Source organism: Pleurodeles waltl, chromosome 2_2 (assembly GCF_031143425.1).
Source record: "Pleurodeles waltl isolate 20211129_DDA chromosome 2_2, aPleWal1.hap1.20221129, whole genome shotgun sequence".
NCBI classification, from domain to species: domain Eukaryota; kingdom Metazoa; phylum Chordata; class Amphibia; order Caudata; family Salamandridae; genus Pleurodeles; species Pleurodeles waltl.
In genome coordinates this window covers 743,988,461-744,060,549 of record NC_090439.1, presented here as the reverse complement: position 1 = coordinate 744,060,549, position 72,089 = coordinate 743,988,461, and positions in this window count along the sequence as shown.

The following is a 72,089-nucleotide window of genomic DNA, read 5'->3' as shown; positions in this document are numbered from 1 at the left end:
ATATCCACTGCGGCGGCGGTAAGTTGGCGGCCGTCAGTGTGGCGGTAAGTGGGATTTACCGCCAATGTCATGAGGGCCACGGTCACTTGATCCCCAAGTGACCAGGCCCTGTAGCACCTTTGTAAATCCCTAGTAAGTGGTAGCTCGAGAATGTAGGGCCTAGGTGCATTAGAGGGTCCCCAATAGCTGCAGCACCACTTGTGCCACTCTGGGGGACCCAGCACCAGACACATGCAGACTGCCATTGCAGGCTACCTGACAAGGTGCTCCGTAAAAGTGAAAACACAACATGGCCCACAAACTGTGTGCCATGTCCCCTAAACACTACTTGTAATATTTGTAAGTTACCCCTACAGCAGGCCTTACAGCTCTAAGGCAGGGTGTATTATATTACATGTGGGCATTTCTGCAAGAGCAGATATGCCCCTGCTATGTCTTTGTCCATTATTTTTTTATAACCAATTTTATTGATTTTTACAATAAACCGCATCTTCCACTGAAAATGACAATTCGATGACAACCACTCTGACCCAGGATACCAAATAGAGAGACATCCGCATCACAGATATACAGTTTACATTGGTAATCTATAATAAGCACACCATTTACCCCGTACCCTCTCATGTTTCCGGGGACAGCCAAGGGCTTCATATATTGGCTGTTCTGCCGCGCACACCGGTCCACACCCCTCTGCCAGGCTTCAGGGTTGGGAGTCTGGGATGTTTCCAATGACATGCAATGTTGCGCTTGGCTACTAATGAGGCTATCCCTATAAAGGTTTTTTCTGTGTGGGAATCACCAACGCCTTCCAGGAGGCCCAGAAATGCCTCTCATGGACTCAGACTGATCTGATGTCCCAGGACCTCTGAGATCTTGCGGCCCACTCCAGCCCCAAAAAATATTAAGGCGGGCATATCCAACCAATCAATCAATCAGAATTTATGAACGCACTGCTGACCTGTAAGGGTCTCAAGGGGCTGAGGGAGGTTTGGTCCTCAGTGCTTCAGTCGAAGAGCCAGGTCTTAAGATCTTTCCGGAATTGAGGTAACAATGGTGACTGCCTGAGGTCAAGAGGCAAGGTGTTCCAGCTCGTTGGCATGAGGTAGAAGAATGATCTTCCTCCTATCGAGGTCTTCTCTATGCAGGTTACGGTGGCTAGTGCCTGTTGAGTGGAGAGGTCTTGTGGGGGAGTAGAAGGTGATGCGGTGGTTGAGGTAGGTAGGTTCTAGGCCGTGGAGAGCCTTGTATTCATGTACGAGGAGTTTGATGTTGATCCTTTTCTCAAAGGGGAGCCAGTGGATGTCTCTCAGGTGTTTGGTGATGTGCTCAAGGCGAGGAATGTTCAGGATGAGGGGTGGAGACATTCTGGATGTGCTGTAGTTTCTTTAGATTCTTCTAGGTGATGCCGGCGTAGATGGAGTTGCCATAGTCGAGCCTGCTGGTGACCAGGGCGTGGATTATTGTCTTGCGGTAGTCATTTGGGATCCATTTGAAAATTTTGCCGGAGAAGTCGGAGTGTGTGGAAACAGGACGATGCAACAGAGTTGTCCTGGTGGGTTTTGGCGAGAGGTGAATCCATGATGAAGCCGAGGTTGCGTGCGTGATTCGTTGGGGTGGGGAACGGGAGGTGCTGAGTGTCGCAGGCCACCAGGAGTCACCCCAGGTAGATGTGGAGGTTCCCAGGATGAGGATTTTGGTCTTGTCTGAGTTGAGCTTGAGACAGCTCTCCTTCATCCAGGCGGCAATGGCTTCCATCCCGCTGTGGAAGTTCTTCTTGGCAGTTGTAGGGTTTTCGGTCAGTGAGCTAATCAGCTGGGTGGCTTCGGCATAGGAGACGATGTTCAGTTGGTGGCTTCTGATGATGGATGTGAGCGGGGCCATGTAGATGTTGAGGAGTGTGGGGCTCAGAGAGGAGCCATGGGGCACTCCGCAGCTGATATATTTGGGTTCTGACAAGTGGGGTGGGAGTCTGACTCTCTGTGTTCTGCCGGTCAGGAGCCTATCCACTGTAGGGTCTTGCCGCGGATGCCAGCTGCATGGATTCTGGAGCAGAGGGTGTGACTGGTCCGTAGGTGGCTGATAGGTTCAGTAGGATGATGGCTGCTGTTTCGCCAAAGTCGAGGAGTGACCGGATGTCATCTTTGGGGGTGAGGAGGCTGGTCTCTATGCTGTGGTTGCCCCTGAAACCTGATTGGGAGATGTCCAGGATGCTGTTATCCTCGATGTGTTTGCAGGACTGTCCTTTGATGCCCTTTTTGATGACCTTTGCTGGGAAAGGCAGCTGAGAGATGGCGTGGAAGTTCTTAAGATCCAGGGGGTCGGCGGTGGGATTCTTCAGGAGTGGGCAGATTTCAGCGTGCTTCCAGTCTTCGGGGAAGGTGGCCGTCTCCATGGAGCAGTTGAGAGTGTGGCGGAGCATGGGTGGGATGGAGGAGTTGGCTTTGTTGAAGATGTGCTGGGGACAGGGATAATTAGGGGCTCCGGAGTAGATAGTGCTCACGATGGAGCGGGTCTCGTTCATAGTGAGGGTGGCCCAGCAGTGCAGGATCTGTAAGGGTTGGGAGGATCCGAGCTGGAGGGTTGTTGGTGAGCTCCGAGGGTTTTGGTGTCCAAAGCTGTCATAGATATCCTTGATTTTTTGATGAAAGAAGGAGGCTAGTCTGTCTCAGAGGTCCTGAGATGAAGGAATGTTTGTAGCCTCCGATTGGGGTTTGGTGAACTCTTCAACCACGGCGAAGAGCTCTTTAGTATTGTGTATGGTTGCGTTGATATGGTCCAGCAAGGCGGCATTCCTAGTGGATCTGATGAAATGGTGGTGGGATTTGATGATGGATTTCAAGGCCGTGAGATCCTCCGGGGACTTGCTGTTTCTCCATCTCTTTTCTAGACGTCTGCAGATGCGCCTGTGTTCCTGTAGTGTGGGGGAGAACCAGCTGGCCTTCTTGAGGTTGTGTTTTCTGGAAGTCATTCGGAGTGGACCTAGGGTGTTGGCGCATTCGGAGATGCATTGGTGGAAGTTCCGCGCTGAGGTGTTTACATCTGTGGCGGGGCGAGGTGGTGACTTGCTGAGGGTGTTGGTGTGATGCTCCTTGATGATCTGGTTCCATTTCCTATGTGGGGTGCGGAGGTGGATGGTAGGTGTGGTGATTGAGAAATGAACTCAGTGGTGGTCGTTCTAGTGTATTGTGGAGGTGTTGTCGAAAGTGACGTTGTTGCTGGCGCAGAAAATGGGGTTGAGTGTATGTCTGGCGATGTGTGTTGTCCCGGTTACCACCAGCTGGAGGCCGATTGTGGCGAGGTGTTGTGGTTGTTGCAGTTGTTGATGTGATAGTTGAGGTCGCTGATGAGAAAGTAGTTGATGGAGGCAAGTGCGTGAGGAGCTATTTTGTCGATGATGGAGTTGCTGAAGGCTGGGTGGGAGGCCTGGTTACCTGTAAATAAGGGTTTTGCTGGAGCTAGACTTTGGGTTGGCATGTATCTGGAAATGGAGGTGCTCCATGAGGGGGGAGTGTTCTTCTGCATTGGTTGTTAGGCGGAGTGTGAATTTGTGTACGATGGCCAGGCTCCCGCCTGTCTGAGAGGGCTGGTCTTTGCAGAGCAGTTTGCAGTTGCCGGGGATGGCGATGGTGATGTCTGGTGCTGATGCTGGGTTTGTCCATGTTTCGATGAGAAAGGTGATGTCCGGGCGGGTGGAATCCAGGTCCCACAGTTCTACGGCGTGTTTGTGGAAGGAGTGTAGGTTTAGGAGGATACAGTTGAGGTGGTCCGAGTGGGTGTTTGATGGTCTTGTGCCATGGGTCAGGCGTTTGGTGGAGGGTGAAAATGCAGTGGCAGTTGAGGTAGGAGAAAGATCCATGGGAGTCTATGGGTGATGCATGATGGCAGGCGGTGGAGCGTTCGGTGTTCAGTGTGTGGAGGGTCTTAGCGTCGTAACACTGGATGGTCTGATGACCAAGGGTAGTGGCGCTGGGCATGGTCCAGGCCCGGACGGGCTTGCCTTTGACACACCTTTGATGTGCGTGTTGCGCAGCTGAGCAGCGGCCGCCATTAAGAAGGGGAGGGAGGTGGAAGCGTCTAGTCAGCTGGGAGGCGGGAGGGTGGGAAATCGCTTCACAGGAAGGAGAGGTGGGGCAGCAGCAACGGGGTGCGGAGCGCACCAAGAGAAGGAAAAGTGAAAAATTAACAATAAGGTGCAAAACGTGAAAAAGGAGAGAAAGAAACAGAAAAAGGCTAAAGAGACACACACACACATACACAACAGGCACAGATGGCCACGAGGCATGAGGCGCAGGCGGGTATGTACGGGTGGAGGCGGGCTTCGAACTGAGAGTCAGGCAGGCTCCAGACCTTATGCTAAAAATTGGCCGCTAGTGCAGGCATGCGGGTTGGTCACTATGACGCATTCGCTGCAGTTGTTTAGGAGGTAGATATGTCATATGTCGATATTTAATTTAGACCATCCGCAGACGTAAGGAGATAGCTAGTTCCCTTGGGCCATGCAAGCCTCCCACCAGTCGTCCTCCTCCAGTTCACCGTCGCAGTCCCCCCCATCTGTGCTAAAAGGGTGTAGGAAGTTGGCTCTGTACATACTATTTCAAAGAAAGAAATAGTGTGCACAGAGTCCAAGGGTTCCCCTTAGAGGTAAGATAGTGGCAAAATTTGATAATTCTAATGCTCTATTTTGTGGTAGCGTGGTCGAGCAGTATGCTTATCAGAGGGTAGTGTTAAGCATTTGTTGTACACACACAGGCAATAAATGAGGAACACACACTCAAAGACTTACTCCAGGCCAATAGGTTTTTATATAGAAAAATATATTTTCTTTGTGTTTTAAGAACCACAGATTCAAGATTTGCAGTAAACACTTTAAATGCAAGGTACTTCACTTAGATACTTTAGGAACTTTAAATAAAAGCAATATCATATACAGTCTTTGTAAAAATGGCAATAAGCTATTTTCAAAGTGGACACAGTGCAAAATCAACAGTTCCTGGGGGAGGTAAGTAAAGGTTAGTTTGTGAGGTAAGTAAAACACTTACAAGTCTCAGTTCTGGGACATAGGCATCAAACCGTTGGGGGTTCAAGGCAAACCCAAAGTTACCACACCAGCAGCTCAGGGCCTGTCAGGTGCAGAGGTCAAAAAAGTGCCCAAAACACATAGGCGCCTATGAAGAACAGGGGTGCTCCGGTTCCAGTCTGCCAGCAGGTAAGTACCTGCGTCCTCGGGGGCAGACCAGGCGGGCTTTGTAGAGCACTGGGGGGGACTCAAGTGGGCACACAAAACACACCCTCAGCGGCACATGGGCGGCCGGGTGCAGTGTGCAAAGCAGGCGTCGGGTTTTGTATTGGTTTCAATGGAGGTACCCGGGGGTCACTCTAGCGGCGCAGGCAGGCACGGGGGGCTTCTCGGGACAGTCATCACCTGCGCTAGGCAGAGAGTCGCCTGGGGGTCACTTCTGCGCTGAGGTTCGGTTCCTTCAGGTCTTGGGGTCTGCGGGTGCAGTGCTGGTTCCAGGCGTCGGGTCCCTTGTTACAGGCAGTTGCGGTCAGGGGGAGCCTCTGGATTCTCTCTGCAGGCTTCGCTGTGGGGTTCCGGGGGGTCATCTCTGGCTACTCACGGACTCGCAGTCGCCGGGGAGTCCTCCCTGTGGTGTTTGTTCCCTGGATCTGAAGTCTTTGAAAGTTGCTTCTTTGTTGCAAAGAAGGTGCTGGTTTTGAGCAGAGCCGCTGCTCACAGGAGTTTCTTGGTCCTTTAGTCCAGGGCAATCCTCTGAGGCTTCAGAGGTCACTGGTCCCTGTCGGATGTGTCGCAGGTTTTCGAAGTTGGAGACAGGACGGTAGGGCTAGGGCCAAAGCAGTTGTCTTCCTTCTTCTCTGCAGGCTTGTAGGTCAGCAGTCCTTCTTGTTTCTTCAGGTTGCAGGAATCTGATTTCCTGGGATCTGGGGTGCCCCTAAATACTGAATTTAGGGGTGTGTTTAGGTCTGGGAGGGCAGTAGCCAATGGCTACTGTCCTTGAGGGTGGCTCCACCCTCTTTGTGTCTCCTCCCTGAGGGGAGGGGGGCACATCCCTCATCCTATTGGGGAAAACCTCCAAACTCAAGATGGAGGATTTCTAAAGGCAGGGGTCACCTCAGCTCAGGACACCTTAGGGGCTGTCCTGACTGGTGGGTGACTCCTCCCTGTTTTTCTCATTATCTCCTCCAGCCTTTCTGCCAAAAGTGGGAGCAGGCATCTACACTAGCTGGGATGCCCTAGGGCGCTGTAACAAAAGGCGTGAGCCTTTGAGGCTCACCGCCAGGTGTTACAGTTCCTGCAGGGGGAGGTGTGAAGCACCTCCACCCAGTACAGGTTTTGTTCCTGGCCACAGAGTGACAAAGGCACTCTCCCCATGTGGCCAGCAACATGTCTGGTGTGTGGCAGGCTGGCAGAAACTGGTCAGCCTACACTAGAAGTCGGATTGGTATTCAGAGGGCATCTCTAAGATGCCCTCTGGGTGTATGTTACAGTAAATTGCACACTGGCATTGGGGTGCATTTATTGTGCTGAGAAGTTTGATACCAAACTTCCCAGTTTTCAGTGTAGCCATTATGGAACTGTGGAGTTCGTGTTTGACAAACTCCCAGACCATATACTCTTATGGCAACCCTGCACTTACAATGTCTAAGGTTTCGCTTAGACACTGTAGGGGCATAGTGTTCAAGCACATATGCCCTCACCTGTGGTATAGTGTACCCTGCCTTAGGGCTGTAAGGCCTGCTAGAGGGCTGACTTACCTATGCCACAGGCAGTGTGGGGTTGGAATGGCACTCTGAGGGGAGTGCCATGTCGACTTAGTCTTTTTCTCCCCACCAGCACACACAAGCTGTGAGGCAGTGTGCATGTGCTGAGTGAGGGGTCCCCAGGGTGGCATAAGACATGCTGCAGCCTTAGAGACCTTCCCTGGCATCAGGGCCCTTGGTACCAGGGGTACCAGTTACAAGGGACTTATCTGAGTGCCAGGGCTGTGCCTATTGTGGAAGCAAAGGTACAGTTTTAGGGAAAGAACACTGGTGCTGGGGCCTGGTTAGCAGGGTCCCAGCACACTTTCAATCAAAACTTAGCATCAGCAAAGGCAAAATGTTAGGGGCTAACCATGCCAAAGAGGCATTTCCTTACAAACGGAAGGAGCAGATCAGGTGCTTTGATCATCAGGGAATGATAGATTGTCGAGGTCTCTCTCTTGCCCAATTTTCCCTTTAACAGTTTTGCCTCGAGAAAGCTGTATTCAGGAAGCTGCTCAGAGGCTGAGAGGTGAGCTGGTAGTGCATGATGCAATTGGAGAAAACGAAAGAGCTGAGTGCAGGACAGACCATTTGGACCTGTAGCTCTTGGAAGGACATCAGGGACCCATTCTGACGTACATCTCCTAGATATGTAATACCTATGTGGTCCTAACATAGAAAGCCCTCCAGGTTTACCACTCATCCCAACTAACTTCCTCGCCATAGTGGTGCCCTATCTGTAAGGTGGCGGGTCCATTGGATAAGGTGAGGCACGGCCCTCCGGCAGAGCAGCGATACTCGGGTACAACATGGTGTCGTGGAAGGTATGGGACGCCCATATAAAAGGTCGAGGAGCCTGTCAAGGCCTGTATGGTCGTGCTCTAACCTATAGGCAGGATCATCCCAGCCACCCACAAACCACTCATTCACCAGGACCAGGTGTGCCACAAAGTAGTAGCCATGGTGGTCTGGAGCTTCAAGGCCTCCCTCGAACTTCGATTTATGGACGGAGGCAAAGGCCACTCGATGACACCTGTGTGCCCAGATGAAGGATGTCAATTTGGACTTAAGTGATTTAAACCACACACGTGGAATTGAATACTGGTAATTTGCTAGGATGTACAAGTATCAAGGAAGACACATTATTTTAAAGAGCGCAGTAAGTCCCAAGGGGTTGATTGGCAGGCAAGACTAAGCACGTAGCTCTTGATCTAGTCTCGATGCCAGGGGGCGAAAGTTCACAGACCACACCAGATCTTGAATAGTAGAGATATGGATCCCTAAGTACTTGAAGGAGTGGTGTCTAAGTGGGTTATCTGTACACCAGTGGCTACCTGCAACCTTACCAGTACCAACTTTTGGGGATTGACACACAGGTCAGAACCCTCTGAATACAGTTGAAGCATCTCTAGACACCTAGGTTCCAATTCTTGACCCTCACTGAGAAAGAATAGTATATCATCTGTATAGAGGGCAATCCTGTCCTCCACGCTCTCGTCCCATCACCAGCCCCGAAACCGCGCTTCACACTGTACCAGGTGCACCAGTGGTTCCATGGCCTGGGCAAAGAGCAGCGGGGACAGAGAACAGCCCTGCTGCATCTCTCTGTGGATTGGAAATGATGGGGAGAGGACTCTTTTCACCCACATCTGCGCCGAGGGGGTGTTGTATAGAAGTCTCACCAAGCCATTAAATATGGGCCCAAAGTCCGCTCTCTGGAGCAAGGCTTCAAGAAATGGCCATTAAGCCATGTTGAATGCTTTGTTGAAGTCAATGCGAAGTAAGGCTAAGTTACCATTAAGCTGGGGTGCCTGCGAGAGGGCCTACTGCAACCTCTGTATACTGTGTTGTGTACTTCTACCAGGGATAAAGCCACACTGATCTGGGTTGATGAGGCAGGGGAGAATTTGCGTCAGTCTATTTGCCAGGATTTCCACAAAGATTTTGATGCCTGCATTGATAAGCAATATCTGGTGGTACAAGGAACACTCCCAGGTTGCTTGGTCCGTTTTCGATATAACCACTATTGTGGCGGTATTATGATCTGAGGGGAATGAACTGTTTTTTAGCATCTCAGGATAGAGAGCCAGTAGGTGAGGTATCAGTATGGCCCAGTAGCATTTTAAAAGTTTGATGGGGAATCCATCAGGTCCCTGGGTCTTCCTGTGATGAAGGTCAGTTATTGCTTGTCCAACCTCCTCCACGGTCAGCGGCTGATCAAGTTCGTGGGCCAAGAGAAAAGGAAGTGATGGCAAGGGCACATCTTGCAAGAGGGGGTGCGCAGGTTCAGAGAATTGAATCGGGCATGCTGCGTATTGGTCATGATAGAAGGTCACAAAAGCTTGGGCAATTGCAGGCAGCTCCTCATAAAGGGTGCCAAGAGAGTCCTTTACAGCTGGGTCCACTCCATTGGCAATCCCTCTTGTCGCCAACCAATACAGTAACTTGCCTGATTTGTTTACAGAAACATATACCCATTGGGTGGATGCCCTCCAGCACTGCTGAGCCTCTTTCAAGGAGACTTAACAGTGCTTAAGTCGCACCATTTCTAGCTGGCACAGCATCTCCCAGATCTTATGTCTCTTGCGCGCTGTTCTAATGTAAGGATCTGGGTTTCCAGGTCTGCTGTCTGTGCCTTTCGCCTTTTCTCCTTGTTTCGCAGAAAGGCACTCATTATGACGCTGGAGGTCCATAGACCGCTGTGGCAGTCACACTGCTGCGAGACCGGCAGTGCAGACTGCCATAATACGACTGTGGCAGTTTGGCCACTGCCAAACCACTGAGTTCCCACCCTTCCCTCCTATTTACCACGGCCCTCTAGGTTGGAGGTTTCCACCTGCAGCCCAGCAGAAGTCGGATCACCGCTGAGGTTATTCTGACTAGGGACACCGCAGCATTTTCCTGGCGGTCTCATCGCCACAAAATGCTAGCGGTAAAGTATCCTGACGACAGGAACTTGCGTTCCTGTCTCTGGGCTACCCCCCAAACACCTCCACACACACGCACGCATGCACCCACACAAACACAATCACACACAGACACACCTCCACTCACACACGCACTCACAACATTCACCCCCATAGACATGCATACATACCCATATACATCACACACGCACGCACGCATACACTCACTATCTCCCACCCCCTCCCTTCAACTACATACATACATGCACCTGCACACACACACTCACGCACCCCCTTACCCATTCACCCATGCATGCACCCCCTGCCCCTGTCCACATGCATACACACACGCATCACCACATTTACACTCAGGCACACACGCATGCATGCACAGACACTCCCCCTTCCTCCCCCCATTCATGACACGCATACACACACTCTCACACCCATTCACCCCCCTCCCCTTGCGGATGACACTTACCTCATTTGATTAGGTGTTCCTCCGTGAGGGAACGGGACCGGCGCTCCTACTCCCCAGGACCGCCACGCGACCAGAAAACAGCCACACAGAATTACTGGTTGTAATTCTGTGGGCGGCCTTTTTCGGGTGTAGCGGTGCTGGCAGTGGACCCGCCTAAGAGCCGCCAACCACCATGCTGAATGCTGCCAATATCCGGCCGCCGGCAGTGTGGATATCCAGTGGCAGTCATAATGCGGCGGTCAGAAGAACTCCAGAACTGGCGGTCTTCCAGCAGCAGCGGCTGCATCTGTTTTGGCAAAAGACCTCTGCAGTCATAATGAGGACCAAAGTCTTTAATGCACCTCTGTAGAGTAGGCTTACTAGCTGCCCAAAGGGTCCCAGCAGAGGACACTATGCCCTCGTTATGCTGGAAAAAGATTTATAGCTCCTGCTCCACAAAGTCTTTGCAGGCTTGATCTTTTTAATACCCCGTATTGAATCTCCACATGGGGCGTTGGGTCTGTCTGAGATGCCCCACTCTAGAAGGAGGGGAGTATGGTCCCACATACCCTGAGGTCAGATCCTAACACAGTGTAGCCCCAGTAAATCACAGACCTGCACGCAGGCAAGGTCAATCCTGGACTCAGTTTTGTGAGTCACAGACATATGAGTGTATGACCTCTGGGTGGGATTCCAAGAACACCATGCATAACACAGACCCAAGGAGTCAGGCCCACATAGTAAGACTTGTGGATCGCGTCAACCTGCTTGGCCACGAGGTACTCAACATATCCCCGGTAGGGTCAGGGACCGTCTTGAAATCTCTACCCACTGTAGTCGTCCCTGGTGGCAGGATCATCACTAAAGACCGAAAGGCAGACAGAATGGAATGCAAAAGATGTGGGGGACATAACAAGAAACAAAGTTGATTTGCGTAATCCCTAGACGGCCTGCAACACTTATGTTGCACCTCTGTGGATCTGTGTGTATGGTGGGTACTGCCAAAGGAAAGGTTTTGTGGAGAAGAATTGTGACCCCTCTGAAGCCCCGGGAGTAGCCCGCATGATACACGCGTTTGTATCCAAATTGACCCTGGAAAGGACAATGCAATCCTAAAATCAGGGTGTCCTGGAGGAGTACTACGTTGGGGTTATATCTCTTAATGTACCTCAGAGCCGTAGATCTCCTAATGTGGTCCAAGAAGCCACTTACGTTCCAGGAGACGGTTTTAATCATGTAGGAGGAGAGTCACACAGTCACAAGGGGGCTTCGCAAGCCCCTTATTTGGGGTGAAAAAGGTGTGTGGAGTTGTAGGATTTGGTCCCTGGGTCAGAATTCGTTTTTGACTGATGCATGTGGTGTGGGCCTGCAACAAAAACAAGTAACAACATTTACAATTAAAACAACATACCCTCCCCTCCTACCCATACTTTCTCCCTTGAAGCATCTGTCGCCCCTATAGAAAACATTTCTAGGCAAACTTGGGGGGGAATCAAGAGCATAGGGTCTAAAGCCCCACTCGCCTGTACAAGGATACCTCACCTGACAGCATATACAGTAGACAAGTAAGGAAGTCTCTAAATATCAGGGCTGAAAGAAAACAATGCAGGAGGGGACGCAGCTAGATCCAGGTGCTTCTCAAATACCCTACCATTAGTAATGTTGTTACATGAGCAATCAGGCTATAGGTCGCATGTTGGTACAGCACTGGTTAGGCTCAATATGACCAGCATTGGCTGCGCAAGACAGTCAAGGTAGTGTTTTGGGGAAGCTTTCCGTAGCTTTAAAGAACACTGGTGTGTCACATAGGGAGGCCTCGTGGTCCGCTGGATGTAGAGCAGTGGTTTTCAAACTTGTTAATGCCGCACCCCACCAGTGGGTAACAAATAAATCATCGAGCCCCCCTCAGAATTTTTCATAACTATTCTATTAAGTTGGCAATGTTTAAATAAGTCTAGACGTATTTAAACATTGCAGTTAAGTTCTGTTACCTTTTTACAAATGCAATAAAACAAATTCTGCTTAAAACAAAGCACTATTATCTGCATAATCTTTCTTTTGGCCAAGGCCAGGGAGTTTTGTTGGTCGTAGATGGATTCACTGATGCCCCCCTCCTATCTCGCAATAGCCTCGCCCCCTCCTGGACCCCAGCAATGTCTGCAGAGCACGGTGGAGAGTGTCTTGCTGCTTCAGTCCCATCCATATCCACCCCACCCGATTGACACAGCGGCTGCTGTTCCGTAGCCCACTTCCAGACCTGTTCGGGGGTGTCGAAGAAGTAGGTGGAGGGCCCAAAGATGATTTTGAGCCAGGAAGTAAAAAGGAGCATGTATTGTATGTTGAGTGCTCGGACTTTCTGCTTTATCTCCTCAAAGGAGTGGCGATGTTGCTGACCTGCTCTGGTATAATCTGAATAGATGAGGATTTTTCCATTCGAGTATCTCAGGTCGGGGTGGGATCGTCCTTCATGGAGGATGACCGCGATCCTGATGAGTGAGGATACGTGCTGGGAGGGGCTCCCAGAGGCGGCTTCTTGATTAGAGCTCGATTTGCCCACTCTACGACAAAGCACTGGGACAGCTTGTTGGCTGGCACCCTAGAGCGAAACCAGTTTTCCAATAGATCATTCTTGTCTCAATACCCCCCAGTTGGCCTATAAGGCGCAGATTGTTCCTGCGTGAGCAGTTTTCATCATCTTCTGCTTGGTCATCCAGTACCGCCAGCCTGGACATTAGTTCTGAGACCTGTCTTTTAAGGGTCGTCACTTCGCCCTCAGTCACTGATATTCGTGTCTCGGCCTCCGTGACCCTTTCAGCCACTCGGCAGGGATCTTTCCGCAGAAGAGAGAGGTCAACGCGAACCCGATCCACTTTGGATTTGACTGCTTCCCTGGACCTCTGCATTGCCTTAAGGAGCACTATCATGCCGCAGGGCGGGACTGGGTCGGTGGGTCTAATGGCCTCCCTCCTTTTGTGCCACCACCATTTGGCATGCATGTGGTATACTGGTCCATTTTGGTTTAGGCAGCTTTCGGTTGTGAAGGCTTGTTGCACCCCATTTCCAAGGAGGCAGAAGGTGGACCAAGAAGTCACCAGGGAGTAGGTCCACACACCAAGGGTGCCGTCTGAAATAGTCTGCTCTATCAGAGGTGTGGGATGAGACTGCGGGGACCTGATATTTGCAGATATAGGGGGTCATTCCAACCCTGGCGGTCGGTGTTAAAGCGGCGGCCAACCCGCCAACAGGCAGGCGGTGCAAAAAATTGAATTCTGACCCTGGCGGGAACCGCCAACACAGACCGCCACTTTAACACTCCGACCGCCACGGTGGGACAAACAAACAGCGCGGCGGTCACCGCCAACAGACAGGCGGCAGATAATATACCGCCCACCCTATCACAACTCACCAATCCGCCACCTTTTCCGGGGCGGGAGCCCAGCCGATAAAAACACGGCGGAAACAAACTACGAACGGGAAAACGCTCATCCTACACACTCCACGAGGAATCTGGACAGCATGGAACCAGAACTACACATCCTACCAGCAATTGTCTACCTGCTCCTCTACCAGGAGCACGAACGCTGGCGCAGAAGACAACGGTGAGTACTGCACCTACGACACAGGGGAGGGGGGAGGAGAAAAGAATACGGGCACACACATACGCGACCTCCCCCCCCCCCAACTACCTACACACCAAGGCAAGAGCCTCTTGCGGCAGTGGGTGCCCCGTCTGTTGTGGACCCCCAGGGTCCGGACGTCCTTGGCGATGGCACGCCAAATGTCGACTTTCTGATGGGCGCTGACCTATGTGACACGTACAGGGAGAGAAAACAAAATATCAACATTTTCTGCATGCTCGATGTGAGTCTCCCCCCATCCCCACCCTTGCCATGTGGCACATGCTCTCATCTGTCGTTTGATGCATGCCTCATACGCTCCCCTCCGCACCTTCGTTCATTCACCCCACTCAACCCAGGCATTGCCCACAAAGCATGGTCCCAGTGTACTAACCTGTTGGTCTGGAGGACCGTAGAGTAGCGCATACTGTGGGAGGACCCCATCCACGAGTTTCTCCAATTCTTCAGAAGTGAAGGCAGGGGCCCTTTCCCCAGTCGCAGCAGCCATTGTCTCTTCCAGACCGAGGTCACAGCAGCACTTGCAGTATAGGTCCTCTCCTGTGGATGATCAGGTCTCGAGTGATTAAGCTGAGAGAAAATGGCAGTCACGCCCGTGGCGGTGCGTACCGCGGCGGTGCGTACCGCGACCGCCGGCGCACTTCGTCATTGGCTCCTGAAACCCATAGGGTTCTATGTTAACCAATGCGGCTTTGCGCCGCGGACTTCGACCGCCTACCGCCACGGTGTGCCACGCCAGCGCATTGACCTCACATCCCATTGTCACACTTCACAGGTCAGGCAGCCGCCATTTCAAGGGCCCACATGGCTTAATTTCTACTGCGTCACACAGGCCTAGGCCTTGCATTGCCACTCATACAAGCCATTCAATGCATAGCGATTCGTGTACTGTGCAAGCTGTGGGAACGTACCTGTGGTTTGCTTGACTCTGTGCTCCATGTTGTCCTTCCTAGGCACCGTCCGCTGGGACTTGCGAGGAGATGGAGGAATGTTCCCGTGTACAGACCGCTGGTGGACCTGTCGACAATGGAAGAAAGACATGTCATACTGACATACAGAGTTGACCGAGCCACTATACAGGAACTGTGTGCCCAGCTGGAGCCAGACCTGATGTCACCCATTCGCCAACTCACAGGGATTCCCCCTCTGGTGCAGGTTCTGTCAGTACTCCATTTTTTGGCAAGTGGATCATTCCAAACAACAGTGGCCATTTCCTCAGGGATGTCTCAGCCTATGTTTTCTAAGGTTTTGTCCAGAGTGTTGTCTGCCCTGATGAAATACATGCGGAGCTACATCATTTTCCCTGAGGTGGGCGATTTGGCTACAGTGAAGGGTGATTTCTATGCCCTTGGACATATTCCCAACATCATTGGTGCCATTGATGGGACCCATGTGGCTTTGGTTCCCCCCAGTGAAAGTGAACAGGTGTACAGGAACAGAAAAAGTTATCATTCTATGAATGTCCAGGTGGTCTGTTTGGCTGACCAGTACATCTCCCATGTAAATGCCAAGTTCCCTGGGTCAGTGCATGACGCGTACATCATGCGAAATAGCAGCATCCCTTATGTGATGGAACAGCTACAGAGACACCGTGTGTGGCTAATTGGTGACTCTGGTTACCCCAACCTGTTGTGGCTACTGACCCCAGTGAGGAATCCCCGGACCAGGGCAGAGGAACGGTACAATGAGGCCCATGGGCGGACTAGGAGGGTGATCGAGCGAACCTTCGGCCTCCTGAAGGCCAGGTTTAGGTGCATGCATATGACAGGTGGATCCCTAATGTACTCACCGAAGAAGGTGTGCCAGATCATCGTGGCCTGCTGTATGCTTCACAACCTGGCTTTGCGACGCCAGGTGCCTTTCCTGCAGGAGGTTGGTCCAGAGGGTGGTGTTGTGGCAGCTGTGGAGCCTGTGGAGAGTGAAGAGGAGGAAGACGACGGGGACGACACAGACAACAGGGACACAGTGATACAACAGTATTTTCAATAACACACAGGTACGAATCAACACCGCCATTTTACATGTACTTACAGTCTCCTGCCTCTCTACTGTCTGTGTTTCCCCCCAGTTTATGTTAACTGAGTTGTGACTTTCCCTTCCGTTTTCAGAGATGTGGGCCCCACTGCGTGACCTCTGCTTTGTTTGCCCATGGACTACAGCTGTGTGACAGTGGTATGTTGTCATCACAATGTAACTGATCATTTTGGCACCGTTATGTCTAATACATTTGTTCAAAATACAAGCAGACTCCAGATAAATTTAGTGCAATAAGTGATTTTATTTAAGTGCTAAATTTAGGGACATGGTTGAAAATCGGTGATGGGTGATGGTGGAGTAATGTCCATGGCAGAGTCCAGCTTTTCAGTCTCACAGGTGCATTGTCCATATGCCTGTGGAAGGATGGAGCAGTGGCAGTTCAAGGTTGGACAGGGTGACAATGTGGGACAGTCGGATGACATCAGGGGGTATCCTTTGCTGGCGGGGGTCTTGGCATCCTACTTGTGCAGGCTCCGTCCTCTTCTCTGCAGCTGGTGCAGGCTCCTTCCCCTTGTTTGCAGCTGGTGCAGACTCCTTCCCCTTGTTTGCAGCTGGTGCAGGCTCATTCCCCTTTTTTGCAGCTGCTGCAGGCTCCTTCCCCTTAAGTATTGTTGGCCTGGAATCCTTTCCTCCACGAGTAGGTGGTGCTACCACTGTGCCCGTGGAATGTTTGGCTCAGGTGCTTGGCTGGGTCCTTGCTACCCTGCCCATACGTGCAGGACGGGGGTGGAGGGGTAGGAAAGTGGTCAGTCTGGGAAATGAAAAGCTTTTTAGGGACGATGGGGTGGGAAGAGGGAGGAATAATGGGAGTGGAGGATGAGGAAATGGTTGTTGGAGGTGTTTGTCTGTTGGATTTGGGTGCAGGTGCATGGGCTGTATGCTGTTGTGAGGTGGATTGCTGTTGAGGGTCTGAGTGCTTGCGTTTGTGTACTTAAGGAGGGTGGGACAGACACAGTGAGAGAGGACACAGGGGACGTGTGCATGAATGTTGCGGAGGTGTCTGCCAGTGAGGTGTGTGTTCTGCTTGGTGTGGTGATGATGCTGGTAGTGGATATTGATGTAGTGCATGCAGGTGTGAGTATGGACGTAACTGGGTAGGAGGTGGAGGAGGAGGATGGGGAGACAGTGGAGATAGTGGATGTTGTGTCTGCAACTGATGGTGTTTGTGTGAGTGCCTGTGGGATGAAGTGTGGTGCTTGTGTTTACCTGTGACACTCTTGGGTGTTGTCTTGTGTGCATGCTGGTCTGCCTGTGTGTTTGCGATGGGTTGGGGTTGAGGAGAATGGGACTGGGAAGTGGAATTTGGAGGGGGGACGGTTGAAACAGGTACAGTGGCTGCCATTACAGAGGAGGCCAGAACCTGAATCGATCTCTGTTGGGCAGCCAATCCACTGTGAATGCCCTCCAGGAATGCATTAGATTGCTGCATCTGGGCTGCCAGCCCCCGGATGGCATTCACAATGGTTATTTGCCCTACAGAGATGGATCTCAGGAGGTCAATAGCCTCCTCACTCAGGGCAGCAGGGCTAATTGGGGCAGGGCCTGAGGAGCCTTGGGTCGAAGGAGATGCCCACCCTCCTGGGTGAGCGGGCACGGGCAACTCGCTGAGGGGCTAGGGTGGTGCTAGTACGGGGGATGATGGCTATACCTGCAGCTGGGGTGGTCACAGAGGTGTGCACCACCATCAGGGAGCTCCCATTCGATGAGGTATCAGAGTCTGTATTGTCCCCTCCAGTCTCTGCCGTGGTGCTCCCCTCGCCCTCCGTCCCACTGGTGCCCTCAGCGTCAGTGGACTCTGCCTCCAGGGTCCTGTGGGATGCAGCTCCCTCTGTCGCCGGAGCCTCTGTTCCTCCTCCAGATGATGCTGAAGCAATAAGGAAAGGATGAAAAAACAAGAAAGGGGGAGAGTGACAAAGTATACACTGGGTCAATGACTTCACCAACACCACCGTTGGCGTACACAGCACCCTCACACACAGGGAACAGGCCTACGCACTCTGCATGGCACTACAAGTGAAATGGCTACTCAACAAGGAATGAGGAGGGGTACACACCGCCAACTGCAGTACACCTGGGACCCACGCAGCCCTGACCAGTAGTGAATACTAACAAGCTAGGTAAGCAGTATTTCTCAATCAAACCCTTAACAACCAGAGGACCTACGCTGCTATGTCTGGTCTGGCCTAGGGGCACCTACTGACACACAACCACCACACGGAAACCACCCCTTCAGCCGTGAGTTTCAATGTTAGCCACTGTACTCACCCCCTTGTAGCTGCTGTGATGCCCTCAAGCACCCATCCGGCTCAGGGTAGGCCACTGCCAGTATGCGGATCATCAGGGGGACAGGGTCCGAGGTGCACCCCTTCATCGTTGGGAGGCTATCTCCAGCTGGGGCTCTGCGGTCTTATGTGCCCAGCGTCTCATTTCCTCCCACCGTTTCCGACAGTGGGTGCTCGGCCTGCCGTAGAACCCCAGGGTCCGCATGTCCTTGGTGATGGCAAGCCATATTCCCTTCTTTTGATGGCCACTGACCTGCAGAGGCAATACAGACAGGAGAACACCATTAGACAAACAGTCCAGCCAGTCACACAAATGTCCCACCATACCTGTTTCCATCACCAATGGGACACACACATAGCCCAGCACACAATCTGTACGCCGCCAAGAGGACATCCACCCCCCCCTTACATGAGGCCTTTACCCGCAACTCCATGCATTCATGCCACATGCATCGTGGCCACAGTGTACTCACCTGTTGGTCTGGAGGCCCATACAGCAGTCCGTACTGGAGTAGGACTCCATCCACCAGTCGCTCCAACTCCTCCGAAGTGTAGGCTGGGGCCATTTCCCCAGTCACACGGGCCATGGTAGGTTTCAGACACAGGTCAGAGCAGCACATCCAGTGTACGTCCTCTCCAATGGAAGGTCAGGAAACATGTGAGGAATCTGATAGAAAATGGCGGTCACGTCCACAGCGGTGCATACCGTCACCGCCGACGTAGATCAACATTGGCCACTGTACCCCATAGGGCCCAATTATAACCAATGAGAAATTGCACGGTTGTTGACGACCACCTACCGCCACGGTGCACAACGTCAGCGGCATTACCTCACTTCCACCTGTCTCTCCACACCGGACAGGGGGACGCCATGTCAGGGGGGGTGAACAGGCCTATGGATTAATGCTGCGTCACAGGATAAATAGGCACATACTTCACAAATTACACTGTCCCATAACATGTTTGCACATTGCGGACTGCTATTGTGGCTCCATTGATCAGTTTGTGACAGCCTACTCACTCTTTTTTCTCTTAGATACCTAACGCTGTGGATGAATAGGAGATGGAGACATACCCCCGTGTACAGACCCCACACTGTAGGACCTGCACATAATACTCACCTATATACTGGACAGGGCCACAATCACAGAGCTGTGTGCCCAATTGGAGCCTGACCTGATATCTGCTATCCGTCACCCCATTGGGATCCCCCCTCTTGTGCAAGTGCTATCAGTTCTCCATTTCCTGGCAACTGGTATTGCCAAGACTTGCTCCTCCCATGTTGTGAGTTGTGGGGGAGGTGGTGGGGCCCACCGCCAGTCATCTGTATAGCGAGCTGGTGTCTTGCTGCTATGGAACGTACCTTCCCCCGTATGTCATTCCACCTCTTCCTGATGTCGTCCCTTGTTCTGGGGTGCTGTCCCACGGCGTTGACCCTGTCCACGATTCTCCACCATAGCTCCATCTTCCTTGCTATTGATATCTGCTGCACCTGTGCTCCACATAGCTGTGGCTCTACCCTGACAATTTCCTCCACCATGACCCTTAACTCCTCCTTGGTGAAACGGGGGTGCCTTTGTGGTGCCATGGGTGTTATGTGATGTGTGTTGATGAGGGTGTGTTGGGTAATATGTTGGGGTGTGTGATGTGGAGTGTGTGAGGGGTGTATGGGTGTGAGTGGTGTGTGGGTCTAGTTGGCAGTGGTCTTGGTGTCAGTCTCGTGCCAATGATTTGTATTCATAAAGTGTTGCGGGTCCTGTGGGTATGTGTTTTATAGTGGTGTGGGTGTGGTGTGTGTATGGTTGTCAGATGTGTGTTGTTTGAATTGGCCAATGTGGTTTTGTGTTGTCTGCGGGTGTCCATTGTGAGTGCGGCGGTATGTACATCCAATGGTTTATCTCCATTGAATGTCCTCTGTGTCGATTCGTGGGTCATATGTGATGGGTGTTGTTCTGCTGGCGTAACGGTGTGGGTTTTAATACCTCCATTTTTTACTGACCTTTGGGCTGGTGGATTTGTGTATGTGGCTGTAGTCTGTCGGATTGGTGTGTGTGTGTCATAATATGGTGAACGAATATCCGCCATTGCGGTGGTAAGTTGGCGGCTGTCATGATGGCGGTAAGCCAGATTTACCGCCAGTGTCATAATGAGGGCCTATGTCTAGGCCAGTTTCTATGTTTTGCGGATTCTAGTCACAGAAGAAACTGATGTCAGCGCATCGGGGGAGGGATTATGTGGACTCTGCTGATGTCATGCCCGGAGACAACATCACTGCGGAATCGCTCGACACCCTCTACCGATGCGTACAGGTACTGCTGAGAAAAAATTGATGGGTCCAGTCTGACGCCTGGGGAGAATTCTAAGATAAGGAATTTGCGGCTATCTGTGTCTCTACCAGATAAGGTGTTACCGAAGGTAAGTAACTTGTCCGTTTGGTATCAAACATCTTGTATTATTAAACCCTCACTAATTCCAGTGATGAATTTATTAATACATGCACTAAGAGGGCACCTAAGAGATGCCCCCCTGAAAACCTACCAACTACTGGTGAGCTCACTGACCAGTTCCAGACAGTTTGCCTCCAACAGATGAAAATCTGATCTCCAAGGGTGAGAACCTTCGCTCTCTGGAGATAGAAACAAAGCCTCCTTGGGCTGGGGTGTTCTACACCCCTCACCACAAGATGGTCTGCATTCCAAGCAGGCTGCTTCAAAGAAGCCCACTGCCTTTGGTATGTAGATCTGGCCTCTTTCTTCTGGCGACCCCCCTGCCCCAGGGCCCATCAGGCCCCTAGGGTGGCCAGCCGGAAATGCACACAGCTTTAAAAATTCTACCATCTTGTGTGTGATGGAATTTAGGAACTCTGGACAGAATGATGCCCACCCCTGCAGAAAGTGGTCATCTAAGGGGTTTAGTATCCCCGGGGTAGGTAGCCCATTGGCTACTGCCCTTCACTCCCCTTAACGCCCAGAAATGCAGTATTTAAGGGACCCCCTTATACCAGATCCTGAGATCTTTGATGGACAAAAAAGAATGGAGTGGACAAGAAGCCTGCTGACCCCGAGAACTGAAGAACGCAACTGATTTGGCACCAGTCTGGCCAGCCTACCTGCTGCTACCGACCCTCCAAGAGCAACTGGCCTGTCCTGCCGCTGCAGCCTCCAAGAAATAGGGAGAGCTGCCAGTGCTTCTGCTTTGCAAATTGCCAAGAAAAATTGCCTTGGAGAAGAAGAGCTGCCCTGCTGCATCTGCAGGCACCCAAGAAAGAACTGTGAGGACTGGGACCTCCAAAAACCAGACACCGGACAGCACTACTGCACTCGAGTCACCTAGCCTGAGCTGAAGTGGGCCAACATTGTCAGCATGGTCCCCCAGGCCCTCCAGAGATGAAGCCCACCCGAGCTTGCCCTCTGTGGACTTCACAACGGCGTCGGCAGCCTGATTCTGTAGCCCCTCCAGCAACAGGGGGTGACATGAAGACAAAGACCCAATGCCTCATGGCACCTCTGCACCCGTCTGCCCCAGACCGAGGAGAAGAGGACCAAGGGTGGCCCCACATCTCCCAGCCTTGTGAGACCTGAGCTCACTTGTTGACTTGGTCGAACTGGACCCCCAGTCCACGCCTGTAGACTGTTTCTGCGGGACCCCCTCCAACCACGAGGAACTCAGGCACCAGACTCAATTCAGAAGACACCACTGCACCGTGCCCCACATCCGGAGAAGTGGACCAGTGGTGTCCCCACGTGCCCAAGGACCGCAAGTGTCGAGGCCCCCTGTGGGTTCCCCTGGACTTCACTTTCAGTCCACTTCTGCAGCAACTTTGTGACTGGACCGATCCCCATAGACTTCCAAGGGACACCCGACACTGAATTGCACACTGCGGCCCCAGTGCCACCCAAGGTGGCCTGCTGGTGTGGCCTTGGCCCTTGCCCCATACTCACCCAAAGTCCAGGAGATTGGTCCTGTAAGTCGCTGTACTATACCTGGATGCAGTTCTTGTTCTTCCTCCAAAGGATAACATTACCACATTTGAAACCTGCACTGTCAGCTTTTGCAAACTCTAAAAATTCACAATTAAAAAATCACTCACCTGACTCCGGTGATCTTGGTGTATAAAATTATATAAACATACATGTTATTTGTATACATTTGTGTTGGATTTCTTTATTGAGTGTGTCTCACTTACTGCATGATGTGTGTGCCTTACATGTTTAGCACTATCCTATGATATGCCTAGCAGCTGAACCACACTACCCAAAAAGGAGAGCATGTGGGGTGTCATTTTGCCTCAGTGATACCTCTGGGGATTGCTTGGACTCTTTGCACAGTGTACCTCATTTTGGTCCATTATATAAGGAGCCAGCTTCCTACATTGGTGGTACAGCTGTGGGAAGATGACTTTGCGTGTACTGTACCAGTCTGTCAGTATTGTGATTCCAGTAAAGAATCCACAATTGACTTTAGTTGGCAAAAATATTTTTCAGTTTTGAATTTTTGAAAATGTTTCAAAATTTCTACTATGGCCTATTAGGGCCTTGGTTAACCCCTTTGCTACTAGGCCTTTTCCCCCCTTCTGTGCTGAGCTTTTTTGGGCTATTCGGGGTAGTTCATGCTTAGGCCCCCACAATTTTTTGTCCACATAAGCTATACTTGACAATTTTGCGTCCTTTTTTTCCAACATCCTGCGGATTCTAAAGGTACCCAGAATTTGTGGGATCCCCTGATGGGGACCGAGAAATTAGCCAAAATACAGCTAAAATGTGTTTTTTGGGGGGAAAAATGGGAAAAAATGCTGCAGAAGAAAGCATCAGTTTTTTTCCCTGCAAATGGCATCAACGAAGGGTTTGCAGTGCTAAAATCACCATCTTCCTAGCTTTCAGGAACAGGCACACTAGAATAGATATCTTTAAACTTTTTGATGCCGGGATCCCCTCTCAAACATTTTTAGGCATAAGAACCCCCTACTTATACAACCTGGTACTCCTCATCATCGACAATCAGAAATGTCCGCAATGCCCACCGCAAATCATTTTTATGGTGAATAAATAATATTAAACAGTGTTTAGCAAATCAAAGATCAGTGAGTGTGGTGGAGTGGTCAATGGTGTGGCTAAAAACAAAGGCCCCCATTTATGAGCAATTGACATAGGGAAGCGCTGCAAGTCTGCTTGCTACACTGCCCTAATCCAATATAAATGGGCAGGAATTAACCATATTTATGAAATAAAGTGCATTCCTGTCCTTTTCCACTGCGCTGGCTCACAAATTGCTGCCTATCGCCAATGTAGGTAGGATTGCTTTTGTGCAGGAAGGAGTACCTTCCTGCACAAAAACAATCCTGAGAGGCATTTTCCCCTTTTTATGTGTGCTGCAAAATACATGGAAAGAGGAAAAAACTGAGGAGAAATGAAAACATTTCTCCTCATTACTTGTGCTCTGGCGAGGGTACGTTTTTGGCACTGCTCCAGGTTACGTGATTTTGAAACTCTGGGGCAGCGTCAAAATAAATGAGTGTTGCGTGAGAACAGCCACTGCAACGCCTATGGAAAGACTCCTTGGTGCAGAGTAAGGCAACGCAGCGGCTTGTGCTGCTTTGCCTTACCCCTTATCTATGAGGCCACGCAAAGCCACATAGGGTGGCTTTGTGTCGCTTCATAGGTATGATTGACAGGCTTGTACTGCCGGAGTGCCAAAAAAGTGATGCTCCGGTGACGCAAGCCTATCATAAATAAGTTCCAAAATATTCTGTACATTTTCTTAGGTCTTTCACTCTCAGGTAGCTACATATAAAATAACAGCTAGCTTAAATGAAAATAAATAAAATAAAGTTGTTACTCAGTGGGAAATGCACTGTAGTGCATTATGAAACCTCTATTAGTTAATGCACTACAGAGGTCTATGTGTAACCAGAGAGGACAGAAAGCACTGTGAATATGTAACTCATTATTTTGTATTTGCATTACACACAGTATACAATAGACTAATACAAAATGTTTTACCATAAAGTAGTGCTTCCCAAATATAGATTTTAGTAATAGGCAGACCATATGTAATAATTTGTTTTTACATAAATGTCCCTTCAACATCTCCTTAGGGGTAGTAAACACTATGTAAATATAGTTACAATTAAAAGCATGCACTTCACAGTTCAGTTGTTAACTCTTTTTACTACCACTCCAAAAGCATACATCTTTGTCATCACAAAGCTTACAGTGATACAATCATTACCGGCTCCCAAGCATCCTTTACATTTACAGATTAACTGGTAGTGCACATTTGCATTTTTGCAGGCAAGCAGGCATCCTAGCAAGAACGATAAATTAACCATCCCAGGATGGTTGTCGTTTTCCAAAAGAAAGACGTTTTGGATTTGAGGCAGAAGTGGCTGATGAATACGCTCCCCCCTTCCGATGACTCCACAGCCTGCCTGGGGGTTGCGGCCCACAGTTTGAAGACCTGTGCACTAGAATCAGAAAAACAATTTTTTCAACCAAGTCTTGACAAGGTTTTTCTATAGAAAATAACAGTTGAAACAAAAAATATTGAAATTGAGTTAAAAAAAATAGCTATTTCTTTCTACGTTTTCATCTGTAACTTTTTCCAGCTATAGCAGATTTATGAAAGCATTGTACTGTTACGTCTGCTAGACCCTTTTGGTTGCGGTGATATATAGGTTCACCAAGAACCCAAGATACTCAGAGCCAATAAATGAACTGCATCTTGCAATAGGTTTGCATTGTGTACCATGTATATAGCAATTCATTTGGTAAGATGTAAAGAAGTGAAAAATAGGCATCAAGGAAACTTATGTATTTCCGAAATGGGAACAAGATATGGAGTTTAGAAGCAGTGGTTATTTGCACATTTCTGAATTTGGGGGTACCTATACTAGCATGTGAATTGCAGGGCATTTTGAGAAATGACTTCTTTCTTACCCACTGTCTTCCATTTGGAAGGCGCAAATACAGAGAAAGATAATTGGTAATGACACTTGTTCTGCTATTCTGTGTTCCCCCAAGTCTCATAATAAAAATGGTATCTCACTTGTGTTGTTGACGTATTGCCCGTGACAGGAAACGCCCCAAAAATGAACGTGGACACATCACATTTTTACACTGAAAACCAACGCGTTTTTTGCAAAGTGCCTAGCTGTTGATTTTTCGATCTTGCTCAGCCGGCACTTCAGGAAACCTAGCAGACCTGTGCATTTAAAAAATAAAAATAAATAAGACCATGGGGTATCCAGGATGGGCTGACTTGGTGGCTCTCACCAGGTTCTGTCACACAGAATATTTTCCAAACCTCAAACTTTGGCTAAAAGACGCATTTTCCTCACATTTCTGTGATGTAAAGTTATGGAATATGAGGGGAGCCACAAACTTCCACCCAGCATTTCCCCAAGTCTCCTGATCAAAATGGTACCTCACTTGTGTGGGTAGGACTAATGCCCGCATCAGGAAAGGCCCCAAAACGCAACAAGGACACATCACATTTTTACACTGAAAACAGATGCATTTTTTTGCAAAAGGCGTAGCTGTGGATTTTGGGCTCTAGCTCAGCCGGCACTTAGGGAAACCTAGCAAACCTGTACATTTTTTTAAAACACAATACTTAGGGGAATCCAGGATGGTGTGACTCGTGGGGCTCTCACCAGGTTCTGTCACCCAGAATCTTTTGCAAACCTCAAAATTTGGCTAAGAACACATTTTCCTCATATTTCGGTGATGTAAAGTACTGGAACCTGAGGGGAGCCACACTTCTTCCACCCAGTATCTCCCCCAAGTGTCCCAATTAAAATGGTACCTCACTTGTGTGGGTAGGCCTAGTGCCCAGGACAGCAAACGCCCCAAAAGACAACATATACACATCATATTTTTGCACTGAAAACTGATGCGTTTTTTGTCAAGAGCCTAGCTGTGGATTTTGGGCTGTAGCTCAGCCGGCATTTAGGGAAACCTAGCAATTCTGTACATTTTCTTTTTAAAACTAGACACCTTTTCCTCACATGTCGGTGATGTAAAGTTCTGGAATCTGAGGGGAGCCACAAACTTCCTTCCTCCCAGCATTTCTCCAGGTCTCTCGATAAAAATGGTACCTAACTTTTGTCGGTAGGCCTAGTGCCCGCTTCAAGAAACACCCCAAAAGTCAACAAGGACACATCACATTTTCACATTGAAAACATGAATTTTTTGCAAAGTTCATAGGTGTGGATTTTGGGCTCTAGCTCAGCCAGTACTTAGAGAAACCTAGCAAACCTGTACATTTTTGGAAACTAGACACCCAAGGGAATCCAAGATGGGGGGTGACTTGTGGGGCTCTCACCAGGTTCCGTCACCCCAAATCCTTTGCAAACCTCAAAGTTTGGCTAAAAACACATTTTCCTCATATTTCTGTGATGTAAGGTACTGGAATCTGAGGGGAGCCACACATTCCCCCAAGTCTCCTGTTACAAATGGTACCTCACTTGTTTGGGTAGGCCTAGTGTCCGCAGGAGGAAATGCCCCAAAACGCAACATGGGCACGTCACATTTTTACACTGAAAACGGTTGCGTCTTTTGCAAAGTGCCTAGCTGTGGATTTTGGGCTTCACCTCAGCCGGCCCTTAGGAAAACCTAGCAAACCTGCATATTTTTTTTAAACTAGACACCTTGAGGAATCCAAGATGGGGTGACTTGTAGGGGTTTCGCCAAGCTCTGTCATCCAGAATCTTTTGCAAACTTCAAAAGTTGTCTAAAAAGACACATTTTCCTCATATTTCTGTGATGTAAAGTTCTGGTATCTGAGAGGAGCCACAAACTTCCTTCCACCTAGCATTCCCCCAAGTCTCCCAATAAAAATGGTACCTCACTTATGTGGGTAAGTCTAGCGCCTGAGACAGGAAACGCCCCAAAGTGCAACATGGACATGTCGCAGTTTTACACTGAAAACTGACACTTTTATTGAGAAATGACTAGCTGTGGGTTTTGGGCTGTATCTCAGCCGCCACTTAGGGAAACCTAGCAAAACTGTATATTTTTAAAAGCTAGACACCTAGGGAAAACCAGGATGGAGTGACTCGTGGGACTCTCACCAGGTTTTGTCACCAAGAATCCTTTGCAAACGTCAACATTTGCTAAAAACCTATTTTACTCACATTTAGGTGATGTAAAGTTCTGGAATCTCAGGGGAGCTTCAAACTTCTTTCCACCCAACATTCCCCCTAGGCTCAGAATAAAAAAGGTACCTCACTTGTGTGGGTTGGATTAGTACCCGCAACAGGAAACGCCCCAAAACGCAATGTGGACACATCACATTTTTACACTGAAAACTGATGCGTTTTTTTAAAGTTGCCTAGCTGTGGATTTTTGGATCTAGCTCAGCTGGCACTTACGGAAACCTAGCAAACCTGTACATTTTTCAAAACTAGACACCAAGGGGAATCCAGGATGGATGACTTGTGAGACTCTCACCAGGTTCTGTCACAAAGAATCCTTGAAAACCTCAAAATGTGGCAAAAAGAAAACACATTTTCCTCACATTTCAGTGGTGTAAAGTTCTGGAATTTGATGGGAGCCACTAACCCCCTTCCGCCCAGCATTCCCCCAAGTCTCCCGATACAAATGGTACCTCACTTGTGTTGGCAGGCCTAGCGCCCGCAGTAGGAAACGCCTCAAAACGCAACATGGACACATCACATTTTTACACTGAAAACGGTTGCGTCTTTTGCAAAGTGCCTAGCTGTGGATTTTGGGCTTCACCTCAGCCGGCACTTAGGAAAACCTAGCAAACCTGCATATTTTTTTTAACTAGATACCTAGAGGAATCTAAGACGCAGTGACTTGTAGGGGTTTCACCAAGCTCTTTCACCCAGAATCTTTTGCAAACCTCAAAAGTTGTTTAAAAAGACACATTTTCCTCATGTTTCTGTGATGTAAAGTTCTGATATCTGAGGGGAGTCACAAACTTCCTTCCACCCAGCATTCCCCCAAGTCTCCCAGTAAAAATGGTACCTCACTTATGTGGGTAAGTCTAGCACCTGCTACAGGAAACGCCCCAAAGTGCAACATGGACATGTCACAGTTTTACACTGAAAACTGACACATTTTTTGAGAAATGCCTAGCTGTGGGTTTTGGGCTGTATCTCAGCCGCCACTTAGGGAAACCTAGCAACACTGTACATTTGTAAAAGCTAGACACCTAGGGAAAATCAGGATGGAGTGACTCGTGGAACTCTCACCAGGGTTTGTCACCAAGAATGCTTTGCAAACCTCAACATTTGCTAAAAACCTATTTTCCTCACATTTCGGTGATGTAAAGTTCTGGAATCTCAGGGGAGCCACAAACTTCTTTCCACCCAACGTTCCCCCAAGGCTCAGAATAAAAAAGGTACCTCACTTGTGTGGGTTGGACTAGTACCTGCGACAGGAAACGCCCCAAAACGCAATGTGGACGCATCACATTTTTACACTGAAAACTGATGCGTTTTTTGAAAAGTGCCTAGCTGTGGATTTTTGGATCTAGCTCAGCTGGCACTTACGGAAACCTAGCAAACCTGTACATTTTTTAAAACTAGACACCAAGGGGAATCCAGGATGGATGACTTGCGAAGCTCTCACCAGGTTCTGTCACGCAGAATCCTTGAAAACCTCAAAATGTAGCAAACAAAACACATTTTCCTCACATTTCGCTGATGTAAAGTTCTGGAATTTGATCGGAGCCGCTAACCTCCTTCCACCCAGCATTCCCCCAAGTCTCCCAGTACAAATGGTACCTCACTTATGTTGGCAGGCCTAGTGCCTGCAGCAGGAAACGCCTCAAAACGCAACATGGACACGTCACATTTTTACACTGAAAACTGTTGCGTCTTTTGCAAAGTGCCTAGCTGTGGATTTTGGTCTTCACCTCAGGAAAACCACTTAGGAAAACCTAACAAACCTGTACATTTCTTAAAACTAGACACCTCGGAGAATCCAGAATGGGGTATCATGTGGGGCTCTCACCAGGTTCTGGCACCCAGAATCCTTTGCAAACCTCAAAATTTGGCTAAAAAATAATAATTTTCCTCATATTTCAGTGATATAAAGTTCTGGGATCTGAGGGGAGCCACAAACTTCCTTCGACCCAGCATTCACCCAAGTCTCCCGATAACAATGGTACCTCACTTGTGTAGTTAGACCTAGTGCCCACAGTAGGAAACCCCCCAAAACGCAATGTGTACATATCATATTTTTACCCTGAAAACTGTTGTGTTTTTTGCAAAGTGCCTACCTGTGGATTTTGGGCTCTATCTCAGCTGGCACATAGGGAAACCTAGCAAACTTGTACATTTTTGAAAACTAGACACCTAGGGGAATCTAGGATAGGATGACTTGTGTGGCTCTCACCAGGTTCTGTCACCCAAAATCTTTTGCAAACCATATAATGTGGATAAAAAAACACATTTGCCTCATATTTCAGTGATATAAAGTTCTGGGATCTGAGGGGACCCATAAACTTCCTTCCAACCAGCATTTCCCAAAGTCTCCCGATAACAATGGTACCTCACTTGTGTGGGTAGGCCTAGTGCCCGTGACAGTAAACGCCCCAAAACGCAACATGGACATCTCACATTTTCATACTCAAAACTGATGCGTTTTTTGCAAAGTGTTTAGCTGTGGATTTTGGGCTCTAACTCAGTCTGCACTTAGGAAAACATAACAAACTTGTAAATTTTTTAAATCTAGGCACCTAGGTCCAGGATGGGGTGACTGCTGGTGCTGTCACCAGGTTCTGTCACCCAGAATCCTTTGCAAAATTGAAAATCTGGCTAAAAAACTAATTTTCCTCACATTTTGGTGATGTAAAGTTCTGGAACTTGAGGGGAGCCAAAACTTCCTCTCACACAGCCTTTCCCCTAAATGTCCCAATAAAAATGGTACCTTGTGTGGGTGGGCCAGGTGCCCGCGACAGGGAAGAGCTCAAAACACAATTTGGACTCATCAAAATTATCTATGACAAAACGACCTGTTTTTACAAGGGGGGCACCTGCCTTTTTGGTCCTGGGATCGACAGCCATCTAGGAAAACCTATAAAACCCAGACATTTCTTAAAACTAGACACCCGGGGGAGTCCAGGGAGATGTGGCTTTCATGGATCCCCCAACGTTTTCTTACTCAGAATTCCCTGCAGGCCTCAAATTTAGCAAAACAAATCTAATTTTACTCACATTTCTTTGTAGGATGACCGCGTTGACACAAATTTCCTACCAACCAGCATTCCCCTCGCTCTCCCGAGTAAACTGATACCTCAATTGTGTGGCTGCCCAAAGCAGAATCAGCCTAAAAACGTATAAAGAAAATTGTGCTTATCATCTTGCTGTGATATCCTCTCAGTCTTTACACATTTTTGGCCCTCCCCTGTCACAGGGACTTGGCCCACCCACATGCACCACCCTCTGATATGCCTAGCTGCTCACCCACACACCCACAAAAAAAAGCATTTGTGATGCTATTTGTGCCTCTGTAATTCCTTTGGGGTTTGCTTGGACTCTTTACACAGTGTATCTCTTTTGGTCCACTATATAAAGAGCCAGCTTCCTACACCTGACTGCAATGTGCCTTATCTCTCAGGCACATGTGATTTAAGACCTTTACTTAGTTCTTAATGGCGATACAGGAGAGTTGCTTAATATTTTTAGACCTTGTTAGCTTTGAATAATGCTTAGATTATCTGGTAAAATAAATGAATATATTGCTGACTCCCCCAAAGAGTTTTATGAAAAATGTCAGCCTGGGCACCTTTCCTAATGTGACCTGCTCATAGTTGTATTCCTTACCTGATAAACTAACAGTGGCAGAACTTCTCCCCTTTAAAAATTTGCTGAAAATGCACCTATTCTGAGCCACAGTTCCTTGTGGTAATGGTAGTGCTTGTTTGCCTAGTCTGATGTTTTACCTTAAATGGCTGTTGCTATCGTTATGAGCCTGACTGAGAACCAGATGGTCCTCATTAAAATTTGCAGATAACTATTAGCCTAATTAAGGTATCAATTTGTTGCTTTCTTTGAATTAATGATATTTTTATTTTGTTTGGCTCACAGGGTACAGAGAACCCATATAAATTATACCGATACATATACATGTTTATTGTAAAGTCTAACGTTCAGACAACCCTCTGAATTAATGTGTTTTGTTGTTTTAGTCTGCTTTGAGCTGTTGCATTCAGTTTACTGATCCTTCTTCTCTACGCCTTTCTCCTTCCTCTTATAAGATAGCATTTTTCTAAAATTGCATTTCAACAATAGCATTGTGAGCATAATCTCCATTTCAATTACTTTCCAGATGATAAACTCTTTTATATTGGAAAAGGGAAAAAATCTCTTGTAGTAAAAGGTTCAGAAAGAGCAAAATACATATTTCGAGAGTTCCACAATATTCCATTTGGTGGTCATCCAGGAATAAATAAAACAAAGCAATCTATTGGAAGTAGGTTTTATTGGCCATTAATGACAGTGGACATCATTAAATGGGTAAGATATTAAAAAACTTTACAAGAATGATTTTACATTTGTGAGGCAGTTTTAAAGAAATAACCCAAATTTCTTGGTTTGGAACATAAGACCTGAAATAAATGAAAGTATTTAAAGTAGAATACATTGACATTGAAATTACTTTTCTAACAATTAATGCACTTCTGTGGTGGAAACTTCACCTGTTTATTATTTGACTTTCTGACCCTCAATTGAATTACATAACTTAAAAACTGTTTTGAACCGGCTCATGTTGTCTAATTATTGAATTGAAAACCACTAGCAGCTTTGTGATTGCTGTAACCATCCAACTAACCACAGAGTTATTTTGGACCTTTTTCAGTTACAGTGAATGCACATTCAGGCATGAATTCTTCCTAAGGGTTTGGGCTAATGTTGTCCTTTTGTTTTTTGGAGGACCATTCCCGCTGGTTAAACATCCTTTTCAGAAAGCCATTGACTTTATTTCTTCAAGACTGCCAATCAATAATAATTGAAATGCATTTTAATACTCCCCCGCGCTGTCAACTGTTCTCAAAGATATTTGTCATATATGTATTGGTGTTTTAATACAACTAAGAGCTGTCATAAATTGCACTGGTCATACCTAATGATGTGGATGTAAAAATGTGTCACTTAGCTGATGATCTGTTTTTGTGCCAACTTTTGTATATGACCTAGGGTTTGATTATTTTCCGTTACAAATTGTTGTTTTCCCTAGCTGTGAAAATAATGGGAACAAGGCAAAACATATTTCCATAGTAACTAGCATAACATATACCCAGGACGAGGTTCGTCAGCAGACACGCTCCTAGAAAAATGTAACACCAAAAGATGTTAAAAATATTGTATATCAGGAAAAAGCAGACTTGTACGATAAAAATGAAAGAAATAAGTATATTTTCTGTGCTTATGGTTTGCCAGAACAGCTGAATACTTTTATTCTTCATCATGGGCTTCTTTCGAAATTCATAAAAGTTGGAATATCACCAAGTTTGTGCACGATCCTGGGATACGTTTTTAAAAAAAAAAATTATTATTGTTTGCAATGTTTTATAGTTAAACCAAATATGCACCATTATTTAACGAATGCAAATCAAAAAAGTAAATTTGTCTATAAACACCTCTCTATAACAGTGTACTTCGAGCAAAAGAGAAAACAGATAATAGTTCCCCAATGCAAAGCATACACACTGAAGTAATTAAATCCTGCTAGAACACTGCACTATCCCATTACGTCCTACAGAGTGTCAGTGAGGCAGTTTGTTTTTTTCTGCTTTGTGAAGAAGATCCTGAACATAGTCCTACAATATTTAAAGCTGTTTTTGGGTGCTAACATAAATGTTGTGGTGGAAGTAGATTTGGCTTCCTTCAGAGTCTAAAGACTTTGGGGGTTATTACAACTTTGGAGGAGGTGTTAATCCGTCCCAAAAGTGACGGTAAAGTGACGGATATACCACCAGCCATATTACGAGTTCCATAGGATATAATGGACTCGTAATACGGCTGGTGGTATATCTGTCACTTTACCGTCACTTTTGGGACGGATTAACACCTCCTCCAAAGTTGTAATAACCCCCCTTATATTTTATTTTATTTTCCCTGACTTTTCTTGGTGGAATTTCACCTCCCACTTGCTTTCGGCTACTGTGCTGGCACATTTTCAGAAATGGTCAGCTTGTTGAGGTCCGATAACAAGAAATGATAACCATAATGTCTGCTTAGTTTGTCTTCTTAATGCGCACTCTAGTAAAAATGTCAACAGAGGCTGAGGGACAGAGAAGGGTTTTGCATCAGGGCAAAGATAAAGGTAATTGGATGCAGGATATCACCTGCAGCAACCACGTCTGCATCAGCGGGAAGGGGCCTCCATACCTCCCTCTATTGCTTCCATGATGCTGCTTCTCTCACTTCTGAAATGAATGGCCAGCAATGCATTATTATCAGCACTCCTGTTCATGGTGAATGTCGAGGGCACTTGACAATGGGCAATCACATTCGCCTGAGACCTTGGGGTCAATATCAAGGCACCTTTCGATATCGCGGGGCCTTGTTCAGTAAAACCATGGTCAGAGAGTCTTGTTCTCTTGCGCAGAGGTCTCCACAGAGGGTTCTTCCTCAGCAGCATTCTCAGCTATGTTCAGATGTCCCTGTTCATCTGTGGTCTGAAGAACCTGACATCCAACCTCATAAGGAAGTTGTGAGGCCCCCAAATTAACAGTATTACGATTCCAGGGATGTGTCTCCATCTGGATGATTGTGCAAGAGACATAGAAAACAAAAAGAACCAGACTGATCCAGACGTCAGACCTTTGATCAGAATCTCCTAATCTTAAGAGAAGTGCATGGCTCAGGTCTTCACCTCAGGATTCAGATATGAATGAGTCGTCTACTGGTTGGTGTGATCTCTTTCAGTTTCTGCACAGTTAATTTCTTCTTGGGGCTCTCCTATTGATGGTCTGGTGGCTTTCTGTGCGTTCTCAAAAAAGATGCAAGAAAGTTTATTCTGCCATCTAAGACACTTGAAGTCTACACTTCAATTATGTTTGAGGCAAGTAACATAAAACCTCAAGCTTAACCTTTAGTTTTGCTTGTTTCCGAACCCCCATAGACTATAATGGTTGGTTTTGTTAATACTTTCTTTGCTTCACCTGTTAAACATTGCTTGGAAAAGATTTGATCAGATGACTCAGATCCCAAATTCTTGAAGGAGAATCCTCACACATTTCTTAGCCATGGCCACGACAAAGAAGAAATATAATGCAGTTGGCTCAATTTACACTAATCCACCAAAAAAAGAAAGTATGGAATGGGATTTGTTGTTTATGCTCCACAATGTCACTATTAATGCTGTATGTGGAATTCAGTAAGAAATCCCTGCAGTACCTTCCAAGAGTAAAAGGGTAGATTTATTAGAAGTTCTTAAGGAGGTTATGCTGCTTTCAGACAACCTGACCAGCTTAGCAAGAGATACAGCTGGCCACAACAGACATATGCCCTGACATGTAATTAAAATTCTCATCCTGGCTTAGGCCTTCTTCTTTGATCCTTCATGCACAATAAAAGTTTCTGGAGTTGGGTTTTAATAGACCTTCTCTTTCTGGAACTCAAGTGGATGAGGAAATCCAGAAAATAAAAATGGAAATGAAGACTCTGAAGCCGGTAGGCCTAGAGGAGAGGAAGGATTTTCCACATGTGCTGTTTAAGGGCCTGATTTAGAGTTTGGCGGATGGGGTTATTCTGTCACAACATAACGGATACCCCGTCCACCATAATACAATTTCATTATATCCGATGGAAATCTTAATATGGTGGACGGGATATCCATCACATTTTTGACGGAGTAACCCCTCCACCAAACTGTAGATCAGGTCCATTGTCTTAATATAAAGGCAAGTAGCTCTAGAACATTCTTCTTTCATGAAGAATAGCTCCTGGAACAGAAAGAGCAGTTGAAGTTCTTTCAGAAGTGAAAGTATTCCCTTGTAAGAGGCAATTATCAGCAGCCTTTCGCCACTGCAGGAAACGCTTAAGCAAATCGCATATTCCATTATCCTCCCTCCACCAGTAAGCACACTAGTTGGAGAGAGTGGTTTAAACTATCTCCTTGCATGAAATTACGAAAGACAAGTGATAAGTAGGTTCTGTGCAGAATAGATACAAAGTCAGGTTTTCCTAGCTCCACACCTCTCCCCTCCCCCCTCAGATCTCACTAAGTGATTTGAATCCTGCAGTTCTGGATTGCAGCTGTTTCATGAGAGCCTTACACTTTCAGAGAAAGGAGCAATAAAGCCATCAGGGGAAACAAATCAGTCTACACAAGTTATTTCTAGATCAAGAAGAAAGGCCCCAAGCGAGCTTTTCATACTATTATAGATAATGTGAAAAGTGAAAAAATGGACAAAGCAGTAAACTTTGCTTTGTTATATTTCAGGCCCTCAATTTCTTCGAAGCTACAAGCTAACCCACCACAAATGAAATTCTAGATTCAGCGGCAGAGTTGTACTCATCACATGGGGATCTTTTGTTGTGTTCACTATACAACTTACCCAGTTCTCTGGTGCTGAATTCATGGCAGTTTCTGTTAAGATATCCCTAAAAGCACTATTAGCTGGACCCTGGTATATCACCCCCCCAAGCTATGCCAATTTTGTTAGTGTAAGCCTGGCTAATATTATTGTCCTGCTTGTCATCACCACAATTTTTATAGTTTCCGGAAATTTTCTCCTGTGGCTGACTTGCTTAATCAGCCCAATGTCCTCTCCTTCATGGAGTTTTTACGCTCTCTATGGCTCAGAACATACCTTCTACTACTCACGTAGCTAGGTATATCTAGCATCTAATCTCTACCTCTACTGTTAACCTAGTAAGGTATGTATGTATTTATGTATATGGTATTTCTATGGAGCAGTGGAGAGCTTTGCATGGTCAAAAGCAAGCTTAAAGACAGCAAGTAATAGGAAAGACATCTGAGTTGTGAATGGACAATTAATGGATTGTAAATTAGTGTTCTTTAAAGAGGTGGGTCTTCAACTCATTCCTAAATTGGAGCAGCACTGGGGCAGTCCTGATGGATATGGGAATGTTGTACTAGATCCTTGGTCCATGCTTAGAAAGAAAATTCCAGTTTTTTACACTCCTTAGTATGCAGTCTGATGGTTGCTTGGTTGCAATGGCTTTGTAAGTGATGCAGCTGGTTTTGAAATCAGCAAGGGGAACCAGTGGAGTTACATCGGAGTGCGGGGGATGTGATCATATTTCTTGAGGACGTGGTTGAGATATGCTATGGTACAAAGGATGCCCCTGTGGGGTGCAAGTGTGGAGTCTCGGAGACCATAGAGTAGAGCATTGCCAACATCCAGATGAGACAGTACAAGGGCTTGGAAAGCAGTTCCAAAGTTGCTTTCTGGAAGAAACAATTTGAATTGTTTTAGGAAAGAAAGCTCTTACCAAGTCCTCTTTGTTTTTTTTTGTTTTTTGCACTGTGTTCCTTGAGGGAGAGGTTGATGTCCAGGCTGAATCCAAGTGAATATAAGTGATTTGGCATTCTGTGAGAGTAGAGGTTTGAAGCTGGCAAGGTTCATGTCATACTTGCAGAGTATTTTGTTTATATGATAGAGACTTGTAGTTGCAGATTCCTTACCTTAGAATTTGCCCCAGGCTTTCGTCTGGATCCGTAGATTTTTCTTCGAGTAGTACCCCTCTGTGCTGTTAGGTGGCATCTTTTGACTCTGTCGTTGCTGTCGTGGTCACCGGATGTGACATTGTGAGTCATATAAAGGCTCCACCCCGGTGCACTGACATCAGTTCTTTTCTTTACGCACCAGCTTCCACGCAGATCTGAAGAGTTTTTGACTGGCCTTTCGACGTTTTGTCAAACTTTTTGACTTCTTAGTACTTTGAGGATGTCGTCACTGAAGACCGACTTCAAGCTCTGCGAAACCTGTCACTGGAGGATGTCAGTAACGGATCCGCATCTCGCGTGACTGTGGTGTTTGGAGCGGAAGCACAACACGAAGTCGTGCTCCAACTGCCGGGCCATGACCCAAAGGCTTTGAGGGAGCGGTCCCTAAAGCTACTCGCAGCCCGGCATCAGGCTCCACATCACTCCCAGTCTTCGTCGAGAGGATGATCCAGAGACCGCTCTCGGAGCCATCACCACTTGTCGTCGTCCTTTCAAAATCATCGTGACATTCAGGTAAGCATAAAAAGAAGTAAAAGAAGCACAAGCGCTCTTCGACTTCACCCCGCCGGTTGGATGGAATGCACAGGAGAAGGAGCGTTCTCGCTGTAGGCCTCTGTCTTTGTAGCCTACTTCTGTATTGGCTCCACACCTCCCCAATTTTCCGGGAGCCAGAGCCACCCCTGCCCAATTGAAGAAATTTTATGAAGCCATGAGCCCCACCTTTTGGCAGTATGCCCCTGTCAGGACACATTTGGGCTCCGCAGGGTCAGCAGGGGCCCCTTCGGGTTGCGCGCAGGTGGCTTCAGCCTTGGCTCCGGGGGTACCTAGGGATCTGCTTCTGGATCCGAACCGGCATCGGTCATACCATTGCGACCTTCCCCAATGACAGTTCAGGCATCAACGCTTCTGATGCTGCCGGTGCCTGCGGCCGGCGTCAACCCCATACTAATTGCCAACTCGGACCCGGAGCGGCGTCACTCGATTCTGACTTCGGTGGGGACCTTGCTCCCTATGTTAGATCCTGACCTTTTTTCTTATGAGTACGAGTTCAATGAGAGTATGGAGGGGGTCAGTGGACCCTTTAGAATACCAGCTTGAAGACCCTGTGGACTAGGCTCAGGAACTGGGTGAAGCCAGCGGTCTGGAAACTTCCCCTGAGGCTGGTATGCTTTCTCTCCGTACCGTAAGTATGGAGGAGGAGACATCTTATTCCATGGTGGTGCAGAGAGCAGATGAGGTCTTAGGCAACAAGCTGCCTTCGGTGGCTGTCAGGGCTAACCTCTTGACTGAGGTGCTTCATCCTGCGGCCTCCATAGCAGAACCCCTTTAGCCCTTTATTGAAGCCCTCACTGATGTCCTGCTGGTGACCTGGTCCAAGCCCAGCACAGGGGCTCCTGTCAACAGGACAATAGCCTGCCATCATAGGCCTGCGCCTAATGACCCGGCTTTCCTGACCCAACACCCTACTCTAGAGAGATTTGTCATCCAAACCTCAACATCCCATGGTGCCTTCCCTTCCCCTCCTCCAGGTAGGGAATCCAAGAGGCTGGATCACCTTGGAAAGTAGCTCTTTTCTTACTTTAGCCTGGCATTGCGGTCTGTGAACACCACATACCTTTTGGGCTGCTACCCCCATACTTTATGGGACACGGTTGCACAAGTGCTGCCACAGGTCCTTGAGGAGGCCCAGGCCATCCTCTCTCAAGCTGTTGCTGATGGGAGGGACGCAGCTAAGTTCACGATCAGATGTGGGCTGGATACTACTGACTTTCTGGCAGATCAGTTGCTTTGATGGCGGCCTTGAGGCGCCATACCTGGTTAAGGACATCTGGCTTTCAGGGGATGTCCAACCTACCCTGATGGACATGCCCTTTGATGGAAACTGTCTCTTTGGAGACAAATCAGACTCAGCTCTTGAGAGCTTTAAGGAGTTCTGGGCTACGGCTCGGTCCTTTGGACTCGCTGCAGCCACCCGTCCCCTCAGTCTGCTTTTCCCCCCTTTCATGGCTAAGATGGGGTGTCCAGCCATGTCAATTACCAGCCAGCCACCGTGCCGTACATGGATCAGGGAGCAAGCGGTTTAGCCGGACCACTGCCTACCCTCCGCCGCAGCCTCCATATCTTCATGGTCTGACGCTTCCCCACCAGGGACCAGTCAGTGGCAGAATTCCCCATCACCTGCCCCGCTTGCCCACCATCACTTCAGAAGGGTGGGTTTTGCAAATAGTCTGAAGGGGCTACTCTTTCCCCTTCAAGACTACCCTTCTGTCCATGCCACCATACTACGATCACTTCCTGGGGGATCACCTGGCACTTCTTGGCAAGGATGTTACGTTCTCTTGGTCAAGGGAGCTATAGAGAGAGTCCCTGTGCCAGAAGTAGGTCGTGGTTGTTATTCCCGCTACTTTCTGGTGCCCAAAAAGGACAAGGGCCTCCACCCTAGCCTAGACCTCTGGTCCTAAAATCTCTTTCTCAGGAAGAAGAAGTTTAAAATGCTCACTCTGGCTCAGGTCATATCTGCCCTTGACCCAGGAGTCTGGATGGTAGTGTTGGACTTGGACACCACAAATTTCTATATTCCCGTTCTACCTACCCACAGACATTACTTGCGGTTCATAGTAGGTCACAAGCATTTTCAATTCACTGTGCTCCCCTTTGGCCTTACCAGCGCCCCTTGGGTGTTCACCAAGGTGATGGCGGTGGTCGCAGCTCATCTGCGCAGGTTGGGGGTTTCAGTCTTTCCCTACCTCGATGACTAACTGTTGAAAGCGGGCTCACCCCAGGGTGTCGTTTCCCACCTCCAGACTAGGGCAGACCTCCTGCATTTGCTGGGGTTCACTATAAACATGCCAAAGTCACATCTGACTCTCTCTCAAATGCTTCCTTTCATCGGAGCTGTTCTGGACACAGTGCAGTTTTGGGCCTATCCTCCCCGAGCAGTGAGTCCAGGATATTCAGGCTATGATACCGATGTTTTGGCCTCTATCCTGGATTTGAGTGAGATTGACTCTGAGGGTGCTGGGCCTGATGGCCTCCTGCATCCTGCTGGTGACACATGCCAGATAGTATATGCGGGCTGTGCAGTGGGACCTGAAGTTCCGGTGGGAGCAGTATCAGGGGCATCTCTCCGACATGGGCCAGATCTCTGAGGGGACTGCACAAGATCTGCAGTGGTGGCTTTCGAACTGTGATTGGGTCAGAGGCAGATCCCTCTCACTTCCCCAACCAGATCTGACCATAGTAACAGATGTGTCACTCCTGGGATAGGGCGATCACAGGTAGAGGCAGAGATTAGAGGCTTCTAGTCTCCGGCAGAGACCAAGCTCCATATCAGTCTTTTGGAGCTCAGGGCGCTCAGACTCACATTGAAAGCATTCCTTTCGTCTCTCAAAGGGAAAGTGGTGCAGGTGTTCATGGACAACACTACCACCATGTGGTACTGCAACAAGTAGGGTGGGGTGGGGTCGTGGACCCTTTATCAAGAGACTGTGCGGGTCTGGACATGGCTGGAACAATAGGGCATATCTCTGGTGGTTCAACATCTGGTGGGTTCTCTGAACGCCAGTGCGGACTATCTCAGCTGTCAATGCCTGCTCGATCACAAATGGCGTCTCCATCTGGAGGTGGCGCAAGGTCTCTTTCAGCAATGGGGCCTGGGCTAGATTTGTTAACCTCCGCAGGGAACGTGCAATGTCAGCTGTTTTGCACATTGAAGATTCAAAGGCAGGACTCGCTCGGTGATGCTTTCTGTCTCAAGTGGAACTCGAGCCTCCTTTCCACTTCTGCCCAGAGTTCTCAAGAAGATCAAGAACGACCGGACCCAAGTCATTCTTGTGGCTTCGAACAGGGCACAAAGAGTCTTGTATCCAAAACTATTGAACATGGCCATCGATCCTCTGATACGACTGCCCCTTCAAGAGGATCTTCTTGTGCAACAGCGGGGGACGGTTCTCCACCTGAACCTGTGCAGTCTCCGCCATCTTGCGTGGAGATTGAGTAGCAGCAGTTTACAGCTTTTGACTTTCCGACCAAAGTCTGTAATGTTATCTTTGCAGCCTGGCGGCCCTCCACCAAACCATGTACGTGTGTCGTTGGAACAGATTTGTGGCATGATGTACAGACAAGTCTGTTGACCCCCTTCCTGCTCCTCTTTCTGAGGTCCTTTTGTTTGTTCTTTCTCTTGCCCACCCGGGCTCTGCTCTGGGCACACTCAAGGGTTATTTGTCTGCCATCTCGGGTTTCCTCTGATTGCCTGACCAACCTTCCTTGTTTAAATCTCCCATTGTTGGAAGATTTCTTAAGGGTATTACCCATCTGTTTCCTCCTTCTCTGTTCATTGTGCCCCAATGGGATTTGAAGTTAGTTCTTACTTTTCTGATATGTGCTCCTTTTTAGCCACTTCACAACTGACCACCTCACCTGCTTACTCTGAAAACAGCCTTCCTTGTTTCAATCACCTCTGCTCCATCCATCCTGTCAGGGTGGTGCTTCATACCAGTGCTTCCTTTCTACCTAAGGTGGTCATGCCCTTTTGAGTAGCCCAATACATCAGTTGCCTACTTTTTACCCACCTCCACATCCTTCTAAGGAAGAGGAGAGACTCCACCACCTGAATCCAAAAAGAGCGTTGGCGTTTTATCTTCATCATACCAAAGAGTTGTGGGTGGATGATCAACTCTTTGTGGGTTATGTGGGTGTGAAGAAAGGTCGGGCTGTGCAGCAGAGAACTATCTCTGGATGGGTTGTTCTTTGCATTAAAATGTGCTATATATTGAATAAAAAACAACCCCCGGGTGACTTGCACACTTACTCTACTAGAGAAACAGCTGCAACCACTGCATTACACGCGGAGTTCCAGTCTTGGACATCTGCCAGACAGCAACTTGGGCTTCTTTGCGCACATTTAACAAACACTACTGCCTGGACAGTCGGGACTGAAGGTACGGGTACGTTTCTTGTTTGGTCCTGCAGGACTTCCTAGTATGATCTTGGTTCGTAGACCCTCCTCCCCCAGAGATGGTATTCCTCAGGTATCTATTCTGAGGTAAGGAATCTGCAACTTGAAGTCTCTATCAGATGAACAAGTTACTTACCTACGGTAACAAATGATCTGGTAGAGGCAGAAACAGCAGTACTTGGCTGTGAGCCTCAAAGTCTGCTGCATTTTGTTATGCTGCCTCAGGGCTCTCCAGCCAGAGGAGATGCCCGCAGCCTGGACCAGGCCCAACTTTTTGAAAGCAGGTCCGCGGGAAAGTTAGTAAACACCAGGAGATGTGTCCACCCCAGCTGGGACCACCCCTGGGGTGCTCAGGGCCGAGGTGAACTCCGAAAATCAAAAAGGTACACTGTTCCTAAACAGAAAAAACAGGGAACAGCTGCTGAGGGCACTTCTAAAATTAGAAGCAAGAGCCCTCACACATCGACTGGATGTCATGCTTCATCATAGGGCTAGCTCCTCGTCAGACTGGCGCTGCAGTGTCTGACGGGCCCCACACGGGGCTCTTTGCCGGAGATCTTGAAAAGTTTGTGCCGTGATAAAACCCAGTAGGGATAAAGTTAGTCTACTGTAAGAAAGACCAGAAGAAAAGAAGGGTAACATTGACTCAAGAACCTCAACAAAAAATCATTTTAATAGGGCTTTGAGGAACTTGGTCACGATTAAAAACACAGCAGAGTGGATAGAAACAATGTACCACCACTCTAACAATCCAAAACAGCTAGCAAAGGACACTTTCCCTCTAGCTATAGTATCAGGTCAACATGTTTCGCGCCTAAAAAAGTCCAACCGAATCAGGTGGCGCTTCATCAGGACCAAAATAGTGAACTCCTAAGCAACAAGATTAGTCCTTGATTGAGTATACAGGACAAAAAGCAACTTACTTCACATGCTACACTAACAAAAACCTGAGTAGATGAAAACCTGTGAACAGAAAAAATGTAAGAAAAAACAGTATCATGTATACCATTAAAGTGCATTGCACACCTACCAGTGTTGTGGCACTCAGTGTGAAAGTGTTGCCATGCTGAATGTGATCAAACTTCCAATAGCATGTTATCTTACCCTCCTAAATAGGGGACCAGGTTCCTTGGGAATATGCAAACGACTGGCTTAACGTCACTCACTAAAGATCATAGAAAAATCAATAGTCATATTGCAAAGAAAAGCAGAGACAAGTCGTGCACACATCCATCAGTTGTATCTGGGTTAATAGTGTTTAATTATAACTGCAAGGACAGTCAATACAAAAAAACAAAGAAACATAAGAAAAGTTCTACTAAGAAACGGGCTCAAGCAAAACAAAATAAATCATAGATACCCGTTGGTCAAGAGAGACAGTTTGTATAAATGTATTCAAAGCATGACAATCAGGACAAAATGACTGGAAACACGAGTATGCCAACAGGAACACTCCGTACACATGGAAAGATGGAGTCAAAGTCCGCACATACATCGCGGATAGAAAAAGACAGTTGGTCCCTGCGTAAGTATTTGTGGGGCACAGAGCACTGAGCTGAAGGCCCTAAAATAGGTAAAACAAGCAAAATAAAGCTCAATAGCAAATTAACCAGCCCGTACAACTCCAAGCGTAGAAGTGTACTCACATTTTTGAGAGTCGTCCACCGCCGAAGACCTACCCGACTGCCGCTATCCCGGAAGTGACGGGATACCTGCGGTCGTCGGGTAAGAAGGTCACAACACTCGACTTGGACCAATCCGCTCGTGGGAACAAGCGCTCGTGAATCATCACGCCCGTAGGTATTCCCCAAAGGCGGCCCTCCGTGTGCACATGAAGAGCTATTTTACAGGGAACCAATCACTATGATATAAATTTAAATTGAGCGGCACGTTATTGTGTGCACAAGGTGGACTGTAAAAAAGAAAAAGAATCAATACGGAATAAACTAAAAACAGACAACAGGCTCCCAAAAATTGTGTGTCAATAAAGAAGAAACTTATAGAAAAAAGTGGAAGAACAAAAAAATGAATATGATTAATAGATACCAAATCTCTTAGGCCTATTGGGAAAGGAATTCATTCAGCAGATCATTGGACAAAATTCTATGCCACAGGTGACTGCAATGTGGCAATCCCTATGTATTTATAAAGGAAGATTAGTAGTTAAACATTGAAAAAGCTCATCCTTGGTATATCATCATTCAGCCCCTTTACATGGGTCCCTAATTTGAACACCCATCGTTCTTCTTTGTCAAATAAGCTCTTGGACCTGTTGGATAAACTACCAGGGGCCTCCAGAACCACCCACCAAAGATCATTGGGACTATGTTTAGTTTCAAGGAAGTGGATGCTCAGTTTTGTTGTGGTGCGTCCACATCTGATATTACTGCGATGTTCATTTAATTCTGACTTTGACTGGTCTTGTGGTCATGCCTACATAACGTAACTGGCACGGACAAGTGATCAAATAAATACAATTGCGTGTGTTGCAATTAGTGTGTTTAAAAAGATGCCATTTACCTAATGGCTCTGAGTCCAGAGATTCTGCATGTGAGGTCAGAGAACATGCATTGCAGTATCCACATGGGTGGTGGTCTTGTTCAGGTGGGAGCTGCCACAAAGTAGTTTGTCTCAATTCTGGTGTCAAAGTCCTAGGGCAAGTATGAACTACTAGATCTCTAATATTTTTAGTTTGTTTGAAAGCAAACAGGTTTGGGAATGACCTCACCACCACTGCACAAAATGGACCACCGTTAGCTGATCAATCTTTTAATAGTGTTGGTCAGGGGGGTATATGTGGACACACACGTTAGTCGAGATTTTAAAAGGTTGGGTGTGGTTGGCAAAAGAGAGTCCCTATTGTTGTTGTAGGACCGTTTACGGGCCGAATTGATAATCTGACGTGGATAGTGTCTGTTGAACAGCTTGGCAGTTAAGTCTTCTGCTTGAGATGCAAAGGAAGAATTGTTACTACAGTTGCGTCGAAGATGTAAGAACTGACCGTAAGGTAAGTTATCCGGTAGTGCTTTAGGATGATGACTCTCATAGAGAAGAAGGTTGTTGCAATCAGTCATCTTGTGATAAGTACTAGTCTCCAGTTTACCGTGATTGATGGATATCATTTGATCAGGGAATAGAAGTTGAGTAGTAGAGACAGTGGAGGAAAACCTCAGAAATTATCCAGTTCATTAACCCAGGTAGTGAATGAACCATCTATTTGTGTTGGGCCATGCCATACAATCAAGATGTTATCAATGTATCTACGCCACAACTTAATGTTGGTCTTGAAAGTGTTTGTGTCTTTTAATATGTATTGTTCCTCAAAATTATACATATAGAGACAGGCCAAACTCGGAGCAAAGGTGCTCCCCATAGATGTTCCACGTATTTGGTGGTAAAGTTGATCCTCAAAGTTGAAATAATTCTCAGTCAAGGCCAGGGATGCACACTGCATGATAAAAGAGATAGGAGTCTGGGAATCCCATATATTATGGGCTAATGTGTCTTCATTGACCCGAAGTGTGGCTTCCTGAGGTATTGTTAGACTTTTCATCCTTGCCGTGGTCTCCCTTAACTTTTTGCCTTTGTTTCCCAGGTTGTTGATGTGTGCTGGACTCTGATTTTGCTGTTTTTGTGACTCTAGGCACTTTACCACTGCTAACCATTGCTAAAGTGCAAGTGCTCCTTTACAAAAATGTGTATGTAATTGGCTTATCCATGATTGGCATATTTGATTTATTAGTAAGTCCCTAGTACAGTGCACTCGAGGTGCCCAGGGCCTGTAAATCAAATGCTACTAGTGGGCCTGCAACACTGGTTGTGCCACCCACATAAGTAGCTCCGTAATCATGTCTCAGACCTGCCACTGCAGTGTCTGTGTGTGCAGTTTTAACTGTAAATTCGACTTGGCAAGTGTACCCACTTGCCAGGCCTACACCTTCCCTTTTCTTACATGTCAGACACCCCTAAGGTAGGCCCTAGTTAGCCCCAAGGGCAGGGTGCGGTGTATGGTTAAGGTAGGACATATAATAATAATAATAATGTGTTTTATATGTCCTCACAGTGAAATATTGCTAAATTCGTTTTTCACTGTTGCAAAGCCTGCCCCTCTCATAGGTTAACATGGGGGCTACCTTCAAATCTGATTAAAGTGTAGATTCTCTTTGGGAGCGGATGGACATGTGGAGTTTGGGGTCTCAGTTCACAATTTAAAAATACATCTTATAGTAAAGTTGATTTTGAGATTGTGTGTTTGAAAATGCCATTTCTAGAAAGTGAGCATTTTCTTGCTTATACCATTTCTGCAACTCTGCCTGTTTGTGGATTCCCTGTCTGGGTCAGTTTGACAGTTGGGCTGGTTGCACCTCACACTAGACAGTGACACAAAGGGAGCTGGTGTGTAGTCTGCATTTCCTGATGAGCCATCTGTGCTAGGAGGGAGGGAAGGAGTGGTCACTTACACCTGAAAGGGCTGTGCCTGCCTCACACAATGCAGTCTCCAAACCCCTGGTGAGTGTCTGGGGCCTGGCCTGGGCATGGCAGGATTTCACAATCAAGAGAGACTTTGCTTTGAAGTAAGCCTACTTCAAAGGAGAAAGTTGATATAAGAAGGGCACCCAAAACCACAGACTTTAGAACACTTCTGGAACCCAAGAGGAGCCTCTGCCTGGAGAAGAGCTGAAGAGCTGAGGAAGAGCTGCCCTGCCTCTGACTGTGCTTTGTGAAGCTATCCTGCAGTTGCTGCTTCTGCCAAAGTAAGAGGGCAAAGACTGGACTTTGTGTGCCTTCCATCTTGTGAAGATCTCCAAGGGCTTGATTTAGAGCTTGCCTCCTGTTGTTTGAAGTCTCAGGGACAGCAAAGACTTCTCTCTGCCAGCACCTGGAGTCTCTGGAGAGACTCCTACTCTGCCCTGTGGTGCTCATCCAGTTCCTGGGACTCTGAAAGGAGAAGCTGGCAGCCTAAGAGGAAGAAATCCACGTCCAGAACGCTGTGCGGGGAAAAGATCGATGCGACTCCGATCTGCGGCTGAAGAAATGACGCGCCACACGCTCTGCAGCTGAAAGTCGACGCTCGCCGGAAACGCGACCGAAGAATCAACACACGGAGCTGGAGAAACCATGTGCAGCATCGCTGACGGAGGCTGGGAGATCGCAACCAGCGCTGCGTGGTTTTCAGATCATCATGCAGCTGGATTTCCGACGCAAGCACCGCTGGGCGTGTAAAAACAACGCAAGGCCTGCCCGGACCGGAAAGTGCTGACCGGATCGCCGCATCGCTCTCCTGCAGAGAGAAGAAACTACGTGCCCCGACCCGACGAAAGGAGAAACGACTCAAGGTCTCTCTCGTGAGTGAAATTAACGCATCGCAAGCCCTTTTTTGACGCACTCTCACCTGTGCGGGGTTATTTTTGACGCACCCAGGTACATTTTCAAGCCAACCGTGTTAGTGTGTTTTAATCTACATAAAGACTGTTTTTGCTTTTATTGACACCTTGACTTGTGTATTGTGGATTTTTGTCATTTTGGTCTTGTTTTGTTTAGATAAATATTCTCTAATTTTCTAGACCTGTCATTCTGTAGTGTTTTCATTAAGTTACTGTGTGTGTTGGTACAAATACTTTATACCTAGCACTCTGAAGTTAAGACTACTGCTCGTGCCAAGCTACCAAAGGGGTAAGCAGGGGTTAGCGGAGGGTTATTCTCTTTTACCCTGACTAGAGTGAGGGTCCTTGCTTGAACCGGGGGTAACCTGACTGTCAACCAAAGACCCCATTTCTAACAGGTATGTTTGTATACAAAGACTCCACATCCAAAGTAATCAAAGCATGCACTTGTATAGTGGCATTTATCTGATTAACAAGGTTCAGGACTTCTTTAATGTCCTTCAAAAAAGTTGAGGTCTTCTTTACTAACGGCTGAAGAAAATGATCGCAATACGTGGATAACGGATCAAGAATAGAACCAATGCCTGAGACAATAGGATGTCCCGGAGTAGGTTGTTTGTCCTTGTAAATTTTGGGAAGACAATAAAACTAAGGGAAGCGTGGATCGACAGTGTCAAGAAAATCTGCCTCCTTACGCGAGATCCAAGCATTTGATAGTCCTTCATTAATCATGGTCCTTATTCTCAATAGTAACCTTAGAGTAGGGTCACGCCAGATGGGGGCATAATGGGTGGAGTCACTCAGGAGGCAGACACTCCTGTCTATATGATTGTGTATCAAGGATGACGATAGCGCTGGCCTTGTCTGCTGGTTTGATGACTATACCAGGGTCAAGCACCAAAGTCTAAAAAGCATCTCTCTCCAGTGATGTAATATTTGTAAAAGTACGGTTAGGTTGTAATTTCTTCACATCCATAAGAACCGCTTTCTCGAATGCGAGTAGTTCACATGGCATGGCAGAGACTGGAGGAATGAAAGTCGATGGATTGCACAGACTAGAATCGGTTTGGTGTGGTTCATTGTGTCTATCCTTGAAAAAGAAATGTAATCGGATCTTTCTTAAAAAACAAAAATGGGAAAGTTTGAAGTTCAGCCGAAAAAAGTCTTCCTGAGAAGTAGGCACAAAGCTCAATCCTATGTTCAAAACTCTAAGCTCCTCTGTGGAAAGCTTCCTGGATGACAGATTGACTACTAGGTTCTTGTGGTTTGATTCTTGCCCTGGCTCCGTGTTACCATTTGGGGTTCCTCCCTGGCTCAATGTACGTTGTCCTCTTCATCTTTGCCTGCCTCTTCCTTTGCCCCGGCCTTGGCCTAAAAAAGGTACGAAGGGCATGAAGGGGCGTGGTTGGTAGAACGTATAGGGAGTATGCCAAAGAGGTGGTTGGTTGACAGAGGAAAGTGTCGGGTTGTAATAGGGCTGGGGTCCACCTTCATCTGTACTCCATCCATCAGATGAGGAACTGCTGCTGTAAGTGTCGGGTTTCCTGTAGGTGGGACCCAACACATGAGACGAGCGTGACTGAGTGTCTACCTCATAATCATCTTTGATGTAAGGGTACACCTTTTCTCTGCTAAATTTCTGAATGTCTTTCTGTAGTTTCGTAATCTTTTGTTGGGTCAGAAACTCCTTGTTTTCATTCAGCTCAGTGTTAATCTACGCCAAACGTGTCTTAAAAGCAGAGAGAGATAAGGTTGTTTTTAAAGTATTTTGGAGGATAGTCTTAATCAGGTCGCGTTTCAATGAGGAAAATTTATCCCACTCCTCTGTGAGGCTTCCTGACAGTCCTTGCCTGTTATTGCCTAAAATGGAATGAGTTTTCAATATGGCAGACACCACATCATCATTGAAGCTTAGTCCCTGAAAGTCTTCCATAATAGGGTCTAGGGAATAAATACAAAAAGTCTGATAAGACAATATAAGTCCCACAGCTGAGCCGCTGTACAAGTCAAACAAAAAATGGGGGGGACAGGCAGATTAACCAGGTCCAGTGTACAGCCTCCCTGACTAGAACCAAAAATCAAAAAGGTACATTGTTCCTAAACAGAAAAGATCTCCGGCAAATATCCCCGACATTGCAGCGCCAGTTTGACGTTGAGCTAGCCCTATGATGAAGCATGACATCCAGTGGATGTGTGAGGGCTCTTGCCCTGAGCACCTGTGCCCTGTTTTTTCTATTTAGGAACAGTGTACCTTGTTAATTTTTGGTTATAGTTAGGGAGGCTGTACACTGGACCTGGTTATTCTCCTTGACCCCCCTTCCCCTCCCCCAATTGTTTGTTTTTCCGAGGTGAACTCCTCCTGGCAGAATCCGCCATCTTGTTTTGGAGGTAGATAGTCAATACGGTTAGGTACCCCAAAAGGAGTGGGCACAGGAAGGGTGTAGCCACCCTCAGGGTCAGTAACCATTGGCTACTGCCCTCTGACCCCTGTAACACCCCTAAGGCGCCCCTGAACCTTGCTCTTCAGATTCCTGGCGACCTTAAAGAAGAAGGAGGACTGAATAGCTGCACAAGCAGAGAAGACTTCAGACAACAATTGTCTTGGCCCCAGCACTACCAGCCTGTCTGCAGCTTTAGGACTCCTGCTACAAGAAAACAACTCATCCTGCAGGACCAGTGACCTCCTCAAACCCCCAGAGGACTGCCTACCTACCTAGGGCCCAAGAACCTACAACAATAGCGTCCCTGTCCGCAAAGAAACCTACAACAAGGACTCCAGAGCCCTCCGGATCCTCGAGTCCTGCCACTCTGCACTCAACACCCACGGCTCGAGCCCAGGTTGCCCACCTGATCAATGAGAGTCCCCAGGCAATCCCGTCTTCGCGTCCACCCTGGGTTGACCCCTCCTAGCTACCCCGACGATGCCTGCAGAATTAATCCAGAGGACCCCCTGACCACCACCACCGTATCTGGTGAAGATACCTGATGCCTAAAGGTACCGCTGCAACCGCAGGTCCCTAGCCTTGAGGGACCCGTCGGATGGTTCATTGACGTCCAGCTGTTGGTCTCCCAAAACCGACCCCCTGGACCAAGCCTGCAGCCTCTTTGTGAACCCGGAGTTCCACATTGAAAAGCATTAGACGCCCGACGCTGTGTTTGCACCCTGCACCCAGCTGCCTCTGTGCCACCGAGAGTGTTCTTTGGTGCTGACCTGTGCCCCACCTCTTGCTGATCTAAACCCCAAAGGTCCCGAGCCCTGAGACAGCGCGTACTTGCCTGCAAACCGTTCACTGCCTAGTGCCCCAGTGTCCACCGGTATTCCATTGGGCGCACAACACCAACTTTGACCTCTGCACCCAACTAGTCCCATGTTTCTGGTGGTTCACCCTTGGTGTCGTCCTAAACTTTGGCATGTAGACACCTTAACTCCCGAAGACTGGCACCATAAATCTAGTACTTACCTGTAAGCTGTGCATGTACTGCCCCCCCCAGGACTACATTGCCTTCAATGAAAATTGCACTGAGTGTCTACTTTTGAAATTGAAAAGTATTACTTACCTAAAAACTGTTTTAACTGTAAATTACAAACAAAGTGAGTTTGATACTTGAAAGTGATACAGTTTTGAAACTGTGCTTGCCTGCAACAAAGATCCTTTTGTTTCTAGAAATAAAGTAACAAAGTATATTTTTTGATACATAAAACATTGGACTGGGGTTAGTCATTGAGTGTGTATCTCATTTCTTGACTGTGTGTGTGTACAAAAAATGCTTAGCACTACCTTCTGATAAGCCTAACTGCTCGACCATACTACCATAAAAGAGAGCATTACTATTATCTACTTTAGTCTCTGTAAAGCCTTGGGGGAACCCCTGGACTCTGTGCACCCTATACCTCACTTTGTTATAGTGTTTTCAGAGCTAGATTACTACACTTCTCGCTCTGCAACTGATTTCCAACGACAGGGACTTCCCTTTCAGGGTCCTAGTTCTGGTGCACCAGAGTCAGTGTTCTTCATGGCTCTGCGCTTCTGGTGTGGAATTTCATGAAAAGAAACTGACTCCAGCGCTCCGGGTGGCACATATACACAGCCTGCGATGTCATATCTGGCAACCATGATATGATGCCAATGACTGTCACAGAGTTGACCACTGCCACCTAGCGGTGCACAGGGTTACTTCTCGAAGAAAAATCTTCTGATCCAGACTGATACCTGGGGGAAATTCTAAGGAATCTGCAACTAGAATATGTATCTATCAGATAATTTGTTACCGAAGTTAAGTAACTTATTAATTGTGTCTCTTACAAATAGTTGGAATTCTGTGTTGGTTGGGTTGAGCTTTAGGTAGGTGCTGGGCATCCAGGATTGGGTAATGTGCAAGCAGTGTTAAAGGCATTGGATATCTGAAGTGAAGGATACATTCAAGTAGAATTGTTATCTTAAGTAGAGCACCAAGCGGCTCCATGTAAAGGGTCAAGCTGACAGGAGACAGTTTCTAGCCGTGGAGGACTCCATATATGATAGGTACCTTTTGTGACCTGGAGGTGCCTATATGAGCAAACTGGTGTCCGTTGAAGAGGTGGGAAGAGAGCTAGTGAAGGACATTACATTGCCAGTCCCATTCATGAGTCGAGAGTGCGTATCAGGGTGGGATAGTTGACTGTTTCGAAGGCAGCTGAGAAGTCCAGCAGTATGAAGAGGCAGGGTCATCTTCATCTGTTGTCAAGAGAACATCGTCTTTTAAATGCAAGGTGGCGATCTCCATGCTGCAGCATAATCTGAAGCGAGAATGGTAGCCGTTCAGGAGAACTCTACATAGACTGCTTTTTCAAATGTTTGGTAGGTGAGCATCAGTGCTTTTAACTAGGAAGGTCATTTGGTTGGCGAGGTCATCAGGGTCAAGTGTAGGTTTCTTTAGGAGTGCGAGCATCTGGCTAGTCTGGCGCTTTTGGGAAGGTGCATTGTTAGAGGGAGGCATTGACAGTGGTAAGAAGAGATAAGCAAGCCTCCCCAGACAAAGCTTTGATGATGGAAAAGACATCATCTTCATAAGAAGTGGCTTAGAGGACTTGGGTATGTCAGCCAGATCTAGAAGAGGTAGGGCTTTGAAGGCTAACTTTTGTGGAAATCTGTGGGAAGGGGTGGGTGTGTGAGATAAAGCAAGCATGGTAACTTCGATGTACTGTTGGATGTTCTGTATTTTGTCACTGAAGAAGAAGTTGATGGCATTGCACATTTCTGTGGAGTCAGCAATAGATTAATCTGGCAGGGGGTTGATGCTATGCTATGCTTTGCTTAATTGTCTTGAACACTTTTCTGCCTCTGTTGGTGGATTAATTGATGGTGATGGTCTACTTTGGCTGATGTGATGAGCTATCTGCATGTTGTGAGGAGGGCCTTCAGTTGCAAGAGGTCCTCGGTGTTCAGTTTTTCTTCCAAATTCTTTCTTGTTTGTGAATGAGTCGCATATTGTCAGCAAACTCTTTAGAACACTAGGATGATGAAGGTTTTGGTTTGAAGTTGCATGTTGTGATTGGGGCATTTATGTAGTTTTCCAAGAAATTGTTGGGGTAATGATTTTGAATTCTTTTTATCTACCCTTAGATTAATCATTCTGCTGTTTTATTCTCTTTTAAACTTAAGCCTTACCCAAATAGAATGATGACTAGTTTGCAGTTCTATTGACCTTGGTTAAAACGCTCTTCATTTAATTTTACCAGGTAGCTGGAGGATCAACTCCATATGCTGTGCTCTGTTGTGACATGGTGTACAATCCCTTAACAACTGGCTGTCAAAAGCAGTTGATGATTTGATTAATTAAAAATCGTTTTATGCCATAAAAGCACACCACACAGGCACTTAATTTTCCCCTAATTTGACTGTTGCCAAAACCTCTTGCAGACTTGCAGAGCTACTATTGCATGTCAACTGTGATCCAAATGTAAAACTATACTGATTGAAACTGTGCTATAATCAAAGGCTACCTTCCCTGCCTGCAGCGCCAACTATCTTTCATCCGATTCTTCAAAAGCAATTTTTAGTTTGGCTAGGGATTTTAATGATCCTGCTTGTAATAGGGTATGCATTACATCTAATCTTTCTTTTCTTTGACAGGATCAATGCCATTAGAACATCCATCATGACTTTTTTGTCCCTAATACTTCTAATTTCTCCTCAGTCATATTCTGTATATACAGCTGTCTACTCCTAATTGGAATCATTAACACTTATTCCTGTGAAAGCTTTGGTCTGTGCATCATATAACTAATTATGGTTTGATCCTTATCTGCCATCATACCTGAAAAAACACTCCTTTTGTCACGATCTCGGTCCCATAGACTCTGAAAACTGGCCATGATAATAAAATTTCTAAAAAAATGAAATGCTGACCCCGAGGTCATTTGTAATTACCAACTCATCTTCTTTCAAACTATCACATCCAAGATTCTAGAGAGGCTGTCAACATGGAGATTTCTAATCATCCAGAGGCCCCCTCAATCCTTGATCCAGCTCACTTTGGCTCCTTCTTGGGTTTTGGCACTGAAATCGTCATGGTGGTAGCACTGGGCAATACTAAGTTGGCTCTGGATGATGGCGATGAGATGCAATAAATTCCTTTAGCTCTATCAGCGGCCTTTGACACTGTCCATTTGAGATTCACCCCAGTCTCCATGGGATCAACAGTTTTTTCTGTGCCTAGTTCAAATCTGGTTATTTCTTTTTTTTACAGAAATCAAGCAGTTGCCCTTTACTCCACATAGTTTACTTCTGCAACTTACTATCCAGGGTGTGTCGGGGATCAACCTCGAGCACCCTGTTGTTTAATGCCTTTGTCGTTCCGTTTGCAGCACTCACCGTGTGTTTTGCCTTCATATTCTATGCCTGTGCACACAATACTCACATTTTCACCAGACTGTACAGTGCCTCATATTACAATATTCAAGAATTGTACATTTCTATGACAAAGGTGACATCTTGTGTATTCAAGAATGGCCTTAATCTTACTCCAAATCACTGTAGTGCTTGTTATTGATTAGTCTGGCCATATATGGTCCAGTACTTTGACATCCTCTATATGGACGCCTACTATGCCTTGAGAACAAGAAGAAACTCGAAGGAATATTTTTGAATTAATTTTTGTTATAACTTTAGGATCACTTGTTAAGAATCTAATTAAGGCTACTCAATTGATGAATATCAATTTTCTTGCAAGAATCTTTTAAATCAGAGAAAAAAGATTGGTAAATAATGCGTGCTACATTTTGAAATAGCGTTAATAATAGCGAGAAAATATGTACATATACATTATATACAAGACAAGGAAGCACAAACGAATGAAAGGTCACATATATACAAAAAATACTATAATCTTGCGGACTGGGCAAATATCAAAATGTGGTAAAGTGCTCATTCTTGAGTACTCATGGTAAGAGAGCACAGATGTTCTCCGAATATACATTCATGATTTACTTGTATGATTATTGTGTCCATGATTTCCCTGAGGCAAGTGGAAGCAGTGGGTGTTTGTCTTTAGGCTGGAGTATTTGGGTTTAAACACTACTTTGTAGTGTCTTGAGGAGGCCATAAGTTGTGAGGATGAAACGCTTCGACCATATGCAACGTGAAGTCCACCATGTAAGGCTAAAGAAGAAAGGCACTTTACATCACCAATAAATACTTGGAGGACTAGTCACTTACATGTAACCTGGTGATGTTTATTGTTGTGGACTGGCTACAGGTGGACCAGGCTCAAGTTGTAAGACTGGATGCCTTACTGATCAAATTGTGGTTATAACAAGGACAGTGTGGCAACATTTTGATGTTCAATGCATGAACTGCACTTAACGTAGAATAAATGCTTATTAGAAGAAATACAGAAAAATGTTTGTTGTCTTGACTGTGATGTCGACTCGACCAATTGTGAAAGGAGGTATTGTGGGTCTTAACAGCATAACCAGTGTATCTAAAACAAGGGTTTAGTCCAATAATAGCTCATGTATTATTGCTGGCAAAGTACCTGTATCTGTCCTGCTAGATTATCCTTTGTTTTGTATATTGTGATTTTCCAAACTCTATAGCATTATATGGACCTTCCCCATGAAATATAAACATGTTACTTATAAGGACACCCTACATCCGGATGCTCAATGTTGCTGTAGAAGTGAATAACAGAAAAAGGGACAAGAAGTTAGAGTAGGTATAGCCAGTGCTTCAAAGGTTTTCTGAATCTGAGCAAATCGTATAGATTCCAATGTTCTTTGTTCCAGAGCAAAACTGCCAGATGGGAGATTGATTTTTCATGTAACTGAGCTTTGGGGCTGATGTACTACGATTCCTCCTGCCAAAAGTCGTGGCAAATTGTGTGCAACCTTTTGTGAATTGATTCCTGATTTAGCAAACTGACCTATGTAGTTTTAGGTCTGTTTGAAAATCATCATTCGCATAACGATCCCCCTGATTCACTTCCATTTGACAGGTCGCAATTTGCAACCCCTTCTAATTGGCTACAAACACAGAGATGGTGGTCAGTAAGGGACAGTAGAATACTACCCCTATGCATTCATTCCCAAGCAAGAAGTCTTTTCCTCAAACAGTCATAGGGCCTCATTATAAGTTTGCCGGTCCCACTCCGGGACTGACATACTCACCAGGAAGATGCCACTACCATGGTGGTGAAGTTCCCTCTCCCCCCGCCACTTCCCACCCCCCGGCTGACCGGCGTGAACATTGTAATACGCGTTCCCAACAGTCAGTCCAGTGGGAACAGTGCTACGATATAGAAGGGGAGCTGAGTTCTATACCATAGCACAGAGGGGCCTGACCAGCACCCTCAGAATGTGTACTGCAGAACAGACAATGAGCATTCCGTTGTTACTGGGCAGGAGAGTCCCTGCACTGCTCATGGAATGGGCAGTGCAGGGGCTCCCCTGCCGCCCTTGGCACTGGCTTTCTGACAGCCTATTCATGGTGGGGTCCCCGCCATGATAATGCTGGCAGAAAATGGGGGTGTAATCTGCCAGGCAGGGCTGAGTTCAGCACCGCCCTTGCTGGTTACAACCCCGATCGCCATCACCAAGTCAGGAGCGATGTTCCTGGCGGGACAGCGGTCTGTAAGCGGGTCCACCCTCCAAAGTTGTAATTTGGCAGTCGGACCACCTAGAGTGCAGTGGTTCGACTGCCACAGTGAGGCTGGCAGTCCTAGAACCGCTAGCCTCATAATGAGGCCATTGATTCCACATTGAACCAGCACCGTTTTTTATTTATTTGTTCATTTATTTATTTTAAAAACCGTTTTCCATTTTTGAACTCTTCAGGAAGAGTAGACCACTGATTTCTCCTCCTGAAGCTTTCTCCTCAGTAACCAAAGGGAAAGGCATCTCCTTTGCAAATCAGTTATCACCCGAACTTGGTAGTCATTAACTGGTCAGTAGTCAGAATTAGGGTCATAAACCATTGATGCACAGCTTACCAGGTTGTAGTTTGGAAGAGGCACCCTTTACATGCATCTTCCAAATTGCAGTTTGATAATAATTTTTAACCCCATTTTCTAATTCAGAAAACCTTTTCCAAATTGCAAAATGGATACTTTCCCAGAAGTGCATCGTGCCAAAGTACAAGGTAAATTGCTAAATTACAAGGTCCTTATGAATTAGTGCCTTCAATTGTAAATATTTGTAATGCGAAAAAGAGAAAAATTATATATGTAACGTTCAACTTGATATACCCAAGTAAGCAACGTGCCATTGATGTACAGTTCTCAGTTGCTTCTCACCTGTTTGTTATAAAAATCGTAACATAGACCTATATATTAAGTAGGCTTTTGCATTGGTTGAACGGATATTCAGAAAAAAATCATTTTCTTTCATTTTTGGTACCTTTTACAAACTGGAATACAATTTACAGATAATGGAATGTCACCAGTGCCAAACGGGACCACGCCAAACTCGGATTTCTGTACAAAAGCAGCATGCCCAGGTAAGTTGGTTACATTTTGTAAAATAGTTTCTTCTTATGCCTTTACATGCTTGTAATCATTTTTATTTTTTCATCAGATTTGGGAAGTTTGGGGATTAGTAGAAATCCATTTAATTGGTCCACTGCCTATCACTTCACGTGGTAATAGGTACATCTTTACGGCAACTGATTATTTTTCACAATGGGTGGATGCTTTTCCACATCAGACAGACGGCGCACAAGAGGTTGCTGGGAGCCTAGTGAAGATTTTCTTTAAGCGTGGCTGCCCAAGAAGACTATTTTCCGATCGAGGACAAGAGTTTGTTGATGAGGTACGACCTTTATTATAGAGGAACAGTATTTTCATATCTGAAGCAAAATTGTGAATTTACATTAAGTTCTGTTTCTAGATTAACAATGAATTGTGCAAGCGGTTACAACTAAAAGAGTGGGCCATAGCTACGTACCAACCACAGACACCTGGTTTGGAGGAAAGGGAAAATACCAGTATAAAAAGGTATGCATTGTAAAGTTCTTTTTCCAAAAAGGTATGTCTTAAAGTGGACATTTAATCTTGTTTTAATTTAATGGAAATAATAGCATGTATGTTATGTATGTATTACCTCATACTTAATTACAGCATATGCTTCACCTCGCTGATAAACAATATTATTGCATTGTACAATCCTTACTAAAGTCATAAATGCTTGAATACTTGCACGTATGTATACACACCTTTGTTGTTATATTGGTACCTCTCTCCAGTTTTTGTAGTCTTAAATACTTTGTCTCCCCTTAAGCAGTTTGTACTAACCATGGGGAAAACGGCATCAAAATTCAAGCCAAAGCATGCCAGGTTTACTGCATATTGTTCAAATGGTTCAAAAGGTAAAAAAGGGGGTTTCAAAACCTGTCACTTTTCAATTTTGCATGGGCTGAACAATAGCAAATTTTGTTCAGACAAAAAAACGAAACCACTTTACGAAAATGTACCAGCTATTTTGTGATTTGATGAATATTCTTCCAGCTATCGCTGTAATGCAAGGTAAAAGGTGAATGCACAAGCTATGTGTATTTAATTTTGGTTTCAATCTCTGGAGTAAAGAACAGAAAATCTACCACAAACAACAGATGTTAAAAAATGCACTGTCCCCTCCCTGGGGTGGGAACGTTATTAAAAAGCAGCACGAGAGACCTGATGCTGCAGTGTGTGTGTATATGAGTGGGCCTTGGGCTTGCTTACACATGCCTGTCTCTTTCTTGCCTTTCACACAGGCTTGGAAGAGATGTGAATTAAAAAAAGGCCTTCACCTCCACCCCTTCCTGGCCTGGCCACAACCAGGGCGGCTGCACATACTTGTCCTTCTACCCTGCTCAGGTGTTGCAGGGAGCTAATTTTCCACTCCAGCCTTAACTAATGAGTTTGGGTGGTTTTTATTACCCCTGCGTTGCAAAGTGCTGGGGTTATATTTTTCTACTGTTCCAAGCCCATCTCTCCCAACAGAAGGGGACTCTTCCTTCATCTGCCTCACCTTGCCTAAGGGTGCAAGGTACTTACCAGCCCCACAGTAGCATTACCAACATGTGGGGCGTTTAATCTCTCACTTTCTATCTTTTTAATTTTCTAAACCGTCCACACCCCTTGTGCAAGGCAGGAGCAGTAGACACTCTACCTGCACCCTTAGACACGGATGGGACTGATTTAAAACCATCTTCCAACCTTCGATAAGCCCGGCAAATAAATCTATCCATCAGAAAGTGGTGATATGCCACGTCATCCAAATGTAGTCCCTACTTACCTCTAAACTCTTGAGGTGATCCTAAAGCTACAGTGACAGTTCAGAATTATGAGGAAGGGAGCAGGAGAGCGAAAGACCGAGAGAGAGACAGAGAGAGTATCATGAAATTTAAGAAGGTATGTTTTGTAGCTCAGTGGTTTTGAAAAAAGGTACCCCTCTAAGGCAGAGGCTGCACCTCTAAATATATAGAGAGGGACTCACAATAAGTACAAATGTAAGTGTTTCAAGTAGTCACAGAAAAAAAGTTAGTTGAGTATGCAGGGAATAACACACGTGCCTCCTCCTTGGTATACACTTTGACGAGCCCACCACTGACCAGTACCCAACCTTGAGCTTGGATTAAAACTGGCAGGTCTGTAATAAAGCACAGTCAACACAAAGGTATACCACAGTACATGAACCTGTTTGGATCACATGGGAGGAAAATAACAAACTGAGGGCAGCACTCTTTATAGTGCCCATGATGACACAGCTAACTCAGCAAAGTGAGAATATGAAACTAGAGGTTAGCACACACACACGCACGCCCTTAGTCACTGCAATGCTAGAGGCAAATCACTAATCATCCACCTACGGCTGGAACCTCTAGCGAAGTTCTTTTGCCCTTTCCTCTGTCCACTGTTATCATGTAGTGTGTGTGTGTGTGTGTGTGTGTGTGTGTGTAAATTCCATTAACTTATCTTGATGTCTTAATGGGAATGACTTTACTAGTCCCTCGGGGATTAATGTACAGTTAGGCAGTCTTAAGGCTACATGGTCCCTTGGCACACATCCTAACGCTTCCCCACCTCCTTTGGACATGGCACGGGAAGGAAGGAAGGTGCACACTACCCCCACCTTTAGGCAAGACTGGTGTTGTTTCAAAATAAACCTGCACTTGAGCAAGGCAGGGTAGAATAAACATATCTCCTGCCCTTGAGGAAGACAAGGTGAGAGGGAGGGTTTGACACACTAACCTTGCCCTTGGGCAATGCAGGGATACTTAGAGAACTAAGCCTCCACCCTTGGGTTCTTCCAGTGTATACGAAAAAATCAAGAAATGCTAAAAAAAAAAAAATTGTTAACATTGGTAGAGAATAAACGCAAAAGCCCTGCTGTCCCTGGGTAAGGCGTGGAGGGTGACATATCCATGCCATACCGCCTATCACATGGGCACAGCTAAGGGTGTAACCTTATGTTACTTAACACCTCCCCCTTTTTACCTCCCAGCGGGGACATGTTGTAGGAAAGTCTCTCTTTCTGGCATGGTTACCCCCAATTTTGCCTGTTTTCAGTGTGCTTAGACTGTGCTTAGACTTTTTTCACTGAAATCTTGATAACCAGGACCCCAGTGAGTGTGCTCTCTCCTCTAAATGTGGTTGTCTTGGTACTCTTTACACCCCATAGTTGGCATACTGGTGTACCCCTGTAAGTCCCTAGTATATGGTACTTAGGTACTGCTAGTGTGCCTGGTCCTTAGTAAGTAAACTTACAAGGGGACGTGTATAGGCCATTGAACCTTTTGGATCGCATGGAGTATCCTAGCCATGTAGTGACCAATGTTATCAATGTTCAAAATATTCAATCAATAACCACTAAGAAAATCATTAATCATTAGACAAAATATATTAACATTTCATGAATAACCACAACTCAATATACGGTTTGGCAATTTTATTTCCCTATTAGTTACAATTCTAATCCATATTGTTAATCCAAACTTTATTCAATCAGCTCAGAATTAGTTCATTAATGACCACCAATAACATAACCTAATCAGAACTTGAGAAAACATATGCTCTAATGCTTCAGCATAAGCTAACAAAGATGAATATATCAACATTATTAGCAAAGTTCAGCAATCAGTTTGTCAATCATTTGTCACTGTCAACGTCACCCAAAGGAACCTTACCTAACACAGATTAGCATTAGCATGTGGGACTTCATGAGAAAACAGTTTGGAACATGAATTTAGAAAACATCTAGCTAAAAGTAAACTATTTAAACTAGAAAGAAAGGCACAAAGTTAATCAGTCACATTGTCATAGCTACCTATCCACGGAATGGATCAGCAACAAAGTCAGTCTTCGTCTTGAGGTCATCAATCGATCAGCAACGCATTAGGCCCTCAAGATCATGAGCCCAGTGACATAATCTTGCATCTCTTCTCCCCAATATCGAAGGTCTCTCTTCTAACGTCTGCCCCTCACATCTGAAGTTTTTGCCCCTTGTCATGACATTTTACTAAGGTTACCCAGTCCATCCCCCTAATTCCTAATTGGTCAATTAGTCTCCAGATATGACTCTACCCAATAAAATTAATTTTTCAAATCTATGAATTCTAATATTAAGTCTCAGTCCATTGATTGGTTTACTGTACAATGTCCTCATCATCCGGCTCATCAGGTATCAAAAATGTTGCATCTTTTTCTCTAGTCAGTGTCTCTAGTGTTCGAGTCCTGGGAAAGAACACTTCATCTGCTTTACACCACTTTTGTTACATTCCTCGTTCCATCATCTCCTGTCCGTCGGCTCATTGCAGAAAAGTCTACCAAAGCAGACTTTATTAACATACTCTGTTCAGGGTCAATTCAATACAATAGCTTCTCCACAGTGCATGGTTATTCTGCGGCTGCACGAGGCCTGGCAAAACTAGGCCACAACTTCTGCTAAGTTTACTCTACAATATAATGCAAAACATAGGTTATACATCTTAACATGACATATTAATACATTATTATTAAACATTTTTAATATTTTATGCATTTTTAATCATTTTAGTATAACTGCGTATAAGCTGGCTGACACTCTTCGTGGGCACATTTTCAAAAGTGCACATTAATTTTTCTACGTTTTATTTTTCTATCATTTTCTTGTTAATCAAAATGCATGAACATTCATCAATAATTTCTAATTAACATATCTGCTTCAACAGGACCCAGGGCAATGGTACACCGCTGGGGGGCATGGACTATAGCATGTATTATGCCACCCCTGAGAGCCCATGCAAACTGTGTCTGCAGGCCTGGCAGACTGCGTGAAAAGGTGCATGCGCCCTTTCACTGCTGATCACTACACCAGGTCACTGTAGTCACCCTTGTTGTATGCCCTTCCAGCCCTAAAGGCAGGGTGTCGGTCCCTGTGTTTGTGGTCACTTCTGCAAGAGCAAAGGTGCCCCTACGAACTCCAGTTCCTATTCCCTGGACTTCGTAAGTGTGGGGAAGCCATTTTAGCCATATAATGGCTATAGGTCACTACCTTTGGTCCAGCCACATAATAGTAACTCCGAACCTAGGCATGTTTAGTATCCAACATGTCAGAATCATACCCCAATACTGATACCAGTATTGGTGGCATAATTCCATGCACTTTGGGGGCTCCTTAGAGGACCCACTAGTATTGCTCCTACCAGTCTCCCAGGGTCTTCGAGCAGCCTACACTGCTGCAACCCCTCAGACATGATTCTGCCCCCCCTGCTGCTTGACCAGCTCAAGGAGTGAAAGGCAGAACTAAGGATTTCCTGTGAGATAGGGGTGCAACCTCCCTTAGAAATAGGTGTTACAAGGCTAGGGAGGGGTAGCCTCCCCACGCCACCATTTTGCTTTGAAAGGCACATTTGGTGCCCTCCTTGCAAAATCCGGTTTGCACCAATCTAGGGACCCCTGGTTCCTACTTTGGCGTGAAACTGCACAAAGAAAAGGGGAATGACCACTCCCCTGTCCATCAGCACCCCAGGGGTGGTGCCCAGAGCTCCTCCAAGCGGCCACTTGATTCTGCCTTCTTGAAAGCAAGATGGGCAGAGACCCCTGGAAGCATCTGACTGGTCAGGTTAGGCAGATGATGTCAGTGACCCCCTTAATAGGTGGTCACCTTGCAAAGTGACCAAGTCCTTTTTTGGGCTATTTAGGGGACTCTCTTGCGGGCGGATCCCAAATTTGGCGTGCAAGACTCCACCAGGACTCCTCAGCAACAACCTCTTCTGCTCCAGGCCACCGGAACACCTGCTGGACTTCACAGGAACCGAACAAGACTACAACACTGAGACAACCTCTCCTTGCAGCATTGTTTCCACGGCTCCTGTCAGCAACTTGCAGCATTTCCATAGCTGTACATCCTCTGGGGTCGGCAAGACTTCAACTGCACCAAAGAAGCAAGAAGGAATCTCCCTTGGAGTGAAGGAGTCACTCTCCTGCATCTGCAGTCACCTAAGGCAACAACGTCTGGCTGCTGGGATCTGCTGTCCTCTGGACCTCTGAAAATTCTCCAAAACAGGTGGTGGTTCTGAGGGGTCCTCTGGGTCCTTTTTGCCTTCTGTCGAACTTGGGAGATGATGAGTCCTTGCCTCTTCCTCCAAGACAGAACCCCTTTGCACTGCATCCAAGGCTTGTTTGAGGGATCTCCAGGCTCCAAGTAGCCCTGGCCCCCAGCACTCTACCTCCGTAAAGCCAGTCTCCTTTCTGCTACTTCAGGTGTGCTGCCTGGAGCTTACTGCGACTTACTGTGCTTGCTGCCAGTGGGTTGCTCGTGGGGGCTCCCACTGCTTCCGCTGGCTCTCCTGTTTTCTCAGGGTCAGCTCGTACTCTTCTCAAAGGGTCAAGCCCCCAGGACCTTGCTGGTCTTCTTCAGCTCTGCAAATCTCCAACAGCTCCGATTGCATTTGCTTGTGGTTAGTGGTGGTCCTCCTGACCACTGATTTAACTGCAATCCAGTGACCATCGAGGGGCAGCTCCTTGATGACTTCATGGACTCCTCAGCAGCTCCTGGACTCCGTAGCTGGACTTCATCCACTGTCGTCGACCCGCATCTTCAACCACAGAAAGGTGGGCATTGCCTCCTGCCCCATCTGGGCACTCATGTGTGGACTGGACTCTGTCCTCTTCTTTTGCAGGTCCTCTTCATCCAGAATCCACTGTTGGGTTCCACCAACCTGGTCCTGCTTTTGCAATATTCCACCTATGAGTCCCCATGTTAGCCTATGGAACAACCAGGTAACTTACCTCTGCTCTCCTGGTCGCTGGGGGTCTTCTAGATACTTACCTCTTGAGGTTCTACTCTCTCCCAGCCCTTGGCTAAATACTCCATATTCTCTGGTAGGGGACCCATTCTCACATTCCACTCTCTTATTAGATGGTTTGGCCTCTCCTATAGGGCCCTTGCTATTTTGTACTATTTCTTAATACTTACCTGTGTATATTTTTGTGTACTTACTTCCAAAAAGAGGGTTTCCCTATAATAGTCTGGTTTGGGGTTCCTGCAATAAAATACCTTTATTTTTGCAACACTGTGGTTCCTTTCATGTGTGTTGTTACTGTGTGACTACTGTGGTATTGCAAGTGCTTCATACTCCTCCTAGATAAGTCTTGGCTGCTCACCACAGCTACCACTAAAGAGTGCTGGCTACCTAGACCCTGTAACACTATCTAATAAGGGTTGTCTGGACCCAGAATAAGGTGTAACACCATAGGTGGGCACCACACACTGGGACAGCCTCCTAAACGTACTAAAACAGACAAATAGACATGAACAGCGTCAAAGTGAGTGAGAGACTGGGGCCGGCACAGGAGTAGGGACAGAAAGGCAAAAACAGAGAGAGAGGGAAAGAGTCAGAGAGGGAAAGAGCCAGGGGCAGGGGGTCATAGAGAAGGCTAAGGAGAGAGGCACAAGATAAATAGGGACGGGGGGGGGAGGCAAACTGAAACAAAGAAACAGATAGAGGGAAATAGACAGGAAAAACAAGGGTAGGACAATGGGACAGAGAGAGGGATAAGGAACAAAGAGAGCGACATATAACGGAGAGATACAGGTATAGGGGGCTACGAGGGGGACGGAAGAATAGAGAAAGAGATATGGACAGAGACGGAGAAAGAATGGAATTAAGGATAGGCGTAAATTGGAGTAAAGGTAGAAATAAGAGCAAGCGACAGGAATAACAGTAAGACTAAGAATAAGAAATAAAGTTACGGGTAAGTTGAACTAAGTAGGAGTATGAGTAGAATAGTAGGAGTATGCTTAGGAGTAAATCGAAGAAAGCTTAGACTTAATATCAAATGTGGGGTTAATCAGGGGTGGAAGGAATAGGAGCAAGGGTATCAAGGATTACATAACAGTATGGCTGAGTATAAGTAAAATCAGGGGTAAGAGTAGGCATAAATGTGCTTAATGATATGAAAAAACAGGATTAAGTACAAGTAAGAGTAGGTGTAAGTAAGAGTTGGAGGGGTAGGTGCAGGAGCAAGCAGGAGGCAGTACAAGTAGAACCAAGAGTTGGTGTAAATTGGAATAACAGTAGGCATACATAGCATCAAGGAGGCGTAGGTAGTAGCTTTCCATGCCTTAGAATGTGTGACATTTCATTTCCATCTTTCATAAATGGTGGAATTAGCAATTAAGGACGACAAGGGCAATGAAGGAGGAGCTAATCTTTAGGTATTACAAGAAGTTCTGAATTTCAGCCAGCCCAGGAGAAACTCACATTCTCCCTGGCACTGGCATGAGCTGGCCATGATGTGGGCATGCAATATTTGATTGAAAGAATCAGAGAGATCATTGGGCAGCTGTAATGGTAAACACTTTGCAGTTTGACCAATACAATCCAGAAACCCTAATGACCAAGGATGGAGCTGTGCACTCGCGCAGTTGATGGGGAACGTGTCTTAGGGACAGTATCTGCCTGATTGCTGCCTGCCTTCTAGTCTGGGGTTAAGGAGCTCGACAGGTGGGCTGCAAGCTTGTCAGGTCTGCAAAGGCTGTCCGTCCAGCTCCTCCCATAGGGCAGAGGACCAACCGCCACATTAAGAGTTATCTGCCACCCTGATAGCCATCTCTGTGATGAAAATATCCACCTGTGTAGTTGTTTCACCTTTTATCACAATTGAATGCCAAGTCGTTTTCCATGTTTTTTTCAACCAGGTTGGCATTCTCTTTTATGTTCACCAACAAAGAGCCAAGAACAGGTTTGTTCCTGAAAAATACAAGACTGGTGTCTGTTATTTAGTGCCTGTGCTTATGAGCGCACAGTAACCATTATCACTACCATGAGTAAGCCTTGTACTACTCTCTCGCGCTGTCTTAAGAGCCAAGTGCTGAAGGGGTGCACTTGTTCATGTGATCCCGTAGTGAGGTGGGCCCAGAACACTAGTAGCAACGTTTGGTGCCCAGTAACCTTTGCTTGCTCTGGGGCCATCTTAAACTGGTCTCCTAGGAGTTTCTGTTTCGTCCCCCAGCTTTGCTTGCACCCTCAGCTTAAGCCCTCAACGTCACTCCCCCACAAGGGGAAGAATGTCTCTACTTTCTCCCACAGCTATCTTGGCAAAGCACAGGAGAGGGATGCATTTTTTGTTACCACAACCTTGCCCTAGGCCCAAAGTTGTGTCTACTATGTTTTTGGTACGTCATATAGGCTTATAAAGCGTGGACTGCCACCCAGAAGAGTATGCTGGCGCTGAGAAAAAGTAGAGTTTAAGTTGATCAAACAGAAACCCAGTACAAGTCTTATTAGAATACGTTGTTTTTAATAGTTTCCCAAACTGAAATTTATGTCAATACCCTTAGGAGAACCAGGAAGAGAGTTCTAGTGTTTTGTTGCTTGCTGTTGAAAGGTTGGTCCGCCACAACGTGTGTGGTTTGTTTTTTAAGGGACAATAACATTACCGTTTAAAGCAGAACTCCGAAGTCTGGTGGAAATGGTTCTTTGGAATAGCACAGACCCGAATTGGTTACCGGTTCTTTGGAATAGCACGGACCTGAATCGGAAACGGACCCGAATTGGTTACCGGTTCTTTGGAATAGGACGGACCCGAATTGGTTACCGCACAATAAGCAAGGCGACGAGTTTTCAATATCATTCTGGTTTTTTTCTACTGGTAGCCAGCGTAGATACCAAAGCTCACAGGTATTGTCCTGCATAATTTGTAGCTTAGCAGTCAATATTTTCTGAGCTCCAATAAGCTGTTACAACTATCCTGTGGTAGTGATCAGTGCTCGGAAGACTAGTTTAAAGCATTCTAATAAAAGAAAATTTGTTCAACATTATTAAAACACCAAAACATGTAAAAACTGTATTTTTGACCTGATTATACAGGGAAAGCCCTTCGTTCGAATATAAAACGAGATTTCTTAATTCGTTTTTCAGAACCGGCTGGGTTGTCAGTATGCCCCTTCCTTTTTTGCCTGCTCCAAGAGGGCGTTCGGGAAGGCGGGGTTTGAATGCATAGGCTTTTTTTCATCTCTTATGTTTTGAACATAATTGCACCTTTGTCAGGTGCATGTTGTGCGGTGTAGTTTCTTGCACCTGTAGCTTTCCCAGTGACATCCATGCAATCTGCATAGGCCCCTCTTGCTCAAGGGCAGGGATGCACTGTTTTGCACAGATGTAGGGGTTAAATTATGTACCCTAGCCCCCTCACGCCTTTCTCAAAGGTAGGTAGAATATCATTGGTTTACTTCTGCTACGTTGACCAAGGACTAGTTTTTTTAACCCACTCACAAAAGTTTGCAATTTTTTTTTAATTTTTTTATCTGCGTTGATTTTTTTTCAAAACGTTTTAAACACTCCTGCCTTCCTCAAGGGCTGGGGCCAATGATATAGTTTCTTTTTTAAATGCTCTCTATTAGATATGGCCAGAGGGGGAAGGGGTCAAATATTGCCTCTCGCACCCCTCTAATTTTATGCAAGGCAGTGATGGTATAGAGAAATCCTCCCTAGTCTGCTCTTCGTGGTGGAGGAGGGCTGAAGGGATTTACCAAGACCCCTCCCTCGGCAAGATGGAGGGATAAGCAAAACCCACCATACTTGACGAATACATAATGATTCAAATCTAAATAGTCTTCCCTCTCTACATCAAGGCAGAGACTAAGGGGAACAGGAAAAATCCCAGCACCAGGTCAGCTGTTTCTGGAAGTTGGAGATTTAGAAGGTCAATCCGGCACCCTAGGATAAGGTGGGTGTGTTCGACATTGTTTAGTTACAATTCAGATTCACGTTCATTGAAAATGCATTTTTTGATTTGCCTATAATTTTTGACCCCTTGCACAGATCTGCGGTAGTTTGAGATACTAGAATTTTAAAAAGTTGGTGAGCGGGCTTGAAAGAGTTAACATGTTTGTATATCTCTTCCGTTTAGATGTCTGCCACTCATTAGAATTTGTCATTGAATGTGATTGGCTGGAAGAGCAACCAGTATATACCCATGAATCCCTTCTATTTTGTGTAGGGCCCCAATCTAGACATGACTTGCAATTGTATGCTCAGGCGCACAATTGAGAATTCAGTAGGGGATTTGAATATGCTCATTGTCAGTCAAAGGCTTGGTGTCGCAGTAAGACACAGGGACATGTTTTTGTCAATTTCAGGGGTCGCCAAACCCTTCTGTAATAAGAGCTTCTGATGGTCAATGAAAAGCATCCTGAGCAATTAATACTAATATTATTACTAGCACTGATCACCTCTGTGCATCAGGCGTGGTTGCGTTCATTAATATAAAAACAAGTTTTATCAGTTTTAAATGCCTCTATGTGGGTAATACATAACAACCAAAACTGCAGAGCCCTTGGCACAAAGTTAATGATATTGGTAATAATAAGTCTCCTCAACACCACATGGTTTATCAGTCAAATATCAGCTTTTAATAAGTTTTGAAAATTCTGCGATTTTTCTTAAAACTTAACCACATGAGTTCTGAAAATATACATATTTTCATCTCAAATGCATACTCTCAATTTTGTTATAAATGTTTTAGTTTAAACAAGGAAAAGAGTCTAATTTAGTATACTGGGCTCTATAGGTAGCTAGAGAGTTACTAGTAGTTCACAAGCTACTCGTTGGAGAAACCTGGTCTACTACCAATCACTCAGGGGCACACTGAGGAACCTGAGCATGCACACGGTTAATGAATTAAGGAAACACCAGTGGAGTCAATGGCACAGTCGTGAACTCTGAGTCACACACAGGGCTATGTGTTTGCCCACTGCCTCTCACTCAGACGCACACTGAGGGGAACACTGATAAACCTGGACATGCACACCATAATTGACTCAGTGACACATACTGGAGGAAAAGGGACAGTAACTAAGTATGTTTTATATAATTCAAAATAACAAGTTTTTAAAATTCATGGTTTGCTCATACTCAAAGTATCATGGTAAAAGAAACGAAAATGAAGTACTAAGTGATAAAAATCTAAATGTATGAAATGCAGAGTCATGTTGTATTTCATTTTTTAATTTAATATTCAAATTTTTCCATAAGAAAGCCCACTGAATAAACCATATTTAGAAACAAAGTTATATGTCCGGCTCAAACGCTCACAATTTGCCAGCTACGAATTGTGGCGCAAACCATAACTGACACCACCCCTTTGCACTGTGTTTAACATCACATTTGACGTCATGGCTGACTGCCTGCAAAATGGTGTGTATAAGGCCTAACTGCAATCCATGCACTGTGGGCAACCCTCTCTGTGCAATGTCTCACCTTCTGCCATGCCCTGCGCCCAACGTTCCACAAGTGGCCAAACAGCACTGTGCACAACCTTCAGCTATTCACAGTAAAAGCTGCCGGGACTGGCTTATGCCAGGACCTGCGTCGAGAGGTGTTGAGTAACCAACGGCATCCTGGCATGACTTTCATTGTCCACCCAACCTTAGTGGATAGCCAATCTCCACAGCACATCCTTTTTGGCCATGTGCAGCTGGAGTTGCCCTCAAGACCTGAGCTGCGGGTAGGCCCTGCACCCTCCCCTTAGCAGCAGTCAGCACCTGTTGCATAGTGTTCTAGGCTCCTTTCCAACAAAATATTTTAGGGTTCCCACACATTAGTAACATCATCAACGATGTCATTTAGCATGTCATGAGTGATGTCATATATGAAGTCATATCCCTGTGCATGACGCAGGCACAAGTTATGGTTAGTTTACCATAAAAAAAAAATGTTGCGTGTTCCTCAATCCTGCACACAGTGAGACTATTTGAGTATGTCTTTGTTGAAGATTTCTACAGTGTAAAAGTATGATTACAAGTAACTTTTCCCTTTAAACACTGACACCTGTTTTTAAGGGACCATTGTTGTTGTCCACAAATATTGGTTCGAGCCTGTCAGTTCTCCACATAGGGTTGTCCTCGTTGGCTGCTTCCGTATCTGAATTATGGAAATAATTTCCTTAGAAATGCAAAGCCTAAGGAGATAAAATCAATAAAAGTTAGTGTATAATCCATTGGTTTAACACACCTGCGTTTGTTTAACTGAAAGTGTTTTGGAATGCACCCAGTTTATAGATTTATTAGATTACAGTACATGCCTTAATTTAACCAAAGTTTCTTTACGTATTGTGCCTGATGACAATATGTCACTAAACCTTAATTTAGAGAATACTAAATGATACTTGTTTTCAAGGCGAAATCATTTTGTAATGTAACAGAATATTTAATTACACCTTCTTTTATATTTTACAGCACTCTTGCAAAATGTGTTTCTGATCACCAGGCTGACTGGGATAATTATGTGGCCTCAGCAGTATATTCTTTTGTCTGTACTCCAAACAGCATCACTGAAGTGTCTCCCTTCTTTTTGATGTACAACAGAGAAGCTAGATGCCCTTCCAGTGACACTTCTCTCAATCTGGTATGCAACAAATTTGCCTCTACATGTGCAAACTGTTTAAAGACCTAAGTACATGAGCTTGATCTGTACCATGCCGGAACCTTAAATCAGTAATTCTTTGGCTGGGACACATGGAAATGGACATTGTTCCTTCAATATTTGTATTAGAAAAGGAAGCATTTAACCAAAACTAAGATACCAGGGGATTAAATACGCACATTAAAGTACAATCACATTAAAGAGACCGCTTGACTATTAGGAGAGATGTGATCTGTGAAGCAGTAAACAGTTTTTATTCATGTCAAGTTCACTGTACTGTGGTCATAATGTGACACTTGACCTTTTCACTAGCATAATTGTTGTGTAAATATTATTACAGTTGCTCTAAGTAACGTGGGCTGCATATATTTTCATTAATATTCACTGAAAATAACAAAGATTACAGGGACGTTATAGTTAGGTTGACGTTTTACCCATACAAAACCATAGAAATTCAGCAGTTATAGTTATACTTATGTTAAGAAACTAAGGGCCAGATGTAGGTAGGTTTAATTTTGCGAGTTGCAAATTGCGAGTACTACCGACTCGCAATTTGCAACTCGCAAAATGAAATGCAGAAAGGTGTCTCAGACACCTTCTGCGACTCGCTATCTGGTCGCAAAGACCCACCTCATGAATATTAATAAGGTGGGTCGCAGTTTGCGACCCCATAGCGAGTCTAGGCACTCACAGGGATGGTGGCCTGCTGGAGACAGCAGACCACCATGTCTGTGACTGCTTTTAAATAAAGCAGTTTTTTTTTTCTTTTTGCAGCCCGTTTTCCTTAAAGGAAAACGAGCTGCAAAAAGAAAAAATACCGAAACCATTTAGTTTCGTTTTTTTCAGCGTAGGCAGTGGTCCATAGGACCACTGCCTGCTCTGAAAAATACTTTTTTGTGGCATTCACAAAGGGGAAGGGGTCCCATAGGGACCCCTTCCCTTTTGCGAATGAGTTACCATCCACTTCAAGTGGATGGTAACTGCGAGTTGGTTTGCGACCGCTTTCGCAATCACAAAGCAACTCAACATCGCGATGCGCTCGCAAATAGGAAGGGAACACCCCTTCCTATTTGCGAGTCGGAATCACATTTTGCGAGTCGGTACTGACTCGCAAAATGTGACTCTACATCGCGTAAGGCATTTTGCGCCTCGCAAACTGCGTTTTTCGCCGTTTGCGAGGCGCAAAAGGCTTCCTACATCTGGCCCTATAACCCATGGCCATAAGTTCCCTAATTGTAGGAGTTATAGTTTCTTCAAGTAAGTATGACTATAGAAGTCTAAACGAAATTTGGAGTCAAAGACAGAACAAATTCTAAGGGGAATTTATTTAACGTGACATGGGGACAGTTGACTTGGTGAGTCAGGAGTCCAAATTGCAGAACCTCAACAAATCTTTTATGCGTACAAACCACAAAAATGCGTAACAAGGCGTTTCATAAATTGTCCAGTAAAATTGAGGAAATAGTCATTTCTTCAGCAATCGTGAACTAATAAATCACATGTTCAGCAATCTCTAGGCAGGATTCCTCACTAAAAATATATATATATATATATATATATATATGTATATATATATATATATATATATATATATTCATTGAAAAAAACAAAGGTTACAGGGACGTTAGA